Source organism: Pterocles gutturalis, unplaced genomic scaffold (genome assembly GCF_000699245.1).
Source record: "Pterocles gutturalis isolate BGI_N339 unplaced genomic scaffold, ASM69924v1 scaffold33302, whole genome shotgun sequence".
Taxonomy (NCBI): Eukaryota; Metazoa; Chordata; class Aves; order Pterocliformes; family Pteroclidae; genus Pterocles; species Pterocles gutturalis.
In genome coordinates this window covers 1-55,870 of record NW_010108947.1, presented here as the reverse complement: position 1 = coordinate 55,870, position 55,870 = coordinate 1, and the positions used below count along the sequence as shown (strand labels likewise).

The 55,870-nt window shown below is 41.1% G+C and overlaps 1 protein-coding gene across 1 annotated transcript; it reads right to left on the bottom strand.

Annotated features, from left to right (window-relative positions):
• Nucleotides 1–17,574: 17,574 nt before the first annotated feature.
• Nucleotides 17,575–46,748, bottom strand: DSP (desmoplakin). The gene is made up of 23 exons (XM_010072813.1): nucleotides 46,653–46,748; nucleotides 44,819–44,967; nucleotides 44,296–44,470; nucleotides 41,495–41,623; nucleotides 40,172–40,222; nucleotides 39,144–39,305; nucleotides 38,395–38,499; nucleotides 37,086–37,181; nucleotides 36,717–36,842; nucleotides 35,703–35,855; nucleotides 33,997–34,151; nucleotides 33,479–33,605; nucleotides 32,738–32,942; nucleotides 32,006–32,223; nucleotides 30,355–30,521; nucleotides 29,922–30,060; nucleotides 28,920–29,113; nucleotides 27,899–28,061; nucleotides 27,209–27,292; nucleotides 26,191–26,298; nucleotides 25,464–25,562; nucleotides 22,374–24,665; nucleotides 17,575–20,829 (listed from the first exon to the last, which is right to left on the bottom strand). Exons 1-23 carry the CDS (start codon nucleotides 46,677–46,679, stop codon nucleotides 17,635–17,637), a joined length of 8,319 nt encoding a protein of 2,772 aa, XP_010071115.1. The 5' UTR covers nucleotides 46,680–46,748; the 3' UTR covers nucleotides 17,575–17,634.
• Between the last annotated feature and the right edge of the window lie 9,122 nt (nucleotides 46,749–55,870).

Sequence of the window (55,870 nt, the reverse complement as noted above, 5' to 3'; positions counted from 1 at the left end):
AAGAGGAGAGGTTGAGCCAGTGAGGTGAAAGGGGCAGCTGGAGTGAAAGAAAGAGGCAGAGTCAGGACTTCTTTTAGGAGAAAACAAGAGAGTCTGAGAAACAACATATACTAAGAGGTGATGTGTGTTACGGAAAACCTTTTGTATGTATTTGTCCATATACATATAAATACACATTGCAAACATTAATATTTGGAAATATTGCAAAATAAAACAGAAAATGAAATAAAATATTTCATATTTTAAATAAGGCCAGATTTAAATTACTCTAGGAATGCTAAATGTCCTTTACTTGTCATTTCAGCACTTCAGTGGGATACAGGCAATATTCCTTTGATATGGGGTTTTTTACATTTCCTTCTTATAGAAAAGAATAATGAAAAATACAAAAATCATACATACTAGTTGAATACCAGATCATGCTGAGGTGAGGAGTGGGTGAAAAGACAAGAACCGAGCAGAGAAGGCAAGCAAGTCAGACATGTTTGTGTTTTGGAAGCAGGTATTTGTCACCATTTTAAGAATTGCCATAAGCATGGCTGGAGCATAAAGACCAGCATGCAATGGTTGCCAGACATTTGCTGATGGAAAACTGCCTTGAAAAACCATTTCACCAAGGAAGGGGCAGTCAAAGAAGACAGAAAATATACATGGAGATGCAGCTACAAAGGGCAAGTGTTAAAAGAATACTTCCTATATGTGGAATTACAGATACATGTCTGGCCGGTGTCTTTACAGGCCAGTAATTGGGAAATAAAGTCTGACTCAAGTACAAAGGTACTCTCTTTTCTCTTTTTAACATTTTTTACTAATTATAAGCCTGTTTATATCTCAGCCTCTGAATATTATTCTCAAAATTAAATCTGGAAGACAGTGTGGCTTTCAGAATAATTTGTCCTGGTGACAGAATCTTACAAAAAAAGATTTCCTGAATTCTACTTTAGGCTATATAATTTTGGGCTGATCTTGCATTCTTATGGACATCTATTTACATATCATACGGTAAATTGGTCCTGCTTCTCTATTTATTAAGCTAATGGTTGTGGCATTTTTGGAACTTCATTACAGTAAATTAGACACTTAATGTGACTGAAAAGGACAAAAGTATGGTGTATTTTGCATGTGAAGAGGTGAACAAATGTGTTTGTTCTTCTAACTTCAGGCTTGAAAAAGAAAAATGGAGAGAAGAAAAGATGCAAATACACTCATCCTACTGTCCTGTAATCACTTTTAATTAAAGGTGGACTTGCCTGCATAGTCACCTATGAGGGACAGGCTCTTGTTCTTCCACTCCAGAGGAAGCTAAATACAGTCATAAGTCTTGGCTTTCTAGACACTCTGGCAATGGTATAAACAACGTATAGAATAGCTGCTGGACTGCCAGCATGTGAGCAGTCTCACCAAGGTTTGCACCTGGGAACATTCAGGCCATTTTTTGATCAATCCAGCTGAAGCTACTGGGACTATTCAAGAACTGGTATTACTGGAAGCCATGGATCTGGCTCCCTCCCTTTCACAGAAGGGCAGGTGGAAACATTCGTATCCTTTCCAATATCACCTGAACACATCAGTGCCACAGCGTTGCTCTGAGACTGCAAATGGGCACTGGTGTGACCCATGAAACAAAACTGCTCCATCAAAGTGGTGTCTCCTCTAAGAAGTGATTCCAGTACCTCTATCTCAGCTTTTTGATTCTCTGTTAATTCTTCACTCTCTGGGCAAGTAAGAAACTAAAATTTAATTCAGCCACACTTTCCACCAGAGCCACTGCCCTGGACCCCTTCTGCTCACCTGAGATCAGCTCCTTTAACTTTCTTTTCGGCAGTTCCCACATTAATGCAAAGTGCCGAGTTAAACAATCTAATTTGAATAACCTTCACCCAAACATCCCATTTAAAATTAAATGGAAATTAAATGGAAATATTTTCATCTCCCAAGGGAGAATACTCAGACAGATTGATAATCTGCAAGGCAAAGCTGTACCTTAAAAGTTATTGCGGTGTGACATGCACATCTGAGACACACTGCAGACTACTATGCTCTGCTAACTTGGGTGGCCTACTTGGCTAAGCAGTTGCTCCTCATGTATTACAAAAGCATATATATATCTATATGTACATATATCTTTATATATAATATACATACACATTTATGTATGTCTTATGCCATATATTACAATGAAAAAATAAAACATCTTACTTTTATCAATCTTAATAAGAGATTGTACAAATCAAGTAACTTCTACAAAGAGCTGTAAACTTGGCTTTTGGGACTTTTAGCCTAAAAGAGTAACATATTACAAGATAGCTACAGGGTCATTTTTGGCCTGAAACAAAAACTGTGAGACAGAAAGTTGCTGCCTAAAATTATAGCAAAACCCCTGTCTTTCTGACACATCAAGGTAATGGGAAGATTGAGTAAATTGCTGCCATTTCAGAATTTTAAGCCACTGTGACTGAAATAATTTGTTACGGTAAGTTTTGTTCCACTTTCAAATTATTATACTTCTGCTCCAGAAATCTGTACTGTCAGGTCCACTTATTTTCAGATAGCATTCCAAGTTTGTTTGTTGTTGGGTGTATTTTGTGTTTTTTCTTTTTAAAGTTCTGATATCTCACTCTTCTATAGCTGAAACTAACAGAGCTGCTTTGCTTTTTATCTGTAAGAACACCTCCTGTCTTGCAGGTGGCTTTTCATCCCAACTTTTTAAATAACAAATCTCTTTTCCTTTCTTTTGAATAAATCTCTTTCAAGTAGGCTTTAAATTATTATTATTTCTTGTCTACTTCAGTCATTGATCTGTTGGAACTGTTCAATGTAGGCAATGGGTTTGGAGTCTACACTGTTACAGGATCACAGAGTGACCTGACAGCATATTAGCTTGGGCCAAGAGTGCAAATCAGAAGAAAAATCGGGTACACAAAGGGACATTGGTAAACAGTTGGGTTTTACACAGACATTATACAAGTCCTTCCTCCTACTATTGCTTTTGTCAGCAGCATAACTGACTGCCAAACTATCTACTAAAAGCAACACACCATATACTGATTTTCAGGAGATACGGATATCTCCACTGGGTTTAGTAGAACCTGCAAGTCCAGCTGCATCGGATTCAGCTTTAAAATATATGATGATAAGAGAACTATAATATTCTATTATACTAATTTGTCTGGGTATTTCTCCTTCTTCAAGAATATTACAATACCTTTAAAGTTTGGTACATTTATCCCCCTTCTACCAACAACCATGATTCCCCATGCCAGGTATCATTAATGGAAAAAAAAAATCTATTTCAAGGGGGCTTCATGTTGTTTCAGTGACAACAAAGAATAAATACTTCTGTAGTTGTCCTGTGCTTTGTTTCTAGATTTGTTCTTCCTGAGGAATACTCCATTGTCTCCACCTTTCAGAATGAGAGAGGACACTTCTAAGGTGACATGGGACCTCTGGCAGGTAAAGGACAGAGACAGGGCTGACCAGTTCAGGCTACATCTCCACGGGGAGAGCAAGGCAATTAGTATCTATGATGCACCGCAGAGAAGGAGTGCAAATGGAGATGGGCCTCTGGCAAGGTGGGCCCAGGACAGTGTTACTCCTGGGTGATGATGAGGCTTTTATTGTGTATGTAGAGCTCCACTTGACCTCAGCTGCCAAGAGTTACCCTATGCACAGCTTTGGTTGTGTATTGTAATAGCAGGAATTTATTACTTCATTGATGTTTACCTTTGGGATTAGTGTCTGCTAGAAGCAGATCTGCAGTTAGCAGTCTGAATTTAGGGTCTGGAGACAGCATTTGTTTTATTTCAGGTGCAAAGGATGTGCTCCACAGTAAGTAGAAGTGACTGGCTCAAAATTCTTCAACTCCTGTTTAACAAAAGAGACGGATGAGTGTGCTCTGCCCTTTGCTTTGGTTCCTCCAAAATACAGAAGTCTCTGTCCCACAGCCAAACTAACCTTGGAGACTCAAAACAGCAGTCATGGCATTTGCCTTCCCTCTGTGGCTCTGACTTGCTACAGAAAGCCATCACTGGAACAATGCAGGGCCATCCAGCCTGGGGAAAATAACACAAGACTTCACAGACAAAAAAAAAAAACCCCAAACACCACCACGAACAAAAAACCCCCCTAGAAACTCACTCCCAGCTGAGATCACTCCAGAGCTTAATGCACGCCAAACTAAATGCACAAGGTATTTCCTTGAGGTTTAATATTTCCACAATTAGTTCCTCAGATACAAGCACCACAGCACCTCCATCCCATGCAGACAAATCCACAAACCTACCAAGCTCCTTCTCCTGCAAACTGTGAATTAATTTTTACTCCCAGTCCTATATTTGGGAAATGCTCATATACACTAGTGTAGGTGTCTACATGGATAAGCAGACAGACTGGAGCTAGATTGCAACTGTCCAGGAATTTCAAAACATGTCTTAATGTAGACTTATCCACAGGATGATGGGCAGCAGTTTGAATTTCATGTAGATCATAACGTGTCAGCAGAGGAAACCTGCTGTGAAGTTCCTGGGTTGGTGAGCTGATTGACTGCAAATAACACATCCTTGTGGTTTTTTTTCCCTGAGATTTTAATTACATTAATTTGCCTAGTTTTCACTGTTGTTCTGCCCTTCACCTCTTCTCTTCCTTACAGGAAGACGAGCAGGTGAGTTTCTTACTTTATGGATGTGTAAATATGGAAATTAGACATAGATATTTTCTCCTGAGTGGAACACACAGGGAAAATGTATGTCAAGTACTGTTTAAATTTGCCAAGCTTAGCCTAGCTATGCTCTATTAGTTTGCTTTTCTTGTTGCATGTTTCTTCCCTTCCCCACAAGGGTGCTAGTTTGGGATACGTGGAAACTCCAGCAGATTGCAGGAGTGTTTTTAGAGAGCCAGCCCATGCTGGAGACATTTACCGATTAAAGCAGAGCAAGCCTCTAACAGCACATGAAGCATCAGGGGGTTGCAAGAATGTATTACTCATTTGCTTAAAAGATTACGTTTGTTTGAAAACATTAAAGGACTAAGGTGAAAAACTGGTCCCACTACAATCAGTAGTCAGTTCCCTGTTCCTTTTGTAGAGCCAGAACTTCATCCTAGATCTCCAGCAGGCAAAGCCTCTCTCCTCATAGCTGCAAATCAAAGTACTTCTAATTCCCCTTAATTTACCTAAGATTACAAACAGGTGTGGTTACTCTGGTTGAGACCTGTATTTGAATCTGAGTGTAAATTTCAGCTCTAGAGCCACTGCAAATTAAAGTTTTGGAGAAGAGAGGGTTTTCCTAGTCTCTGAATATTTTCCTTTCTTGACTCTTTACAGGCACGTTGGCTTTTACCAATGGCAATGCACACCATTCATTATGAAGGATTCATAAATATCAAAGGCAGTAAAATATTAGTAACCTGCAGCCTATTCACACAACACCCTTAAATACTTCTGGCCTGAAGACTCAACCCCACTCTCCTGTCTGCGATGTATGCTGCATTATCATGATGCAGTGATCCATCAGAAGCGCTGATGTACAGTATCCCAATCCATTACCGATTTATATTCTTTGTCCTTGGTATGATTCTGTAACCATTCCTTCACATGGGACTCATGCAGCATAGCCTGAAGGACATTAGGTCCAAGGGAAGTCAGTAGAAGTGAAGACTGATCAAATGTTCTCACAATTGTGTCTTGCCTCCAAAAATTTTTTCATGCTCTTCATCCAAGGGATGAAAATGAAGGACCTCTAGATATTTTTTTTAGCAGCTCACATTATGAGGAAAGGCTGAGAGATCTGTGACTGTTTGGCCCAGAGAAGAGAAGGTTCAGGAGAATCTCACCAATTTTTACACATATTTGAAGAAGGGGACAGGCTCTTTTCAGTGATGCCCAGAGACAGGACCGGAGGCAATGGCACAACCGCAAACACAGGAGGTTCCCTCTAAACATCAGGAAATCTTTCTTACTGTAAGGGTGACTGAGAACTGGTACAGGTTGCCCAGAGAGGTGGTGGAGTCTCCATCCTAGTGATACTCAAAACGCCATCCAGACATGGTTCTGGGCTACTGCCTCTACGTGGCCCTGCTTGAGCAAGTGGGTTGGACCAGATGACCTCCAGAGGTCCCTTCTAACCTCAGCCATTCTGTGATTCTGCGACTGTAGGGAGGACAACCATGTAGTCACACCTAGGAATAGCAAATAATACTTATCTGCCAGATGCTTAGAAATGAAATAATATTTTTAATGCTCTAACTTTATTTCCAGTATAAAAGGCTGTATCTTGCATTTGAACTGCAGCTAACAAAAAGTGATAGGGTCTGTTAATAATATGAAATGTATGAAATGCCAAGAATTGCTATAAGAAAACACAAATTACAAGCCAGTGATTGCAGTATGATCTACATTTGTGCCACCGCTGTCCACTTCTCCACCACACACCCCCATAAGTTACTCTAACACCTTCATTGGTTTTTATCTGGACAGCTTTTCATCCAAAATTCCTTCTGTGTTTAGGCAGGAAATGCTTTATCAGATTATAATCCTTATCTTCTGGCTGCTAGCACTAAAAAGGAAAGTCTGGTAGCTTGGCTGAGCATCAAAACCACCCATAACTAACCCATCAGGTATGACTCTTGCACAGTCTTGCAATGAAACATTACAGGATCGTTATGGTTTCAGATAGATGCTTTCTTTTCCTATTTATTTCCCTTTCTGTAGTCGACCAGCGGAGTTCTCTGTAGTCGGCGCAAGGTGGCCTTAGCAGTCAGCGCACAAAGTTCTTGGACACCACCCAGAAGAGCCAATTATGACGAAAGTGAAAGCCCTTTATTGTGTGCTGTGCACATGTTTTTATACAGAGCTCTTTCAGATTTGGCCACTACTGTTTTGATACAATAATTTTAAATTCTTAACAACAAAATCACTATTGGCTACTTTCAATCCTGGGAACATAACCTTCAAAGCTATGTCAACACAACCTCTAAAATAACTTAGTTGTGCTAATTAATTTCTCTCAGTTTCTCCTTATCTTTCTCACGTCCTGTATAATTGGATGCCTCTGCACATCTGGTTGCTTTTCTTCTTTCCCAGGATCCTTTATCAACCTTATAATTACGAAGCCTAAAGTTAGTATCATAGCTAAAATTCAACTTCAGTGCATGAAGTGCCCCTACACCTCTCCAATACCTGCTTTTAGACTAGCCTAATACATGCATATACATAGAATCATACGGTATATGGTACATATGAGATATTGGAGAGCATATCAACATGGGCACCAAGTGTCACATCACTACCTTTTACAGAAGCACTTCCAGCCTTTCTCCATTTTTCAGGACTACTCATGGTACCAGGATGTCAGCCTGAAAATTGTTTCATCTTATCCATGATGTCCCTGCTCCAGAGTTACCAATTAGTACTTGGTGGTAGTTAATTAGTTAATAGCTTGACTCGGATCCAGTAGGCTCTGAAATATCCTCTGGCTACTCAGAAACTATGGTAAATGACCAAAAACCTTAAACAACACATGTAATTACAATCCATGTAGTTTCAAAATCTATACCAGTTGCTGTATTCTTTTGTTCCCTTCATTAAATATTATCTTTTTTTGTTATCAGATGCCAGGTACCAGGGATTAGGCGAATCGGTTAGCAGGACTTCAATAGCTTTGGGTTTGTGTGGTTCCAAAAAGAGAGACATTTTACCACACAGTCCATGGCTTTGAAACTTCTTACTTGTATAAAAATCACATTAATAACTGTTGGGTTTTCTGAAGAAAAAGGTAACATTGGGTCTCAAGGTGGGGAAGCCAATATTTTACACTGCCTCATATCTCACACTTAATACTAAGATTCACTTATTTAATTAGTATGTAACCATACCACCCTTCCTTTACCTGTCTTGTTCATTTGCATATTCCTGTCCTATATTTAGATTGGGGTACTTCCCAGTCCAAGACTATCTTTTATTAGTTGTTTTGACGAAGCCAAGCAGTGGAGGGCTCTGGTAGTTCATTGACCTTTTCCAAAGTTAGTTTTGATGAATTCGTACTTAGTAAGGAATAACATCTAACTGTGTGTATTCTGATGCTGAGAAATGATGAAACAATTGACTGAATGTGTCTATTTTTAACTGTCTCCATCACAGAAAGATCCTAGCTTGCCAGGTCCACAGGGTATATCTAAACCAAAAGAAGACAGGATACACAGCTACACAACTAATACCTTGCATTTTTACATCGTTTGCTGGAAGCAGCTAGGTAAGAATTATTGCAATCGTACCACTCATTCAAAACCCAAAAGTAATAGCTATTTTTTGCATTTCAGGATGGTATAGGACTAAGGAAGATGGTTGCTCATGTACTAGGGACAGGGTATGAAATATCAGCCTAATTATAATCTGCCTTTATGAGATCTGATGTGTTCATAACAAAGAGGTAAAAAAGGAGAGTATTCTCAATAGTAATATTTCACTGCAAGTAGACATTTAATCATTATACCTTTTGGCAAAGTTATCCTTAAAATACATTTCAGTTCAAACATCATTGTGTCTTCTCTATACAAATACCATATTCTCCATGTTTACCATGTTTAAGTGCACTGAGACACATCACTGCTCATGAAGTAGCTAAAACAGCCACTGGGGTCCACCACAGCTCCTAGATATTCTCTTTAGGTGTGGCTTAACAGTCAGCAGAAGTCAACACTAAATCCACACCATTCCTGAGCAGATATACTTTTTCTATGCTTTCTTCTCTCTCTTTCTTTTTTTTTTTTTTTTTTTTTCTTCAATGCACTGGTTTCCAGCTGCATCTGGTCTCTGTTCAGGCTGTATAAGAAAAGTCAGCAAAAGCAGAATGAATGCAGGATTACCCTTTCAATCACAGCCCACACATAGAACAGCATAGTTTGCATGTGAAACTACACCCTCAGATAATCTCAGGGAGAATGCAGAATAAATTGTCTGAAAACCATCACTTTGCTCAGACACACCAAGTGCCTGAGAGCACTGGCTAAAGCTAGAAGCTTTGGCCTGGGTTTACAGTAAGACCTTCACAAGAAATTTTATTAGATGTAAACAGACTAAAATAATAAAACATTGGTTTGGGTTTGTATTTTGGACTAGAGTCCTGAAAGAACACTGAGAAAACAACAATATCCAAGAATTGATGGACCCAAGGTAAGTGGCTGATGGCATCACTGCAGAATCAGCCTACCAAAGCCAGCTAGCTGAAAGAATAAGACTACCAAGAGCTGTCTAAGGTTGCTATTTCTGCACAAGCTACCTAAGAAGGGCACAAAGAACTTGGGCAATCTCACTTCATCAGCCAAAGGACAGGATTCACATACACAGCTACCCGGTAGACAGACACACTGTAGCCTTGAGGAGACTTTATTCATGACTGTAAAAATTGAGGAAATTATTACTATACAGGGTGATTAGTCCTGACTGTGGCCTTTGCAAAACAACCACTCTGAGATTCAAGACTGATAAAAGCTTATCAAAGGTGATTTTCTGATCCTTTTTATTTAAAGGATCACAATCTTTTTGATGTCGTAAACTGCATACCACACAATGTTTCAGGCAACTCAATTACAGCACCATTCCTTTAATTTTCCTTTACCTAAGGTTATACAAGAGGTATGGCAGAGACTGGGGAAGGCAAGCATATGATATCAAACAAGGTCTATTTTGAGTTTGGTCCTATGTCATTGATATCAATGGTGCCAGAAATTTTTGTAAAAGCAAATGTAACATTTTAAAAGTGATTTTTAATAAACCATAATGAAAACATTTTACTCTGCTTTTTTTTCCTTTTTGGAAATTTCCAGCATCCTTGCTGTGAAACAGCACCTTATTCTTACTCCTGGAAGGACTTCACTGCAATACTTTGGCTTCACTGCATAATATTGTGCAGAAAATGCCATCTCCCCAGTTTGCTGAAAGGCTAACAGGATTTTCTCTTGGGTGTGAGCTAAAGAACAGAAAGGAACAAACTGTTCCATATGATGTTCAGTTGGCCTAAAAATCAAAGTTATTCTCTTGTGCCTGAAGATGGCTAACTAAAGGCATGTAAGTGGAACATGATATATTAATTTCTAGCTTTGAAGCAGTTCCTCTCCTCTGTTGGAAATAATTGTCTGGTGGTATCAAAGCAGGTTATCAGAGAGCATTAAATTCACTTAGGTATACAAACAAAACCAAAGAGATCCTCCATAACACTGAGGAATACTGAGCAGAATGGTGAGCTTTATTTGGAGTGCTTTGGTATTTGCAGGGTAATGAAGGGTATGTGGGATCTCAGAAGTAGATGGCAGTCCAGGATGGCATGCAAGTTAGGGTTCACTTCAAAATGCTAAAGCAGACAGTTTTCAGGCACAAAGAGAATGCCCCAATAAAGATTTCCTTGTTTCCTCAGAGTCCCTTGGGGATCACAGAGCTAGGGAGGCAAGACAGGATCCTTAGGACCAAAAGACAATACAGTGTGGCTAGCGCATGAAAGCAGGTTTAGCACTCACAGTGATTGGGATACAGAACAAAAAGAAACAAAATGATAGCAGAAAGTTCCAGGGCTTTACTTTCCAACAGAACAGGACTGACTTTACAGGTAAAAGCCTTGCCAAAATCTAAGAGTGGCTAAGGAACTCCAGATGATTCCTACAGCCTAGTTCTTATTATGATTAAACCAAGAGGATTGCCACATAATCCAATAATATCCTTGGCTGTTGCTGCTGCCTTCTAAGCTTCTCCTTTCCTGATAAGCAGGGTTGCTGTAAAACTGAGCTAGAAAGAGAGAGTTTATAATTCATCCAGAACTAAAACTTAAATAAAAGAATTTCCATAAGCCATGATGAGTCCAGCTTAATAACTCTCTTAAGATTCCTCTTAACTACGTAGTGAGCCTGGATCAAAGCCTGTTACCATTAACTGCCCTTTTCCAGAAGCGAATGATCCCAGATGTTTTTAACTGCCTTGGCAGGAGCTAAAGTGAACAAGGTCAAGGATGCAGAAAGACAAGGCCAGGCTGGATGAGACTTTGAGCAACCTGGTCTAGTGGGAGGTGTCCCTGCCCATGGCAGTGGGGCGGAACTAGGTGATCTTTAAGGTCCCTTCCAACCCAAACCATTCTACGATGCTACGAAGACCAGGCTTCATTGTGCTACATAGCACAGTCCACTTCTTCATTGGCAGAGCCTGGGTACCAGTTTTAGGACCCGGTGTGGTACAAATACATATGTGGCAGCAAGTGCCTGTCCATGTGCTGATGTGCTGGCACAATGGGAAGCAGCTTTTTTTTTTTTTTTTTTTTTTTTAAACTGCTTCAAGTGCCATTTCCAGGCTGCTGCAAAGCCTGAGCATGAAAGACAGCAGTCTGGAGGGAAGCTGGTAGATGGCAGAAGGATGCCATGGTGCTAAGGTCTAACTGCACCATCTCAGACAAACACAAAACTACTATCTTCTTGTGAATGATGTGGATATCTGGGGTGCAGCTGGGATTAAGGGAAGCATCACCTCCCTGCTACAAGCGGAGTCCTACTGACCCCTGGGGCAGATGTGCAAAGGCACTACACAGCAGCATCTCAACAGGGTGTGATGAGAAATAGTCACCTGAAGATGCTTTCCAGGATGCCAGCAGGAGGCGAAAGCTTTGTGTGAGCTGTTTTTGTTTCCAGGAGAAAAAAAAAAAAAATTTAAAAGCCTTCTTGAATATTTCTGGAGACCTGCTTACCAAAACTTTGGGAGACTTCAAGACCCAAGTCTGAATTTGACTTAACAATACAGATATTTCAAATATTGAAATTGGAGAACTGTAAAGCAGGCCAGTCTGTAAAAGAGAAAATATGTCCGAAAATGACCTCTATAAGAAAGACAAGACAAATCTTCCATGGGAAAAATAAAACTTACAAACCTCTCACTAAGTACATGTAAAAATAAACTAAGCAAGGTAACGTATTATTAATGTTAAGTAAAATCAAGGAGATGTGTATCAGCCTCTGTGCACACTAGTAGAGAAGTCTAGATACAGCCCGTCATTTTATATCCTCTAGAACAAGTCTCAGTCCTGATTAATTTGGGAGTCTGACATACAACCAGGTTAGCACAGTCTAACAAGTCTTCTGAGCCACACTGAAGTCATACGCAAATACTTTCAGAGCACAGTAAAGGCAAAATAATTCAATTAATTTACCAGTCATGAAAGAGGGATTATCTTAAGTTACTTTCCTTATTTGTGGAAGACAAGGAACACACATAACCCCTGTTCTTCAGCACCATAGACATACAGTAACTTGTTAACACACTAAACTTGCTGCCTCTGAGCTGACCTGGTTTTAACTTGATTTTTTATTTCTCTTGTGCTGACTGAGGCTTTGAAAGCACAGCAATGCTTCCCACAGCCTCTTCTGCCACTGTTACAGAGCAAAAAAGAAAGAGAGGTCAAAGTCAGAGTAATTGGATTTATGAAAACCAAGACCACCATTTATGACCACCAAGAGTGTGGTCAAAGCTTGGACAGCCAAATGCAAAGCTGGTATCCTATACACGCCTGCTAGTGCCTGTCCCCCTACCAAAGGGACACTAACTAGTTTTCAAGGCTTCCCAGGATGGCAGAGAAACATGGAAAAGAGGTAAGAGTTGTGTCAGCATAAGGCATCATAGACCAAAACACAGTCCTGGCTCCCATGAGAACTCAGGCACAGGAACCAGAGCTCATCCCAGAACAGCAATGGTCTGTGCTGACTCCCCACAAAAGTATCATGGCCTATTACAACGTAACATCATAAGTACTCCCACTTCCACCTCATACCCAGCAGGTAAGCACCCAGTGTACTCTTGTGGAACTGGATGTTGGATGTGACTGGAGCTCACAGGTAAGAGAGCCAGCAGTAAGAGGAAGTGGCAACCACAAGAGAAGAGTTTGCACTCTGTCTTCAAACACCCCTTGCCAGGAGATTGCAATGGGTATAGCATTTTCCTTATCAAATTTGGAAGATCTAATAGCAACCTGAAAGACATAGAGGCTCTAAAGTTCCCAGGCTATGGAAAAGTGCATTCCTCCTCCCTCCCCTCTAATTACTTGCCAGGAAACCAAACACCACCAGATCAATAACAACTATTTTGAAACTTGCACTAAATGCCATGAACTGTTTTACAAATGAAAAAAAAAGGCGAGAGAGGTTTAAAGATTTTCCTGATATTTCCTAAATGCAAATGTTTATCGCAACATTTTAAAACTGAACTAATTTAGTCGTAAAGTATTAAAAACAAAGCCACACGAAAATGAAATAGTGGATTATGTTTTTAATCTCCTTAGCTCAGCCAAGAAACTAAGCACTATCCCAGTTCTATCCTCAGTTGCTCTTAAAAAACTTTCCAGCACTTTGTTCTTATTTTGGTTTTTTCCTCCTATGAAAACAAATCCAGGGAAAACCTGGTCTGCCTGAACTTCATGGTGAGCCTGGCCCCAGAGGGCCTACAGGATTTCCTGGGGCAAAGGGAACAGCTGGGGAAGCAGGTAGGAACCCAAAAGCCCCTGGGGTCAGCTCACAAAGCAGAGTTGCACAGCGGCCAGATGTGCTTCTCCTCTTGTTTTGTGTCATACAGGAGACAAAGGCTGTAAAGGGTAAAAGGGCAATTTGTGCAGAGGTCTCCCTGGCTTAGATGGATGCTAAGGTCTCAGAGATAATGTACGTGTTGAATGACAGCCACCTCTTATTGAATAGTTTTATCCTCTGTTTACCATTGAGTCAGCCATTAAACACAATGTCATAGGAGTGGGAATTTTTTTTATACAGTAAAGTGCCTATTTGTAATCAGATAACAGTACTCAGCAGCAGCAGTTGGAATCACAGCACTCATTTGACCTGTGCAAGAAACTGAATTTGTCCAACAGTTGCCACTGTGTAGGCAGATAACGGGATGTGTCCCTAGGGCCTTGGGGAGAGAAATGACATGAGCACATCTGTTGGCATGTTGAAGGAAAGGGGGGAAGAGCTCCTTTGTCTCCTAGCAGCCTTTTGAGCACCAGGTAGCTCAGCTACCCTCATTTAAGTATCTGTCATATGCTGAATAACCAATAAATATCCCCCAGCCTATTTGCATGAGGAGGGTACAGCACACGCTGGAGAATTTAAGAGAAGGCTGTCCCTCCCCATTTGCTTCTGAATTCCATTGACCTCCTAATCCTCAGCATTCGCTTGTATTACTCATTTGTCCCTGAAGCACATGCTGGACTCAGACCCTCCTCAAATTTTACACTAGTACATTTTCACCACTTCTCATGGAGTGACTCCTGGTCAAAGCAGCTTGAGCAGATGACTTTGTAGTGTGATATTTTTCCTTATAGAGACTCATTTTCCCTTTTTTTCAGGGTCCCCTGGCTATCCAGTGGCTTCCTAAGATAGGCAGCCAGGCAAAACACATACCCCTGGACACAGTGGCCACCTTGGGCATCCAGCACTGCCTGGTTCACCAGGTGCACCTGGACTGGTGTAAAGGATTGCATTACATACGTCCCCAACCTGCCAACAGAACAGGAACCTACAGAGGGATCAGCTACTTGAACATCTGATGTATTGACAGGTGGATGTTCAAATCTCTTAATGGAGCCTACCACTGGATTAATGCTACCATAAAATATTTTCCTGATAAACTACTAAAGCTGAAACTGGCTCTGAGAGATAATGAAAGGAGCCCCAAATATTGCTTTTTCTTTATTATAGGATGCAAGTATATATGTACTATCTGTGCATTTGATGTAACTGGGGGGACAAAAAAACAAAGTTAACCTCAAATCACTGGTGCATAATCACGCAAACACAGATCAGAAAAAAGCAGAGAGCCTACACACAGCCTGCCTTGAGGGGCCCAGGAATTGGTCTCACATCGTTTGGGCATGTAAAAAGATATTTTCAAGTACAGTATTATTCTGAGAGTGTTACACATGACCAGTAAATTCTGCTAATCTCAGAATAGCCTAGGTTCACAGAAACTTCAAAGTAAGAGACTGTTCTAGATTTATATTATAAAAGTGTATAGAAATTGGAACAAATCCTAAAAAACAAACAAAAAAAAAAACCCAACCAAAACCCACCCTCTGTGTAAATATTTATAATTCAATAATAATTCAATTTTACACTGTCACATAGTTGCTATTCTGTAAATCTCCCCACCTAAGGCTAGATTATTACTTAACCATAGCATGCGCGCATTTCCAAACAGCGCAGGACTGACAAAACTCAGAGCTCTGCTCTGTTGTGCAAACCATATGGTGCCTTACATCTTTTGGGACCTAAGCAACAGTCATTTCCCAGCCTCAAGCCAAAGGACAGCATATTCACAAGATCAAGACCATTAACTTACTCAATAAAACTCTCAGAAATAAATTCCAAGCCTGTTCAAAGCAAAGCCCAATTCTCTCCGGAGCTGACCCTGCTAGTGACTGAACCCTCCCCAGCCACAGCGGCCGAGTCAGCGCACTGGGCACCCATTTGCCATTGAACAGGGTGAGCGTCACCTACCCCAAGGTGCAGGAAGGAAGCACAAGACAGCAGATTCAGAGAATTGACTGCGAACTACAAGGCTGCTGGTGGGTACACCCAGCCCAGCACTCCTGCACAGGGAGGTGCTCCCATCCACAGGCTGGACCAACAAGTTTATTCTGGCTTTTCAACACTAAGGAATTACTGTCTCAGCAGCACAGATCACCCAAAGTTTCCAGTCCTTTTTCTGAAACATAGAGTTCATTTCACCTTTGGAGAAGAGCTACAGAGGCTACAAATACCCTGCCCCAAATCCACACCAGCAGTCCCACTCCTATGCCCCCACCACCTCACACTACAACCCACAGCCTGCCTACTCTTCAAACCCCCAGCACAGCTCTGCTATCTCAGAAATGCCAAGCATTGCCATAAACCCACTTTCCTCGGCTCCACAACACCCTGCCCTTCTGTAGCAACTGATAAAATTCATAGACTGGTGGAGTTCCTACATGGCACCTGGTTAAAAGCAGGTTTGTGCTTCAGGCAACACCTTCAACTACTTACAGGAAGAATTTATTCCAGCTACTGGCAACTTATACTAATAGTTGTCACTAAAGGTCTGTGCTAGCAGTGGTCTAAAACCATACTAAATTCTTGTAAGTGATCACCCTGCTACCCTGATCATAGTGCTTACCCAGAGGTATCTGCAGTGTGCAGCAAATGGGAGAGAAGAGGACCATGTCAATGTATACAAATGATTTTCTGCTTTGGGTAAGGAACATTCACGGCAGCTGAAGTGGCTTCAAACCACTTCTGTGTCTTGAATCCTGTGGTCACCTAGTCCTGCTCTGGTTTCTCATCTCAGGAGCTTTCTCAGCTCAGCTAGAACAATTCAGCAGGCTGCCAACAGCCTCTACAGAACTGACAACAGCAAGGCATCATGCAAAAACTCCTGATATTTTCTTAACCTAGGTTCCAGGAGCCAGGAGAAGAAGTGGAAGGATACTCCAGGAGGTGATTGCTCAGGTTTTGAGGATCATCCTGTGCCCCCATACTGGTCAGCTAAGCCCCATTGCTATATCTTTGTTCTGCCCATTGCCCAAAGTTATACTGATGTGTAAGGGAGAATCTGACTCAGTCCCTTGTAGCTGCAGAGACAATGGGCTGGATCAGAAGCAGAAGAAATATGCTTCTGGACATTATCAAGTCTATAACCAACTGTGGAAACAGGCTTTCTGCTTTTAGGGGCATAGCTTCCATTATTGGCACTATCTTCATTTTCTGCCTAAAAATGCAGAATCAGAAGTCCACATTCATAAAAATGATGGATCATCACAATGAAAACTAATGTGCCTGTATGTCTTTTTTATGACAAAGCTAGTATTTGCTACTTTTTAAAAAGGTTCTTGCTCTAATCTGTACCTCCAAGAATGTCCATAGTTAAATTTAATAAGCATACAAGAAATACTTTAAAACTTCAAAAGTTTATTGCCCAGAATAGCTCACATGGTGCAGTTAGATTTTTTTTTTTTCGTTACATGGAAATCAAGCAAAACAGTAGAAAATATATATGGGTAACAGTAAAACAAAAGCCCAGACTAATAATAGCCCTTTATATCCACCAAGTTATACATAAGAAAATGGCTAGCCAAACATAGAGGAGCAGAGCATCTGGAAGAAAGAGCTTTTCATGTTTATAGTATAGATTCTAAACCAATATTAAAGGCATTTTCTGTCCATATTGTTAATATTTTTTTCTTCATAATAGCAAACTGAGAAAGGTCTATGTGGGAAAAAATTAACTACTGCTAGACTTTCAAACCTCAGTTATCAGCTTATGGGTTGACAGTTGCAGATAACAAGAGAAGGCACATGACAGTATTTAAAATATACAGAGACCAATTAGAATCCAAACACTAAAAGGAAATGGAAACCAAACTCAAAATTCACAAGTAGGACTTTCTGCATTCCCTAGTCAATAATCCATAAATTTGCATTCAAGCATTTTACAGCTTTTTCAGAAGAGAAGCTGAACACACCCAGAAAAGACCTACAGGTCTTGCTTTGGTTTACTTTGTTGGGGGTGTTGTTGCAGGTTTTTTTAGGAAAGGGGATACAGAATAATCTAAACAATATTAAAATGCAGACACATTCCCTCACTTGTTATTAGCGCCCAATAGACCCACTGCTGAAGGTTGAGTATGAGTAAGAATATGAAGAGCTTGCTGATGCATCAAAACTTCCCCTCCTAGACCCACTGCGTGAGCCTGAACGCGAGCCAGAGCGAGAGCCAGAGCGAGAGCCAGGTGCTGAGGAGACATTGTAGGGACTGGATATGCCTTTAGATGAAACAGACGCTGCTTCCAAGAGTTTAAGCCCAGTAATGTCCTCCACCATTGACCGATTCATTGCGTCTTTGTAGGATATTTTCAGTTTGGTCTTGGGGCAGGTCAGAATTTTGGGATAGCTGTTTGTGTCTTGCAACTTCTGGGCAGCACGACCATCAATCAATCCATTCCTAATGGCTTCTTCAGTACTTATTCTTCCACGCACTTCCGGGTCCACGAGACCTCCAGTGAGGTACTGGAATTCAAGGAACCGCTGCCCAGCCTCATAAGGCAACCATTTTTCCTTCACTGCTTCAGCTGCTGACATCCTCTTGCGTCCACCCTTTATGCCTTCGAACCCTATGAAGGCCTTCTGGGCTGGTTTGAGACGTGTGGCCATATCCTGATCAATTATGCCTTGACTGGCAGCTTCCTGAAGTGAAAGCCTCTGCCCTGTGGTAGGGCATATGATACCTCCTGTGCAGGCCTGGGCTTCAAGTAACCGTTGCCCCGTGATGCTATCCACAATGCCCCGCTGTATAGCTTCTGAAATGGATATTTTCTCCAAGTTTTCTGTGTCAAATATGGCTGCAATAGGACTGCACTCTTCTGGGGTCTCCGAGAAAGAACCGCTCCTGATCAGTGAAGAAGAACTCCTGACACTCAGCACTGTGGGAGACCGAGTCACCGACTCATGCCGAAACACTTCATCAGTGCCATTACGGCAGGAAATCATGTCTGCAAACTGCGTCAGGCTTAAACTGCCAGAACGGTACTGGTCAAAAAACTTCCTCTCAACCAGACCTTTATCGATAGCGTCTTGGATGTCATACTGGCTCCCTGTTTTTCTGTCAACAAGGACCACTCTACTGCTACCATCTGATCCTGTAATAGTTATTTCTTCCCACTCACACTCCTGTTCAGCTAGTTCTGTATAGGTGTCATAATCTATGAGGCCTTTGCTGTACGCCTCCTGCACGGACATCTCCCGGTTTGTTTCTGGATCTACGATGACAACCCGGCGCTTCCTAAGGGTGTTCTTCTGTGAGGTGTGCACCACCTTCTTCTTCTCTCTCAGGGGTAGAAGGCAGAGCCCTGTTGCTTCATCCTTTATGCATCTTTCTTTCAGCTGCAGATAGGTCAAGTTCTCCTCTGTGTTGGGATCAAAGAACCCTTTGGTGTCATCACTTGGATCACTAAGGATCTGGTTGAGCTCTTCATTGAAGTAGCCACGCTTGTAGGCTGTCTCTACTGGCAAGCGGTAGCTCTCCTTGGGGTCAATGATTCCTCCGGTAGCAATCTGGGCCTCCAGCAAACGAATGCCATGACCTCTCTCTATGAGCTCTTTGTTCATTGCTTGAAACAGAGAAATGATGTTTCCAGTTTCTGGGTCTTTGTACCCAGTGACAGCTCTTTCAGCAGAGAGAAGTTTCTCTTTAAATTCAATTCCAACAAGGCCTCTTTTGTAAGCTTCCTCAACAGGCAGCCTCACGTTGCTGACAGGATCCACTATGAACCCTGTGGCTGCCTGGGCTTCGAGGAGTTCAAGGGCTGTCCCCGGTCTAACCAAACCTATTTTCATAGCCTGGTAAATGCCAAGTTTCTCTTTAGTAGCCTCATTGTAGATACCTGCAATACAGCTAGAGCCCTGAAGGAAATCAATAATTCTCTCACTCACTTCTTCCACTGTAATTGCACCTCTTTCCAAGTCATTTCTTGTTGATTCCTTAATAATTCCAGCCTCGAGCAGTGCATCTGCTGAGACAGGCTGCCTGATCCCTTGGAATGACATACTCCTCTTCTGCACTGGGAGGAGGAGCAGACCAGTGTGTGGTTCAATCCTACATTTCTCCTTCAGCTGCATGTAAGTGACTGCCTTTTTGGTGGTGGGATCAATGAAGTTCTTTGTAGCGCCTTGGCAGTTGTTTAGGATCCTGTACAGGTCTTTGTCAATCAACCCACGAGATAAAGCTATATCTTTGGGTAGGAAAACACTATTGACAGGATCAACAATCCCTCCTGCAGCCAGCTGGGCTTCAAGCAGACGAATCCCGGTTTCTCTGTCAACCAAGTTTTTCTTGATGGCTTCAGATACTGGCACGGTTTTGCCTGAGAATGGATCTTTAAAGCCCGTGATAGCCTTTTCTGCTGTATAGATTTGTTCTCTGTCATCAAAGTCAATCAGATCTCTGGCGATCGCACTGTCCACAGTTAACAGCTCATTTCGGTGTGGGTCTATCACGCCTCCTGTTGCTGCCTGGGCTTCTAAGAGTAGGACGGCATTTTCTGCTGTAAGCAGCTGATTCCGTTTGGCCTCAACAAAAGAATATTTCTGTCTGGGTGAGAGAGACACCGCTGCAATAGCACCTGCCCCTTTGAGGTAGGGTTCAATGTCAGCCGCAACTTCTTCCACTGACCTCTGCCCCTTCAGCAGTTTATCCAGTGTGAGTTTGTCTATCAGTTGACACTCATACAGCTGCATTGCTGTAATCTTCTTCCGCAGCCCACTGAAGAGCAACTTAGAGGCATCAATACAAAAGTCGTCTTCAGTCTGCGTAGATCTGTGGGATCCATATGGGCGTTGCTTGAGTTTCTCAATCTCTCTTTGCAGCCTGAGACGCTCGGACTCCAACTCTGACTGGTTTTTGACAGCAGTCTCTTCCAGTTTGCACCGGTATCTCTCCTCAATTCGTTTTATCTCCATCTGCAGCCTTTCAATCTCACTCCTCAGACTGTTCTTCTCCCTCTCGCTCTTCTCTCTCTCACACTGGATCTTCCTTATGGATTCCTCTGTTCGGGAGTGTTGGCTCTTCCACTGATTGAGGTCATTGAGGATTTGTTGCTTCTCACTTTCCAGGCGTTGCTTCACACGAGACTCTGATTCCAGGGAAACTTTCAAACGGTTCAGCTCCTCTTCTAATCTCTGCAGCCTGGCTTTGTCTTGCTCCAAAGCACTAATTTTTATCAACAAGGTTTCTCTTTCTTGCATAATGTGACTATACTGATTTTTGGATTCTTGAATCCTATTGGATGCCTACAATTTTAAAGAAGAAACAAATCAAGAGAGGATGGTTAGAGTTTATGCTGGTTAGAGTTATGCTCTCCACTTACAATGTCCTTTAGCCCGCCATCTAACCTCCAGCAAGCTGCCACTAGAAAACATTCCAGTCACAGCAATGCCTTACCCAAGACCATGGTTACACGTAAACCAGTGAAGGTACATTGTCTCTTCACTGCCAGTGTCTCTAATAGAGACAGAGGCTCCATTCTGTTACCCATAGCCTTGATTTTATTTATTTAGCTCTTTATAACTTTTTAATACTTCTCACACTACACCTACACCTACACAGAGTATTCCAGACTCATGAAGAGTCTGATGCTCAGCAGATGTACCCTGGCACAGTCCTACTAATCTGGGCAAATTTGTATCAGCTAAGGACTTGTTATACATTGGTAAAAAGGAAACAGGACTCAATTTCCACTTTCCTATTAGTTTTACATGTTACTCCAAACAATTTTGTATGTATTGTTTTACATTTTAATTCACTTAGTGTCTTCATATATGTATGAAACACATACACAAACACCTACAAGAATGAACACTTGTATGCATTCCGTATTAAATGGAATACAAGCATATATTTGTAACACATGCATATATATAAGTACAAATGTCAGAGAACCCTAAATGTTAGTATTTGTTAAAAATCTGTATTAAGATTTTTAAAATAAAGGAAAGAAAAACTGAATAAAGAATAGCTGTGAATGGGAATGAGAAAAGAAATATGAAGGGCAAGTATAGGAAAAAGCAAGAAACACTTTCACAAGTCCTCACTTGTATATATTTAAACAGTATCTTTTTGGACAAGAAACCAGGCAGAAGAATGAAATACAAAAATAAAATGTTTTCTTTAACTTGTTTATGATATCATCTCAAGTTTAAAAAATAAGGGCCAATAGTAAAATTTGCAAATGCTCTTAGTGGCTTAGGAACATAAATCCCCAAGACAGTCAATGAAATGTAGGCTTTGAGTACCTTAGGTACAGTTGACAACATCATCTTTAATCATCACTTGCAGTCAACACCTTACCCAGGTAAGCGGCACTTTGACACCTTGTTGGTTCTGGGGTTTTTAGCAGGTTTAGTTTGTGGTAGCACTCAGGTCAGCCTCAAAGGACTGCTTTAACCCATCCTGGCTGAAACAGCCTGGGGAAGCACACAGCCAGCAGGGTACAGCTAAAGCACAGTGGTACTCCACGTACTCTCATCTTCCCCTAGGATTGTTCAGTGGAGAATGGCACAGACCCAGGGTTTCTCCTGGGGCAATGCTCAGCTAGATGGTAAGACAGTTTATGGCTCACTAGTACAGCTCCCAGGGAATAGAGAGGCTAAGAAAGTGGCCAAATACTGTCATTTTTGTTTAAAAATGAACAAGGGGAAGGACCATAAAGGGGATATTAGTCACAAGTACAGTGAACTTAAACAGCAAAGCATGAATTAAGTTGATCCAAATGGACACTGCAACAAATTATATATTTGAGAGACAGTAAAGCTTGGATCAAAATATGTGTGAATACCTCTAGAGCTTGCTTTTGGAATTTTTCAATTTCCTGTCTCAATTTTTCCCTTTCTTTCTGTAAATCATTAATCAAGCCCTGAAGTTCCAGGGTTTGCTTGCTGCTCATCTGAAGCTGATTCTTTAGTTCAGCAATGGCAGTATTTTTGTCATCAACTTCACTTCTGACCATTCTGAGGTCATCGCACTCCAATCTAGCATTTCGCAGCTCTTCCTCCAGTAACAAGTGTTCCTTGGTGAGGTTCTCGGTGAGAGACTGAAGCCTTTCAATTTCTATTTTGCACTCATTCAAGTTTTTGCTTTTTTCTTCAGAGCTTTTCTGTAAATGCTCGTATCGTAGGTGAGCCTGTTTTAATTGCTCCTGCTCTTGGACCAACTGACGGCGTAAAGTCTCAATATCAGACGTGTATTTTCTTATCTCCTCCATGTATCTCTGCTTCTCTCTCACATGACCGTCTAGTATTTCTCTTTGGTGTCTAAGGTCATCCTCACTCCTCTTCTTTACAATAGACACCTCTTCTATCTGCTGTGTGAGATTAGTTATTTTAACCGATTGGTCTCTGAGAGATCTCCTCATGCCTTCTGTTTCTTCCTCCAGTTTCTTCCTTCTGGATGTCTCCTCCATTAAATTTTTATTCTGCCTGCAAAGTTCCTCCTCCAGCTTATGTTTCTGGATCTGCAAGTCTTTCACAGTGCTCTGGAACTTTGCACTTTCTTGATCCCTGCCTTTTTTCTCTTGTGAAACTCTTTCATAGTCAATTTTCAGTCTGGCCAGTTCCTGCTCTTGGATCCTCAGCTTGTTAATTGTCTCAGTAGCACTCGTGTTTGCTTTCTGCAGGTCAAACTGGACTCTCTTTAACTGACTGTTCTCATCCTCTAGTTCTTTCCTCTGACTTGTTTCTACATCCAACAACTTTCTCAGCCTTTCAATCTCTTTGTTTCTTTCCTTAATGGTCTTAGAAGCATCATCAAGCGACTGTTTGTACCGCATGCTTTCATCAGAGTGCCTCTGAATAACTTGTTTTAGCTCAATCTCCAGCTGCTGTTTCTTCTGAGAAAGCTCTGAGCCAGCTGCCTTCTGCTGCTGAGCATTCTCTTCTACTTTCCGTAGATTATCTGTTGTCTGACTTATTGTATTTTTCAGTCTCCTAATTTCCTCACACAAATTCCTATTTTCTCTCATAGCATTATCAAGCTGTGTTCTATAATTATTTGTGTCCTCTTCCTTTTGCAAGGTGACCTGGTGAATTGTGGTCTTTGTGATATTAATCTCAGTTTCATATTTGTTCTTTAAACTAATAATTTCCTCATCATAACTGTTCCTTACCTTAGCCAATTCATTTTCAAGTTCCCATCGGCTTTTAGCCTCTTCCTGAAGCTGAACCTTTAGCCTCTCCAGCTCCTTAGTTTTATCCTGAATAGTTGAAGCAGCTTCCTCAAGAGCCTGCTTGTATCTTGAGTTGTCTTCGCCACGAAGCTGAATGATCTGTTTCAGCTCCAGCTCTAACTGATGCTTTTGCTGCGACACCTCAGAACTGCAAGCCTTGTGCTGAAGAGCATCTTCTTCTGCCCTTCTCCGTTGATCTGTTGTTTGCAGAATGGCATCGTTCAGCCTCACAATCTCATCCTTAAGGTCTCTGTTTTCTCTTGTCAGTCGGTCAACCTGGGCTCTGAGGCCTTTTGCATCATCATCTTTCTGTGCAGCTATCTGCTGGATTGTGGTCTTCTTAATATTAATTTCTGTTTCGTACTTGTTCTTTAAATTACTCATCTCCTCGCTAAACTGGTTTCTTACCTTAGCCAGCTCATTTTCATACTCCCTCTTCCGTGTGCCTTCATCCTGAAGAAGAACCCTTAATCTTTCTATCTCGTACTCCTTCTCCTTGATGACCTTCTCAGACTCTAACTTTTGCCAACCAAGGCTGTCTTTCTCGTTTTGTCTTGTTTTCTGCAGCTGGTCATAGTCATTCTTCTGCTGCTCATATCTGTCCTCCAGCAACTTCCTTTTTCTTTTCTCATCTTCAATTTCATAAGTCAGCCTGGTTATTCTGTCATTTAAATCTTTTATTTGGGCATAGCATTTGTCCAGGTTTTGCTTAGCAGAATTTCCATCCATTTCAGCTTGTCTTTTCATCTCCTCCAAACTCATCAGCTTTGCCTTGAGCTGAGAAACGTCCATCTGGTACTTCTGCAGATTTTGCTCCAGGAATTTATGTTTGTTGCTTGTCTCTGAATTTGAATCCCTGGCAAGCCTGAGTTCTTCTTCCAGGAGTTCAATTTTGGTGTTTTTCATCTGCAAAATGATAGCAGAAAAAAAAAAAAAAAAATCAACACTTGTGACAACTGTTTCAAAATCATCACACACAATATACATTTGTAACACTGACCACTCAAAGCATTTTTTTCTCTGCTTCAATGAGAGCTCAAAATTCTTATTTATTTAATGTCATCAAGACAAATTGTGGAAGCCTTTTTTATTCAGAGTCAAACCTTATAGGGGAAATGGTACTTCATGGGGTAAGGGAGATGCAATACAGATAGTAAAATCTGTTATACCAAGAGCTCACCAGTGAAGTATTAAATAGCCTTCTTTAGAACCTCCACAATTTTCACACAGGTGATTCACATTCCATATATGTGACCTCTTAAACAGGCCTCTGTTTCCACTGAGCTATATCAAATCAGGAGTTACTGCATTTGGAACACTTTAGATATTGCCTGAAATGAGGTGTGGCCCTTTAACCATGAGGAGCAAGTTTTCAGCACTGAGATAACTGTACTCTCACTGAGGTCACGGCTATGATGTGCAGAGAAGGACCTCTTGCATGCTTTGATGAGCACCTCCTATTTACCATGGCTAGTGTTCTCCATCTCACACATGATCTTGGAGGTAACTTTGCAAGATACGGTCCTCTTTGACAAAAGATGCATGAAACTGCTTATATGCTTCCTTCATGGGACACCACTGAGCTCAGGATTTAGTTTTGTGGACTGTTTTGCACTGCACTTAAGCCGAAAGTCTTTGATCAGTGATAGCTTGCTAACCTGTGATAAAAATAGAAGGTAAAGAAAAATAATAGTGTCAGATTACCTTCAAGTCCTCCATGCTCTTTAACATTTCACTCAAGAATCTGTAATAATCTCCTGATCTGGTAAGAAGCTCTATGTAGCGAGACTGAGCCTCATTAGCCTTGAAGAGAAAGAGAATTGTTAGCAGCTTGTACTACAGAGTTAGATATGAACATACCTATACCTCAGATCATTTAAAGGATTCCAATCCACTTGAAAAAACGTATCACTTGACAAAGTAAAAAGCAAATTCTCCTCTTCACAAATTCACACAACTTTCTGGGGACCACAAATGTATGAATTCTCCCTTCTGATAAACTCACACCTTCTTTTTCAAGATTATTTTCCCCCACAGCTGATATGATATTAAATCCAAGACTTCATTCCCCTGGTTCATCATGCTCTTCCTGTCTGACAGTCACAAGTAACCCAAGTTAAACTTTTAATAGTGGTTAATTCCCAGGTGACTAAAGCACTTGGGGCACGAATCTTACTTTCTCACAATATGTATGCAATGGACATTGAATAGGAACAAGGTAAATTCCTAAGGGTTAATCTACTGTCTAAATGAGCCCAAGTATGATTTTACAGCACAGTGACTATTATGCATCAATTCCTTGTGCTTACGTGCTTAGTGCACATTACCAGTGACAGTGCCAATTATTAGAATACAGCTGCATATGAGTCACAATGGCTCACACGGACAAACAAATGTATTCAAAAGATTGATGGGGAGGAAAGAAAGATACCTCTTGCAGAATCAGCACTGCAGGAGACTGAACCACACTCTTCTTGATGGGTATGTTGAGCAACGTTTCTAAACCAGAACTGTAGGAAGCAACCTGTAGTTCATAATCCTGTAAACAACAGGGAAATGTAAGACCCATTTAGCAATGGCCAAGGAACTCTCTGGGAATCTGGATTTCCCAACATGCAAATAAAGTTTTGGATCTGTTCTGTGGTTTTTTGGGTTTTTTTAATAAAAAGCTACATTTTCCCCTTGTTTATGTCTCTGGCCATGTACAGATGATCCTCTATCATAAACAGAAGCTCATCAGTTCAAGAACCACTGTGGAGACTCATGGAGGAGAATGACAACGGGAAAAAGAGAAAAAACATTTTTACAAAAAAGTGAAGATACGTGTTTCCATCAGTTGAGGGCTACCCAGAAGTGAAAAAGATTCATGGGAGCAACTGGTCTAGGTACAGTTATAAACCAAAACTCCATCAGAAATAACTGTCTCTGCATGTCTTTCATTATCACATATGCCATGTCATGTATACAGCAAGATGTTTGTCACAGAAATATTGAACTGCAGAAGGCACAGATATAAAGGTGACAAAAATGCAAAGACCACAAAACCATTCCCTGTCTTCTTGGTTTTCATGGCTATTGCACACCATTCCTCCTGCTAATCTGCATTTGTTTTGCCTTCTAGATCAGATCCTAATCAGACCTAAGCTACCAAACTGTTCTCTACTCCCTTATTTTGTTAACATGTGAACTGGAAAGTTTGGTCTGGCTAAAAGGAGACTTTGATTCTCCTGAAGAAAAGCTTGGTATCTTCTGCATCATCCTGTGGTCTTCAGGTGGCAAGTACGCAAATTGCTTTCATTATGTTTTGTACACAAAAGTGCTTCACCCCAGCAATTTCTGCGCACACACACATCAGGGAGCTGACATTTCACCTGCCAGCAGAGCAGAGACAATGGGATGCGCCTGACTATGAAAAACCACACCCCATAAAAATGCTGAAATCCAAATACCTTAATTGAGGCTGAGCACTGATCTGCATGCTTGAGAAGCTCCTCAACTTTGTCCCGCTTCCCACAGATTTCACTGTGTAAGTTCTGCCAAGGAAAAAAAAAGTGAGCTATGAAGCACTCCCTCAAGATTTACCAGTATTTCCTCCTGTACACGCTGCCTCCATCAGAAGGCACCTGCATTATGAGACCACTGCAACCCCAGAGACTGAGACCTGAAATGACTGTGCAGTTTTTGCAACAGCAAGCTCTCTTTGCATGAGAAGGTTTTTCTCAGAAAGAACACCTAGCAACTGAACAACCCCCAGACCTGGGGAGGGAGAGTTCCTTGACTTCAGCTTAGATGTATTTCCTTGCTATTTATTTTTGTGCTATAATTTGTTCCATAAGTTGCACCATCATACATTCCCTTGAATTAATTCAAAGCTGATGTGTAAAAGTGTCAGTGATTATGTAGGAGCCAAAAATGGTCTTGTTCATAATCTGCAGCAGTGTTGACAGAAAGTAATGAGGATAATAACAATATTTCCTCTCTCCTGCCTTCTACGCATGTGGTGGGTTTTGGTGGCTTACGCACTTTACAATTCAAAACAGGCCACTGTATTGCAGACTGCACTGATACTGGTATTTTCTGAATAGCAAAACAATTTAAAATCCAGATAACTGGAGACAACTCATTCAGGTGCTGCATACCTTCTGATCATGTAGATGTCTCATGATAGCATTGCAATCACACAGCTTCATGGACTCAATAGCATCCTGCCTTCGCTTAGCATCACAGATCCATTTGCACAGAGCCTGGTAGAGATCTCGGTAAGTTTTCAGCTGTTTGATCTGCCTTTCTAAGTCCCATGATCTAGAAAAAAAACAGGGAAAACTGTCAAAATGGGAAGTGCATTCTCTTTCTGTCTCTCTTTAAAGATTTTTCAGAAATAAGACACAGTAATAAACTAGGTCAAACTCTGGGAAGCTCTAAAAGGAGATTCTGAACAAAAACTTCAAATAAATAAGAATTGTATTGGTTATTAGTGACCCAATGTGGGTTTTCAGTGTCTCACTTTTGAGTAACTCTCCAATATACACAGGCTGGCATTTCCTGTCAGCTAAGTGAGGGATGGATAAAACCTTGAGATAAGAATCAAATTCACTGACTTCAGTACTTTTGTTCTCAATTTTCACCAAAGCAGCCAGCAACTGGTCAATTTTTCTTAATAGGATTAGATTCTGGCCTGAAGTAAAAAAAAAAAAATTAAAAAAAAAAAAACACAACTCCAAAAAACCAACAATCAGAATATGCCTTCAGTTCAATAAAGCATTAGAAAAATTGCTGGGATTTTTTTACTTAATTCTTAGTGTTAATTTTTTTAACCCTTAGGTATAGGGCATTCAGGAATAAGCAAGGTTGCTTTGAGAGGGAAATTGTTAACTGGAAGTACTTAATCCAAGAACATTAGCAAGTATAAAAAAATGATTAGAACAACTCCTTAGCATATAGGTTACACATTTACATGACCAACTACATCTTCCTGCTTGGTCTTATGCAATCCCTTCTAAAGTACGTTCAACCTGTTCATGGTTGCTCTAGTTGCCCTGAAGTCATCATTTGTCCTCTGGAAATGAAGATTAGTGCATATCAGTTCTTTTAGACTCAATGTTAAAATGATCCTAGTAGCAACAGCAATAAGGAAGAAGCTATTAGGAAATACAAGCAAACCTGTTATCTATCTGCTTATCTACTCTCTGCCAGCGGTCTATTAGCTGGGTAACTTTGTCACAGAACTTTCCAATGTCCATGTCATACAGGGTGTATGACTGGCAAGACTGTGAGTGAATCTGAAGTGTTTTCTGCAGCTCGTTTTCCAGGGCATTCAGTAGCGACTTCTTCATGTTTAGGTCTGCTTTCATTTTCTGGAGAAAAAAACAAATTATGTCATATGTTTTATTCTTGAGAGGATACTCAAATTTAAACATCAACAGCATGCACCATGTGTTGGAATATAAATATTTTGTTTCTAAATCAGTAGGTCCATACAACTCTCAGCAACTGAACTGCAGCTCTCATTTAACATGATTAAAAGGTAACCTGGTTGTGTTCCATTTGTGCTACCACTTTTTCCCTACTACACCTGAGAGCAGGAAAGAATTAAAGATTCTCTGCTCTCTCAAAGGCATTCAGTGCACGAAGGGACCAGCTCAGTGCCAGATAAAGACTGGTTCTGCAGGACAACTCTGTGCTCAGCAAAGCAGTTATTCTGTGCCTTTTCCCCTTGTACAGGGTGGATAGTTCTCACTGGAAGATTTGAAATAGACTTGATAGCAAACCTGGGTCATGCAATAATACTCAAATTTACTTGTTACAACTAGATAACAACAAGGGCAATTAACAAGCCTTTTTTGCAAGCAAGTGGTATTGCCTTCAAATCTAGCTTCACAAGTGATACAAATAAACACAGATAATTTTGTACAGAATGGATTACAGAGACCTTCAATGCTATCAGCTTTGCTGTGGGAGCAGCAACAACCAGGGGATGGAAGAAGTAGTCACCATACATTCCTTCCCATAATTTGCAAAAGCATTGTATGTTTACATCATAAAGTACAACAGAATCATCATTTCCATCTCCTGTGGTTTCAGAAGAGTTTCACGAAGCTCAATAAACCAGTCCTGGCAGCTACAAATTTTGCCTTGCTAGGTCCTTGAGTCTTGGCCTCTCACCTTCAGACAAGCCCGATAAGCCTCCACTTTATCAAGATCCAAAGGAACAGTCTCCTCTTCAGACAGTCTGACTTCAAAAACTCTGATCACATCTTCTGTTTGTAGAATAACCTGAAGCAGACACCTCAGGGCATTCAAGCTAAAATAAATAATACAAGACAGATATTTCTAATTAATTGCAGATCATTAGTTAAAGAGAATAGACAATACAGAAGAAATTTACAAAGACACTTCAGTGACACAAAGATTCCTTTTTTTTTGAAGTCTTCTAGAAAAGAGAAGAAATTCACATAAGTGTCTATTTCTACCCACATGTACAGCATTTGTAGGAAGAAGGTGTAATTTTACACTACTGGTAACGAAAGGCAGGTTTCTGGACTAAGAATTATGGAAGAAAGTGAATGATTTATTGCTATAACCTCAATTTTCTTACCTGTCTAAGTAGCCAGCAGAAACACCATTAATATTTTCCAGTTTTTGAAACAGGGCATTTATCTCTGACTGCAAGTACACATATTTTTCAGAGCCTCTGAAGTTCGGCAGCAAGTCCTTATGCTTATTGAGGGTTTCAGCCATTATTTGAGAGTCATTCTGCACACCCTAAGGAAAGAGAATGCCTGATTTACACATTTTTGATGGCTGAATTACCATTCTACAGCACATATGCAATTGATCTCTTTATCCAAATAGTCTGCTGTTATCTAACCAGCGTGACTGAGGACTGAAGCAATGCCTGAGCTTGCTTTCCTCAAGGTAAGTAACATTGGGCGGTTTCTTTTTTGCACAGTCCATAACAGGTAATACCTCTTTTTGAGCACAATGTCTACTCTGAAACTGAGCTCTGTTGAAAGCAGAGTGCTTTAATGCCAGCTGCCTGCTGCACTCAGTAGACGTGCGAAGGTCCTTCTGCTCTTAAGACCTTTGCAACCTCATTGCCTCAGAGGAATTTCTCATATCTAGAATCATGGAGTGGTTAGGGTTGGAAGGGACCTTCCATGGGCAGGGACACCTTCCACTAAATCGGGTTGCTCAAAGCCTCATCCAGCCTGGCCTTGAACACCTCCAGGGATGGGGCATCCACAAATTCTCTGGGGAACCTGTTCCAGTGTCTCACCACCCTCACAGGAAAAAATTTCTTCTTAATATCTAACCTACATCTACCCTCTTTCAACTTAAGACAGTTACTCCTCATCCTATCACTACCTTCCCTGATAACGAGTCCCTCCCCATCTCTCCTGTAGCCCCCTTTAAGTACTGGTAGGCTGCTATTAGGTCTCCCCGGAGCCTTCTCTTCTCCAGGCTGAACAACCCCAACTCTCTCGGTCTGTCCTCATAGGGGAGGTGCTCCAGCCCTCTGACCATCCTCATAGTTCTCCTCTGAACTCACTCCAACAGGTCCATGTCTTTCCTGTGCTGAGGACTCCAGAGCTGGACACAGTACTCCAGGTGGAGCCTCACGAAAGCAGAGTAGAGGGGGAGAATCACCTCCCTCAACCTGCTGGTCACAATGCTGGTCACAATTCTTTTGATGCAGCCCATGGTTGGCCTTCTGGGCTGCAAGCGCACACTGCCAAGTTATGTTCAGCTTCTCATCAACCAGCACCCCCAAGTCCTTCTCTTCAGGGCTGCTCTCAATATGCTGAACCTGTTCTCTTTCCTTACTAATCTTCACTCTCCAGTCTCCTTCAAATCTTAAGAACTGGGGGAGAGAGTCTGTAAGCTTCATGTATCCACTCTGTACCCTACAGACAGCACTTCAGAGGTAGGTGGTAAAGTAGGGTCTGTGCAAAAGGATTTTAATATTGTTTTAACCTGGATGAAGCTTAACATGAGTTCATGTCAACTTGACATCAGGCTTACTGTGTTCTTTGCCTGACAGAATTTGACTTCTGAATTCCAAGAGTCAACTTTTTCTACTCAGGAGCTAACCTCCAAACCAAATCATTATGGTTAGCTTCCAACTGAGAATCTTCTGCACAGGATGTGCATCTTTCCCAGCTGATCAGAAATAAAACTGCAGCACGCTCTCCAGCACAAGAGTCATACTGAGCTTGAGATGCTCGAAGAAAAACATCCACAGTTACCTCTAAATCCTTTATTCTGACTGAAAAGTCATGCACAGCCCCTTGATCCACTCCAAGAGGAGCTCTTTGAACCATCCGAATCTCAGAGGCTTCAATATGACGCCGAAGTTTCTGAAGCTCCATTAGCAGCCAGGCCTCCTGCTTCTCATGTTCTCGGTTTCTCTCATTAACAATAATGGTGTTTGAGGAACTCACAGGACAGCTCTCAGTTGGGACCACTGTAAAATCAATTGCGTAAATGTCAACTGCCAGAGAACTGAACACCTGCATATAGAAAGCCAATGTAGTGCCTAGGTGACCTAAGCACTGAGTTGATCTGTTGAGCTGAGAACAGGTAGAAGATCTGGGCCTTTATGCAGTTGTTTCAAGGAATGAAGTCTCTCCTTCACAAAAAGACAAACTTTCTTCCTAAACTCTCCAGTAAGATTTTGCTTCCTAATAACTGAAAACATATCAGATGGACTAAATTGCTCTCATTTTCCCAGCAAGTTCCATGAACTTCAGAGGACTATTCCCAGACTCACACTAAAGGAAGGAAGAACAAAACATACTCTTCCCTGTGCACAGGCAGTTTTGTTATGTTGGGAGACAGCAGTACAATTCTTGTACATGTTTTCATTCATAAGTTTATGAGAACATTTTCACATAAAAAGAATGTACCACCACCCCCCACCCCCCAAAAAAAGAAACCCAAGCAGTCCAATCTTTACAAAAAACAGGAGGGAGACAAACCTGTTTGTGGCTGCCGTGGTTGGTTGGGCAATTGTATAATCAAGGTTTGGTAGTGCTTCTGAGCATCAGTGAACTGAGTCTGGATCTTTCGTTTGTCTTCATCACCAAACATCTCTGATCCTTGGCTGTTCCTGAGGAATTCTTGATAATGGATCTCCAGGTCAGTTATTATTTTTTGGTAATCTTCTTTACGCATTGTTTTCAGCTGAAATGAGGAACAAGATAATTTTGGAAAAAAAAATAAAAAGCAGTTGGGGAAGGTTTATGACTAGTTAAACATTAAGGAACAAATTAATACACCTATATTAAAAAAACCAAAGGAATCACATTTTAGAATAAAACCTATCTGGGCTGCCTCTAAAAGTATGGTGTTAAAAGGGACCTTTGAGCTGATCTATTCTTCTTATAATCATTTCATAACTTAAGAATAGTTTGAAATTCTACCTCTTACTTCGTCTATCCATGCCCTTGCATAGTGGGAACAAGTTCAGCAATTGTGTAACAAATCCCCTTGGTTAATATTCCCATTTCTCCGTATCATGTTTGAATGCAAAACTATTTTGCTTCTCCTTTAATAAAATTACAGCTTCTATATACAACTGTTTGTGCAACCCAGCAAAAGGAAGGCCGATGGTTTTGCAGAACACACATCTGCACTGGACACAGCAAGCACTGTTTTGGACAGTAGAGGTCAGGTCATGGATGTCCCTGGTCTACAGGCAAGGCTAGCTGGAGTCTTACCTTGGCAATAGTCATCGCTCTGATTTTCTCAATGTCAATCATGCAATAATGCCAAGATACCAGGCTCTTCATGTTGATATACAGCTGGTTCCACAAAGCTAAAATAGCTTCATAGTACTGCTCAATTCTGAGATGAAAAAAAAATTCCACAGTCAAAACGTGTCTGTCCCTGTGGAATAGCTACAAAATACCCCAAGAAACATCCACCAGACATGGAGTGTATTAAGGCTTGTTCTGCACTTGAAAAAATCTTGTAAATTAATTTATCCATGACTGTCATTGTTAGATAGAAGAAAAACCTTGTAAAACTTAAGTTTTAAGTATTTTTAGATCCCAACCTAAATCCCAGCAAGATTCACTGGTGAATTTCCTTAAGTCAAGGGTCTAGTCCTTAATCCCCAACCCTCGGGGGGCACTCCAGTCAAGGGACAGACCAGATTTAGTGATTGGTTGCTATCTTGTATGAACTCTTCTATCTACTCCCAGTGGTAGGTGTCCAAACCCAGGCAGCAACTCACTTGGTAGCAAGATCCACTGCTAACGGATTGGGGGGTGGGATGATAAGACTAACAGATGGCACCAGCATATCCACTCCTCCAGGTCCAGTCACCAGCCACTTGCTGCGCTCGTTATTGTCTTTCAGGATACATTCATCTCCTTTGCGCACTGTTTTCTGTAAGGAACACAGAACAACATTTTTTTCTTTAGTTAAGATGTAGTTTCTAGGAGAGACAGACAAGGAAAATGCATCTATGTCATGGACGTGGGAGTGCTTCCCAGCTGCCAGGTCTGGGTGTGCACCTTGGCTTCATACTGGGCCAGGAGATCAGTTCAGATCAACCCCATTTCCCTGAATCTGGTATGTGAAAAAAAAAAAACCAAAACTAAAAAACAAAAGAAAACCGAGTGGGAGCCACAGAACACTCTCTGCAATTGCCAGTCCAGTTGATGATCAGACTTGGGGCTTGCCATGACAAACGTCAAAGACTGAATATGGACACACAGTCACATTAAGCTACGCAACCATGTACGACTGTAAGCCAGTGAGCTGGAGGCAGAAGGATGCTTAGTGCTGCATCCATCTTTCCGAAGGGACTGGGAGCGAGTGCAGCAGAGCTACATCCACCAGCCCCAACTGTCAGAAATCCAGACACCCTGTGGCCATGGGTGTGGCCATGGTGCAAGTTACAACCCACTCACGGGGGCAGGCTCCTCCTGTCATTTATCCTGATGGGACTGTCTGCATCACACCGCTACAGCCAGCAAACACAAGCTTTGACATAACCAATAAAAGGCCACAGGTTTGTATTGATCTGAGCATGCAGGGGCTCCAGACTTGTTTGGGCCTACCTTCATCTGAGCAGAATTTAGCTTGCTTAAAGTAAGAGCAATTGCCAAGCAGTCAGGTAGCCATTGCCTAAATTTTTTAGTTTTCCTTACAGTAACAAGAAGCAGTCACTCTGTGTGGGCTGAACTTCTGTGACTCTGGAATAAAATGTGGCATGGAAGAGCACAGACATAGAGTGGATAGCAGAAGCCTCAGATCGTAAACACAAATCACAGTGGTCAATTACTGGTCGCTACAGGAGTGCAACTTAGTGAATCAGGTAAAGCAAGTTTTACAGATAATAGAAAAATTTGGTAATTGGGAACCAACGAAGAGAAAGAGCACGTAAGCAGTAAAAGCATATCTAAGCCTAGTGTTAAGAAAAAAAAGTAGAAATAAACCCAAGCAGCCCCAGTACTGAGAAGGAAGAAAAACCACCACCATCAGTTTCATATTCCATCCAGCAAAAGAATGGGGATACCAATGACTCATTGTACATTCCCCCCCCTTTGTTAGATTAAGTGTTAACCTAAGGACCCAGAGGAACACTGGAAAGGTGAGCAATCACCAAAAAAAAAAGGCATAGATGCTGGGAAGCATCTGTATAACAATTTTAACCCTATTATCAATGGGAATTTTCTGTGCTAATTTGAACTATGAGTATTATTGTTACTTAATGGACTAATAGTAATTTTTATTAGACTTATTAACCAACCACAATCTACCTTGTTTAATCATAATTGCAAGAAAGTCAGAGCTTTTTTGTCAAAGAAATTTAAATGCTGACCAAAAGAGACAAGGGGATTACACCTATCAGCTCAACAGTTTATTTACTAAATCATTTGCCATGTTCTAGTTTACATGATGTTTATTCTCAGCCAAAAAGGGATACAATACCAGATCCTGTTTGTAGTCACAAAGAGCCTTGAGGATAATGGGCTTGTTACTCCGGTAGTCTGGGTTACGTGGCTTCAGCTGCACAATCTTCTTGGATTTATTCACTAAACTCTGCACCTGCCTCTTGTATTCAAGAATTCTCTCTCGTTCATTCTGCAAAGATTAATTGTATGTTAAAAGTTCATTCTAAAAAGAAACCACATCTACTTCACACTGTTTTATTAAGAGAGTGATACATGTGGAGCTCACAGTAGGCAAAACTTCCTTTATCTCCAGTGGGACGAGTCTTTGGTCTATAATGTAAAAATGCAGCTTTAAAAAAAGAGAGGAGAAACATCCAACTAAATTTCTTTGCAGCTCTGGCAAGCTGTAAAGTTTGCAAAACTTGCAAAGCAGGTTTTTCATACAGATCTGCAGTGTGGTTAAAGTGATGTGTAAGAAATAGGAACAAATTGAAAGAATCTATCATAAAATGAATGCTAACTAAATAAAAGTAATAACTACACTCTCAAACCTAACTTTATCAACTACCCTTTTAAATCACTGACCATTTTTAGTCCCGTATATTCAATCTGGAATTGTAGTACCTAATTCATGATGAGCAAATAGCTAAAAATCCCTGCATTAAGTCCTTTTAAAGAGACTACACTGATATGGCGACACAATGAATTATTTATTAAATGCACTTATCCTTTGAGGCTAAATCTATTCTACCACCTATGAATAAAAGTCTTCCCTTTTTTTACTTTGTTAGCATGTCAGAAACTCGGGCATTTGTTGGGCTCATTCCAGATTTAAAAATAAATCAGAGTTCCCAACCAGCATTACACAACTTAAAATAACACTGATGCATTTGTAGGCTTTCCTAAGAAATGGTCAGGAATATACTGTTACTGTTTGTACAGTACTGTATCTACACATTGCAGTACACCTGGGTTTACATTTGGTATCTGAAGAAAGCAACCTATTTCCAAGGAAAGCAGAACATAACCTGTCAGCTGGTTTTGACAGTACCTCCAGCTCTTTGATCTGCTCCAGCAAAGACTGCAGTGACATGCTCTTATCGCAGATGAACTTCTTTCTGATGGAGTCTTGTAAGTTTTTCAGGTAGCTCTCTGTGGATTGGGCCTCTTCAAAGAACTACAGGAGAAAAGTTGTTATTTCAGCTGAATGCAGCTCTTAAAAATGTCTGCTAAAAATCAATTGATTCCTTTCATGAGAAATCCCAGTTCATATCTGGCAGAATGGTAGCATTTACAATATGGTAATGCTTGTATGCATAATTGTGCACAGATTCAGAAAGATTGTTACAGAAAAAAACTATCTGTGATAGGATTCACATTTTTAACAAAAGTAGCACGAATTCTCCACATCAATACTCACCTGAAAGTAAGCTGCATTCTCTTTCAGATGAACATCAATGCATTTGGTGATCTGAAGAATCCAGCTCCACTGAGTCTGTAATGTATCCATGTAGGCCTAACAAAAACAGTAATATATGGAACTCAAAACCACCACACTGCTCTCCGTCCCACCCCTAGACTGAAGCAAAACTATTTATGCTCCACATAAATGCAAATGAAAAGTCTGCCGAAAACAAATCTATGCACACCAGGATAATGTAACTCATGCAAATATTTCCCCAACTTCTAAGCATCTACCTAACTGAGTTAAATACCTGCTTGTGGGATGCAGAGAGAAATTTGTTCATGACTTGAATTTTGTTTGATCAGCATAAAGCCTGAAGTGCATGAACAAAAAGGGGTGAAATGCATAAACAGTAGCGCAAATAATATATTTCAATCGCAAATTTTCATGTTCTCCTTCCAAGGAACATTGTCAAACATGTTTTTTCATGATGGCTATTTTCAAAATCAAACTTCGAGTAGTATATTCTGTAGAAAATTACACACAACTTTTACTTCACTGCTGGAGCTTACAAGAATCTTTCCTTTAAGACAGAAACTGACCACAGAAGAAATAGGAATGGTGATTTTACACAACATGATAACAGTTAAAGTAAATACCCTGAAAAGCAGAAAGGACTCTTTTTTCCTATTGGCATCTTTCAGCTTCAGGATTCTTATGCACTATTAAAACTACAACTATGACAGCATTTCCTCATAAAATTAGATTTTCCAAATTGTTGCAGCCTTTGTAATTGAGAGGTAAATATACACCAAGCTGTGAAAGCAAAAATGTCTTGGCCATGCTGTAGAAATGCACTATGAATTCCACCTGCAGAAAGTATTTGCACCCGGATTAAATATAAACCCTCAAAGGGTGTGGCTCTCTTCAAAACATGCCTACTAAGATAGCAGAACGACATGCCTTTCTACCATAAATTCCACTGCACTGCAGTCAACTCAAATGAGATACAGCAATTTCACTACACTCAGCCAACTCCCGAAGTCTTGTATTAATTTTTACATGCATTTATCATCAAATCTGATAGCAATGAGAGCTCTCCCCACACCTCTTTAAGAAGCCTGCAGTAGTTGTGGCCAGGTTCATAGAAGAAGGTAGTAACATTTACCAGAACAGCTCATACAACTGGATAAAAACAGACATGCCTTTTATCAGGCAGATGCTTCTCAGGTCCAAATGCAGCATTTCATTTGTGGACTTTCACTGAGTACTTTCCCATGTAGAAACTGAACGAGCCAGTGAAATCACACAAAGTATAACTCACCTCAATTTTGTCTGAAGCAGGGTGCTGGTTGAGCACCAGCTGGTCACTTTCTTGCTTTAGTTTGTTGAGTTCTTTTTCTTTAAGTTCCAGTTCACTCATGCGTTTCTAAACAAGCAAAACACAGCATTGAACAAGCCCCCAAACATATGCTGCATAGGATGATTTACTTGGAAATTTTCCAGATAATTGTGATAATGTAAAATTATCCCAGCTAACACTACATAGTAATTACAGAAGACAAGGAGCAGTGCAAACCACCTCTGACAGTGCATTCAATGTGCTGCTGCAAAACTGTCAAGAGAGAGCAGTTCCCTCTGGCATAGCTCTATTTCCTGGTAACAGACAGCAGGGCCAAATACAGGGACCCCCTAATCCTTACATAGTCCTAACAGGGAGAATTAAATTGCTTGATTCAAGTCCCTTAGTTTAGCATGCCAACATAATGACTGCATGCGAGCTAGATGTGATTACTAGTCCACACCAGACTCTACTGATAAGGCCAGCTTCGAAGGTCAAAAGAAACCATGACAACTGGTTGAATGGGAGCACAGTCTTCCAACAGATGTCCAATCTTGACTCAAAAGGTTATCACACAGTACTTAATCCAAAAGTGTTGATAAAAATCCCCAGAACTTTGAAAGAGGGAAGAAATGCCCATCTTGTAATCAGTCCCCCTGAGCCAGGCTGTTCCTCCCCCACTATCCCAAAAGAGGGGCCATGGAAAGCAGGGGGAGGTTAAGCTGTCTTACAGAGAAGGCCTCCTGCTTCCTGGCAATGTCAGTGTTCCTGTCACTCCAGTCATAAAGAAGCTCCTCTTCCTCACAGTCATTGATCCACATGATCTCTCTGCTAGTGGCTTGGATGAGGTTCTGGAACTGACGGAGCTGATCCATTCTCTCAAAGGAGTATTTCTGCAAGGAATTCCAGTAATAAGAAGCCATAAACACAGCAATGCCTGTGCTGGGTGGAGAAGGCGAAGCCAAGAGCACAGCATGTCCTTTTTTTTAAACTAAAATAATAGTAAAAAACACACATCTACAATGCAAACTTGAAGTCAGTAGCTTCCTAAAGTCATTTCCAACACAAGTGTAACAGCCATAGACAGGCAAGCAAAAAGGCATAGGGGAAAACACAAGAAATGCTTGAACACTTAAAATCACTTTTACTTCCATTTACTGCTCACAGTACATCCTTGATGTTGTAGCAGCACCTTTTGCACAGATGACACTTCATGAAAAGATTCCTTCTCTGTCCTCACATCATAATACACATCATGTTGCTTGAAATGCATACAGGAATCAGCTTCCAATCCCAAGGGTTAAATCTACCATTTGCAAACAATTCTCACTGTATTTTACATTGAAACCAAAAGCGGAGAAGATGCACAGGCCTATACAGAATTTGGTTCTAATTCCACCTTTAAGCAACTTTATAAGCTTCACATACAGACTAACTCATCACTACCTTTAGTCCTATTAAGGAGGTAGAGTTCTACTCTTCACCTGCTTAGTGACCGACTCCCTTCACCAGGGGCAAACGAGAAAATTCCTTGTGAGGGAGTAATTTAGATAAGGAATTAATCTCAAGTTAATGACTCAAACTGAACCCTAAAGAAGCTACAAAGCACTTTCAGTTTACTGCTGAATAAAGTTATTTAAATATGCATCCATCACTCTGTTGAAACCTGAAGTGTCCCTTGACTATCTCATCAGTGTTAATAAAGCACAAAGACCATTCATCATAGAGCTTTTCCGACTTGAACACATCTCATGCTCACCAGCAGTCCTTCATATTCTTCCTCCAGCTGATGAACCGCAGCTTTCTCCCGCTGAAATAGAGACAGCAAATATTTAGTGAGCCTTTTACAAGTTGCCTATTTGCTGATATTTCCTTTACAATGTTAGTATCATAATGTTGTAACTACAGGTGATAACCTGAAAACACCTGCAAGAGACATAGGTGAGCAGGAGATCTGCACCACTGGAGGATCACAAGTATAAAACCAAGGCTTGGACAAACTTTCTTCCCTCAGTTCTGTAACAAACTCCTAGACAGCTGTGAGGAACCAGGTAGTTTTAGAGATAGCTTTGGAGATTACAAAGTAGTAGAGCAGGAGGCTCGATTTTTTACTCCCATTTCTATGCCTAGGAACCTGCACAGCCTTGGAACTGGTATTCCAGAGAGCCAGACCATTACCCTTCCTGTTTCAAGCAGAAGAGAAAAGGGAGTAACACCCCTTCCACTCTTCAGCTTGGCTGAGAGATCAGAGCTCCAGAATAGAGCACCTTTTCTTTAGATCCAACTCTCTGCTCCTGTCCATGTAAACAATCAACAGAAAATATGCCTAGGAACCTGCACAGCCTTGGAACTGGTATTCCAGAGAGCCAGACCATTACCCTTCCTGTTTCAAGCAGAAGAGAAAAGGGAGTAACACCCCTTCCACTCTTCAGCTTGGCTGAGAGATCAGAGCTCCAGAATAGAGCACCTTTTCCTTAGATCCAACTCTCTCTGCTCCTGTCCATGTAAACAATTAACAGAAAAGCAGAATGGGAATGAAGTAAGCCTCCTCTCTCCCACACCTAGTTGCTGTGCACATAGGAGAGGAAGTTAACCGCTGTGTTTTCAGTGACTTCTTTACCCCAGTCACAAAATCCAGAGAAGAATAAAAGCCTCAGAGGGCCAAAAAAAGAAAATAAAAAATAATCCACACCTAAGAAAAGCTGTAAGCTTAGCCCAGAATTTGGGCATTTTTCACAGAAATCCCCTCATTACTCAAGGCTAAGCATCCACCTTATCCTTTCACTTACTTGTTTTAACATACTTAGAAAGTGAGAATGATCATTCTTAGCCATTCTTCTCACAAAAAAAAAAAATTGCAATATTTATTTGCCAGTCTTGGTATACAACAACTAAATTTTAAATAGCTACTAGATTTTCATTTTAAAATTCTGCAGAAAGAAGTGGAACACAGAACAATCATGAAGTAATAAATATTAGGGTTGAAAGTGGTTGCTATCATGACACCAGTGGTTCCTGAAGAGAAGCTGAGCCAACAATATAAATCTAGATTAAGCAACGTGTAAGGAAGAACAGTTATTACCAGATCTGTTTTGACTTTATCCAGGTGCCAGCGATAGTCTCCAATGGCATTGTGAGTTCTCCTGTGGTCACTAATTTGTTGCTCAATGGATGCTGCATCAAACCCCCATTTCACCAGCTCCATTTCAGTCTAGGAGAAAGATACAGTATTTGTACTTTCATTTCCAATACTATTATCTAAATCGGAGCAAAGAAATCGAGCTGAAGGAAACATGACTATGCAATGGAGAGTAAAACTGAACAAAGAGAACTTCAGAAAAAGGGGTTACAATTTCCTAAAATCGCCATCACTTTAAACTGTGTGACAGGCTCCCAAAGTAGAAGAAACAAAGTAAGGAAAATATGTAAGTTGCTTAAAATTAGACTAAATGAAACATACTTGTCAGTGTATCTTCATCTGCGTTCTTTGGACCAAACTGTTCTTTTATATTCTACAATATAGTTATATTCTTATCACTCTGAAAATAAATTATGACTTTATCAAAAAATGCTATTCATGCAATGCATGTGAAAATACCCAGAGTCAAGTTCACTACATTTCCATTTTAATTACACTCATGTAAACTCCCAATATCTTCAGATAAATGCAGCCAAACTAAAGGAAAAAACAGAAGATAAACTGAAGTTACTATAGAACATGTTGTTTCTCTTGCATTTTGACAACATTTATTGTAGGATGCCAAGTAAAAATCTCTAGGAACAGCCTTTGAAAAACAGTAACACACCTGGATAATTACTAACTCAAAAACTATCTGACTGCAGTTCTTTGTTTCATTATTTTCAAATATTAAAAACCACTGAATTCACAATTCGGGTCCTCAAACTCCACATCACCTTTTATGCTGTAAAGACACACTCTGTCTCTGTCTGAATGCCTGTCTGTGCACCCTCACAGTAAAGAACCAGGTATCTTAATCCTGGGTTGGGATCGAATTTGGTAATTACCAGCCTGGGGGCAAATCTCTCTGAGTCAACAGATTACAATAAAGCCCGAACCACACTGAAGCATAGGGGTTCAAAGGCAGTGCTGAAAATGATCCAAGAAACAAAACCATTTAGAATTCAGCCATCTGAAAGCTACATGACTTTGACCCTTCCCATTGTATTTAAACAGTCTAAAGAGTCTGTAGCAACAGCAGCAGTCCTGGCTGGCTGGCTGCCAGTACGTGAACAAAGGCTGTCTGGATTTCACTGCACTTTCCCTAATTCTGCCCTGGAAATTTGACTGACCTCCTACCACCTGATTCTCCTGTCAGCAAACCATCCCGGCAGAAAACAGAAAAACACCATCAGAAAACCACAGCTGCTCAGATGTTTTTCCCACATCTCACTATCTTACTAGAGGAAACATTATCCCAGTCCCAGTGTAAGCAGGTAATGGGACACAGCAAGGCAGGATGGAAAGAAGAGGCAAGGTGGAAAGTTCAAAATAAATTTTCCCTAAAAACACCCTCAAAAGCCCAACAGGGAGCTAAGGGCTTACTAGACACACCTCAGCTTTGCCTTGGGGTCTGAAGAAGGGAGAGAGAGAGCGCCTTTTACTTTCACAGGAGGTTTTTGTGAGAATACAGGTATCAAGCACTTGCTTACGTTCCCTGTGCTTAGTGACGGGTGTCTGATCAGCGTGTCATGTGGTGTCTTTGGGAGATGCCACATGTTCACAGCCTTTCATCACTGGAAGTGTGCCCAGAGTCTGTCCAACATCATTCCTCAAACCATGGCAGGTCTGATGATTACCCTACTCTCCCACAGTGTGTGTAGAGCAATCATATCTGCTGTTGCTGTCTGGGCAACAATGCTCATACACGTTACCACTCAAGGAGTGCATCTCCACTTCCCCTTCTTCCTCTAAAACATGCCACGCTAGGGGAGGGCACTGAAAGACTAGACTATGACTAGCACTCACATAAAAGTATGGGAACTGTACAGAGCTCTCCCCTCCTCATCTGGTTTGCATAGCAGCCACCTGGCAAACACCATATGCAGATAACAATGACAGGATCACTAAGCAACAACCTAATAAAGAGAGATAAAAATAATGCAATTTCAATTTACAAGGAGTCTGCAAAGTATAACTTCAGCCACCTTGTTCCATCTTCCCTACCTGTCTCTCAGAAAGGGCTGTCCAAACCACAAACACACAACTTTCAATTCAGCAGCAGAAAAACAGACTATGGGCTGTCAATGTGTGTTTTCTACTCCAGCTTATACCATCAACAGGTGTTCACAGGCAAATCTATTCTGGAATGCAACAGATCTCAACTTCAGCATTTTTGTGTGTATTTCAGCAGTGACTTCTGAAAGCCCAGTCCTGTGGAAATCAGCTCTACCTTCTGGCTACCACTGTGATAAGGATAGATTAGAGGGGAAGAACAACTGTAAAATACTGGAAAATGGTTAAATCTGTGAAGCTAGTCCTATCTGTATAAAGAGTTAAAACAAATATGACTCATAAAGGAAATCTGTGGAAGGAAGGAAGGAAGGAAATATTGAGCATAATAATCTCTAAAGCAAACACACCAATGCTCTGTGTTAAAAGCTGTGTCTCATTTAGTTTCCAAATCTAACTTACACACTTTTTCCTCTGTAAAAGAAGATCCCAAATCGATGTTCATATTTCAGTGGAAACTCACTATATGTACAATACTGGGAAAATAAAAAAAGAGGAACTTGGAATAATATACCGGCATTTATGTACACTTTTAATTTTCTACTGGCACCCAAAAAATTACTACATGTGAGGTCACATTCATAAACACCACCAGGTCTTAAGCTTTGTCTATGGATTTTGCACAGATTTACCTTCTGCTGCCTCATCCAGCTTAAACATTCACTTGTGACACGTTTCGTGTACTCATCCCAGCCTGAGCCACTCTGAGAGGAGTAGCAACCACCACCTTTGGAGCTGGCCCTCCTGGCGCGGGGAACACTGATGGCTTTGTACAGGGCACGCATTTGCTCTTGAAGTTGAAGCAGCCTGAAAGGGAAGTAACCACTTAGCATCAATGAGAAAAACACCCAGAAAACGTAGACATAACGCAATTCATCTCTCCTACTGGACCACCAAGTATTCAAAACCAACTGCTGAAAGCACTAGGCTGCGGAAAAAACATACTGACTAAAATTTCATTGGGACAACCAAGGTGTGAAATTCTGTAAGAAATATATCACTGTGAGGCCCTCCTCCACATTAGCATGCCCCAAACAGATTTAGTTTCACCTTATCAACTTCTGTCACATCCTGGAACACCAGGGCAAGTGAGCACTTGAAACAACACAAACTTTATCAGCCACGTTCCCTCCCCAAACCCTTCCCTAGCAATACCTTTTCTGATACATGTCACAGGGCTGGCCCATCTGCCTCATCTCTCTGATCAGCCCATCCAGGATATCCATTTGGTCATTTGCCTGTGCAAAACACTCTTCCAGATCTCTGTTCCCTCTAATCTGGACACCATCTCCATATTTCAATTCCTAAAACAAACAAAAATAACACACAGAAAAAAGAGAGAAATGGGAGATTAAATTAAATATTCATCACCTAGGCTTCAGCTTGGTTGGTTTAAAAGAGATATTATGAGGACTGATAGGTTTCTACAGCTAGGTCTCGGATTGCTGGTTTTAACTGGCAGAAGGCCAGTTAACAGAAGATGCACGGTCATTGGAAAGTCCTTATTACAAATAAAATATGAAAGAAAATTACTAAAACATAATACCAACCAAACCTTTCCATAAAGAACAGCACATCCTGACTGATGGTTATTTCAGCGGAGCCAAGGCTTCACACAGTGTGCTAAGTTTTTAAAACCTTATGCTTTTGGGTTTAGAGGATGAGAAGCAAACACTGTCCTAGTGGGAGTTGGTGGATATTGTTCCTGATTTTTCAGAAGTTTACCTGAGGTTCAAAGACTCGCCTCACCTGCAAAAATGCAGGTTGCACCCTGTCTGCCTGGGACCAGCTCCATGTCCCATCACATTTGCATCCCACCTTATCACCCAAAGTCTAGGCAAATTCTCCATGCACCCTCTCAGTGCAGTAGACCAGCATAATCATGGTGCTTCCAGCAGGAAGACACGGTTTTGATCTCATCCCACACTGACACAGCCATGCTGAAGAAAACATAACCCAGCTGTGATTTGATTTTGCAAATAAAATGTTGATGGACCTCATTACTTTGTCCCTCAGGAAGAAAAGGAAAAAAAAAAACAAAGTAAGCAATGTATGTTGTGGCACCAAGCTAGAACTAAACATAATTTTCTTTTAAATTCACTAGAATAATATTAATCCTTAACAAGAGGCAATATTTACTCTGGCATAGATGTTTTTATAAACACACTCACACGTGCTGTATCTCTGAAAAGGACATGAACTGCTAACCAGAGAGTTCATTCCTGAAAGAATCTCCTGGACACACAGGGTCCAAACGCGTGCATTAAATCACATCTACTGCCAGAACTTTGAATGGGTTTTGGATCTCAGTGGCCTCAACAGCAGGATGCACTCACTACCCTGCACTTCCTCTGACTTCAGCAGGGACAGAGGACATCCAACGTTCACCAGGACTGAATCTAGCATCAGGGCGTAACCGGCCGCAAGGCACTACGGGTTTATATCAGTGTAGCACACAGCAAAGATCATCTGTATGCATTTGGGAATAAACAGTCAAGAATATTTTAACCCAGTTTTGTGTACTTCTTTAGGAATCATCTGAAAAAATAAATTAAAGGTAATGAAAGTTTTCCTGCAGTGGTTCAGGTACCTTTTGGCCCAGAAAATGATGATGATATTCTACAAGACACACTAAGAGAATTAGGTGGTCGTAACATTATGACAGCTGTTTATACCGACAGTTGTCTTGATCTAAAACTGAAAAATAAGATGCAGTAGAACCTGTTTGAAGGGGGGGGGAAGGTTTAAATCAAGAAGTCCCCCTTTTCTTAATTGGATGCATTCCAATCAGTTTTACTGAACACTGAGCGCAGACAGAAGAGGGAGACCTAGGAAGCAGGTATGCTATTCCACTCCCAGTTGCCTCACACAAATAGCTGAAAGGGAAGACAGGAGATGAAGAGGTGGGGCCTGTGAGTCCAGATAATAATGCAACATTCATTCCCTGTAATATTCGTAATCACTTTTGATAAGAACAAGAAGCACTCACGGGTTGTACTATGAGCTCAGCTCGCATCAGGCAATCCGAACAGTTTTGCAAAAGCTCCTGGATGGTGTTCTGGCGTCTGGACACTGTACAGGTCCCATTTTGACTGTTGTGGGGGAAAAGAAGATGATGAAGTAACTACAGAGTAATCACACACTTTGAAGAGACATGAGAAACACAAATTCCCAACAGCTAAGGGAAGTTACATGAAATAATCCATCTCAGCCTCACAGAGACAAACACGCTTTATCTGGCCCTCCTGCATAATTGCACTGTGAAGTTTTAATGCTGATTCCATGAAGGCAGAGCCACTTTATAATTCTGTAACAGCAGGCGTGGACTGATTTCACCACAGGATCAAGCAGAAGGTAGAAACCGGCATGCCATAAAGGAGAAAGGTCTTCTTCCAGTACAGGTATTTGCAGCTTTGACAGACAAAACATTGTCAGGATTACAGTGAGAAGAAATTATTCACGACCTTTGTTAAAATCAATACACTAGAACATAGCCTTTGCATGATGTTATCATACATGTTATCACACCAGCCATCGAATGTCAAAGCATAAAAGGAAAGCAGGATCCTCTGCTATGCAAGCACATGAGCACACAAGTCCAGACAAGCATACACGGGGTCCTTTTATCAGTGGAAATAAATGAAACTAGTAGCGTAGGGTCCTAAAAAGGCATTGCAAGCTGTACACGCTACTACAAAAACAGCTGTAGGGGCTGGAGTTAGAGGACATGGTTTCTTACAAATAAAGCGAGAGTTTGGGGGTTCTCCAGAACTGAAAGCACTAATGGGGGAAAAAGCCAAGACAGATATTGAGGTCATTATTGTTGTCTTGCACATAATCTACTGCACCCCTACCTCCAGAAGGTTGCTTATCCAGCATTTGGGATTCAGCCACCAAAGCGAGCCACTGCTAGTTGAACGTGGGTGAGGTGTTTCGGGTGAGGAACCATTCCTTCCTGATGGAATCAGAGCTCCCAAGCAAGCCCAGGCAGCTCCCAGACCAAAGCACTTGACAGTGAAGTTAAAAGAAACCACTACTAAGAGACAGACTAAGAAACTAAGATGCTTCCAAACACTTGCCTAGTTTTCTAACTCCTGTGCTCACAGTAGGTAACTTTTTCCATTACAAATCACTGAAAGCTCAGATCTTCCATACAACGCTAACATCAAAAAGCCTATCGGTGCAAACCTATCCAGCTCAGAGCCAGCAAGTCATCTGGATTCGATGGGAATCTTTCCACGGACTTCAACAGACTCTGACCACCCTTTGCAAAAGGAATTGTGACAACATAAACTCGACAGAGCTGTCCTTGAGATAATCACCGCAGTGGTGAGAAATGTTCAACAGTGTATTTTTAAGAGGTCTTCTGCAGTGTGTGCAGTTGGTGCTTCAGCAGCCTGCCATTCTCCTATTAGTTCTTCTCAAACAAGTGGAAAAAGTTTGAGCAACTTTCCACCAGCTTCCCTCAGTACCAGGGAGTAGACCTTCAGAGACAGAGAGTCAAGACTGGAGAATCACTGGGTGACCTACAACAAGCCGTACACATGCAACTCCTGGCTCGTACTGTAATCCTTTGGCTGCACAAATTCTGCGCCCTACTGTGCTACGCACCACTGTGTATCTTGGAAACAGCTTAAAGAAAACTATTGTGAAAAATAACATATGGGTCTGATTTTGTGCCAGGCTTCCCGTCAGCTGCCTTTTCTAAATCATTCCTCCTCCTTAGGCATCACTGTTGTGTTTGGATCTAAAAGTATTTGACTGCCTCTAAAATTTACATTAATTATACCCACAATTATTCTAATGAATGAAACATAATAAAGAAGAGAAAGGAACCTTCCAAGTAATTTTCTCTTTTTAGAACGTCAGAAGAGTATTTATTCTTCAATTGCTTTTTCAATCACCTCCTGACAGCTATAAATGACAGATATCCATTAAAGCCAAAAGAACTATAGATGGGCACCAGAATTCTACTGTAATAAATCAGCTTATCTCCACTGGCTTGAGAGTAACTCCACTGACCTCAAATGGCTTACTTCACTTTATGCTAAGAGGAGGTCTCAACAACGGCTGTCATAGTTAACATGCTAAGAATTTGTGAAAAAAACTACTTTCAAATAAATCAAACTACTAAAACAATTTACAAGACAGAAAAAGTAGAATCACAAGTATTTTGTGTACATCCCAGTGATGTTAGAATACCACACCCAGCATTATTGTCCAAACAACTGAGTTGGAAAACTGAAGACGGTTTAATATAGATGAACAAAATTGTTTCAAACACAGAAGCAGATGCCTTGAAGTAGGAGACTTAAGCATACCCTGATTATATCTTCAAACAAAGATCTACCAGTTACTTGTTTACAGTTCACCAGGGCCTTCACAAAAAGAAAGCAGCAAATGTTTAAGGCTCCCCAAATCTAGTGGGTAAACACATAACCAAAATAACAGAAGAAACTGTAGCAATAAAAACTGAAACCGTAAAAGAGCAAAATATTTCATAAATGCTCCTTTCAACACCTTGGACATCAGTTTTATTGTTAAGCAACTAACTGTTTTGCTAGTCAAAACGCTGGGATCAATACAGGGATAACAGGTGAAAAGTCAGCAGCCTGATAACACTGGGCAAGCTAATGGCTTTCAAATGCATCAGCCAACCAAACGGAGCTACGCTGGGTTATGGGGCATACCCAGAGACAGCAGATGCCAGCACAGGAGCTGATGTTTGATGGCATAGCTCCACCAAGTCAACAGGACTCAAGGACTTTCACATCTGAAGAGGATTTGGCTGTACAAATACACTCAAGGGCATAAACCAATCTCTGAATTTAGAAAATAAAAATACTTAGCAAGACAATACCTCAGCATATACTGGTTGACACTAGCACAATCTCACATGGATACATCTTCAATACTTTTCACCCATGTGACAGGAGAGTATTTTATAAGCAAATTCAAAGGCCTTCAGTGTAATACTCCTCTTACTGAAGCCAACAGGCCTTCAATGGGAATGAGTAGATCAAAGCAGAAACCCCAATGCAGGGAAATCAGACATCCAATCTTGAGGCAGAAGGAAACAGCCAGCCAGCCAAAGCAAAATCAGATCTAACACAATGGCGTAAGAAGACAAAAAAAAAAAAAAAAAAAAAAAAAAAAAGAGCAAAGAAACTGAGGCAAATGCTAACCCCTGCAAATGCTACATACCATCATAATGTGGAGTCAGGAACGAAGCTGGATTTTCCAAGTACAACCATGTAGCCTAGGGGCTACATAAAAAATGTATTTTCATCCCTCAGAAAGATGTAGGACCACAACAATCCTCACAGGACACAGATTAAGCTGATTACTATAAATGGTATTTTGTCAATGTCTCTCTTGCTTCACCTGATTTTGTTTACATGAAACAGAATGAGTTTGGTCATTGTAACAACTACTGCTGCTATTATGACAATTTGCTTTGATTTTAACTCTGGCAGTGTCTAAAGCTCAAACCCATGAATAGGATCCTGCTGCACCAAACACTAGGCACATCACACAGTGGAAATATGGAGAGGTTTTTCACTTGTTTTACTGCACCCCTGTAAATACAGCATATATTTTCAACCAGTCCAGCATACGGGAAAGAACTGGAGCTTGGCCTCTGAGCAGGATTTGTAACACAAGAGTGCAGGGACTGCTCCTAACACATGCATTTGCAAGAATCTATTTGCTGTACTGCTTTGGTTTTGTAAACCCTGTAGAACAGCACAAGTGAAACAGCCTGGACTGCTTCGGACCTTAACTACCTATTCATCCTCACAACCCAAAATCTTAAACTGCGACACTTATTTTGAAGGCAACTCATGAATTTCAAAACTATACTAATAAACTGAGTTCTTTATTAAAATGTCTTAGTTTTCATAGTCATTAACTATTAAAAGAACAAATGAAAACAAAGGAGGGTAGTGTCTTTGTTTTAAAATTATGAGAATACTTCAAAACACAGAAGAATCACTTTTATTTGGGATATTAAAACACAGCCCTGTATCTCTCTACTGCCAGAAGAGCCCTAGGAAAGGCACAGCGTTTTCACATTGTCATCATTCTGTACAGGAGCCACCCTGCTTGCTCCATGGCAAGGCAGCATACACTGCTCCCTTGCTACACTCATGTTCTTTCAGAGAAATGAGACAACAGCCCAACCCCTGCTGCCACCAGGCTGTAGGCAGGGTGGTGGCTCAGACAACATCTCCTTGCTGCAATACACCCCAAGCTCAGGTTACCTTACTGGTGAAGCCTCAATTTCTGAACCAGGATTGCACTTAACTGTTAAGGGTTACCAGTGATCCTCAGGACACCCCCAGCTCTACAGAAACAAGAAATAACTGTTCCTGCTTTTTGGGAACAGGGCTGAGAAACAGTCTCAAGGCCATGCAATGAGTTACAAGAGCTGAGACAAGACACAGCAAACCCAGCTGTACCCACGTCCCTGGAACACAGCAGGGCTGACTACTGCTGCCAATGACTTATGCAAACCGATGAAAGATTTCCTAAGTAATACATTTTGAATAAATGATCTATCCTCTGTAAATACTCAGGTTGCACCCTTACAGGTCCAACCGAGTCGTCGTTACTGCAGAACCGGAGGGATGAGGAAGAAAGCCAGCTACCTTCTGCTTTCTTGTTTGCTTTCTGCTGCTTAAGACCTACACATCCCCAGCATAACTGTGGAGGCTGCTCTGGTTTCTGCCTTTGTTAGTACACATCAAGAGGCTGCTGTGTCATCTGGGAGGCGATTAGCTTCAAGAGAAGCAGGGCAAAGGAGACACACAGAAGCACATCCAGCAGCAATGTGGAGAGTTCCAGCGGCTTCACAGCTCCTTAAAGCTTTGGAAGCACAAAGGGAACACTCTTGGCCCAAATAGACAATTTAAACCAAATCAGAATAATCCTTGCTAAATTTTCCGATTCCTCCACAAAACGTTTAGCCTTTTAAAAACCCAAAGCAATTTTTTTTTCATTCAAAAAGTAAAGGAAGCTTTAAAAAAGGTCTTTTTGCAGGTCCAAAGTATTGAGTGACTCCCATAACTCAACAATGAGAGCAAAACAATGGCAATTCTTCTTTTTCTCCCCCCCCCCCCCCAACTTGTTTGAACAAGCACTAGATTCATCAAGGGATTACCTGGTACGCCCAGGGTAGGCAAGCTAAAAGAAAAACCTGACCTGGAATCTGCATTCCCAGAACACAGCCTGCACACACCGTGGGACTAAACTACCACCGATCCCGCCACCGCCTGCCAGTTGGCTGTGGGCACCCCTGAAAATGCACAGGCATATGCTGGCAAAACGCAGCAACTCACAATATCCATAAGAATATAACCAGAAATTAAAATACTATAACACAGCTTTTCCTCCCCCTCTCTCAAAGAAGGTGAATGCAAGTCAGAAATTATCCAGAGTTTCTTAACTGGGTTCTCCTTATACATCTCTGCTCTTACTGTATCAGTTTTGGCACACCGTGGCCTGAAGAAAACAGTCCCGTCTGCTGAATGTGCACGTAGACTAAGGCACGATGACAGTAAACCTCAAAAGACATCTTGCACAATCTGGCTCTAAATACCATTAGAACATACGAAAATTAAAGAGTCACTGGTGAAATCTTAAGACCTCTGAGGTGAAGTGCCTTCAGAGCAGAGAGGGTCTCACAAAGGATCCTGCCACACCTATTTGCAGAAAATCTCTGTACCTCTTCCCACCAGTATTAATCATCAGGAGCAACAGCACCATTTCAAAAAGCTGTACGTGCCCGGTACAGCAGGCTGCAGACACGCTGCCTCTCCTACCTCTGGATCCAGGAGAGGGAGGTGCCAAATGCAGGGTCCAGCCTGGACCATGGAAACACACCTCCACCAAAGAGTAGCCACTCAGAACGCAGCAAAACCCCTTCACCTGACAGAGGCTTCAAAGCCTACCTGCAAACGTACTGAGCTTGAAATCTTGCACACATACCTACAAAACAGTGAGTTGGGAAAGGTACAACCTGGCTTTCTTCTCATGGCATGGCAGCATCGCCAGCTGTTGCTGAAACCCATTTCTTGGTCAGCTCGAGCACAGCGCAGGACTCTGCCAGCGTGGCAGGTATTCAGCAGCAATTCAGACACATTCCTCCCTCTCTGTCTGCCCATGTTTGTGTTTGTCACCAAGGCAGTTTTTCTTCCCATGCAATGCTGTGGCAGAGGAACTCACATGGACATTACCACACCAGCCCTACCACCACTCAGCTTAGCCAGGACCCTGCAGATCCCTGTGAGACTGACGGGAAGGACAAAAATGCGGCTCTGAATCTGCTTTCTCCAACTTTACTTTATCTGTCAGTACCTGAAAGTATTGTCAGGGCACAGGATGTGAATTTCTAACTCTTTTTCTAACTACGAGCACAAAAGTTACATTAACTCTTAAGAAGAATTGTGTAAATTCATTTATGTGTATATCACATGATGACCATGAATCCTAGGCCATTTTTTTCCCCTAATCTCAGCAATGACAAATAAAACTGCACAACTCGGCACTTTTTTTTTCTTCTCTCACAGTGTATCAGATTTTATCTCTCCATAGCAAAGACATTGACAAATATTTGACTGATGAATTGGCAGTTTAGGAGCTTGTGACTCATCATCAAGCTGAGTATCTGTACTCAGGGCCAAGCTCATGCTGGGTTCCCAAGCCAGAAGAAACCGGGAATGTTGTAAAAGCACCTTGCTGAGCCCTAAGGGTAGGGAGCGTCTTATATTGCTCTGTGAGTAATGTAATACTCAGTACAGACTTGTTTGGCAGAATACGCCCCAAAACTTACAAGACTAGACCCTAAGTTGAATCCTACTGCATTTAAAATTAAGGTACAGTAATCTTCTCCACTGGAAAAAGAAACCTCAGTTTTCTAAGTTCCATAACTGACACTAAACGTCGTCACGGAAGATATCAAACTGAATGCAATTATTAAAACCAATTCCATAGGTGATAGCCCTGATCCTGCAAAACACAACATGCGCAGTATTTAGTGGATTTTCTGTGCACAGCGCATGTGCAAAATCAGGCACAACTGCTTTTTTCATTAACTGGCAACAAAACCCTGATTTTGTATTTTAGGACACATTTTAACTCATATCAGCACTGATGAAAAATAACTCTATGCAACTCAGTAAGGTGCAAACACACACACTGCTTTGCAAAAAATAATATTTAAAGTATTTTGTATGGTCAGATCTTTTCACATAGAAAAAATTATATGTAAATACATACATGCATCTGTATGTATGTATTTTGATTTCATTAACAGGGGTCTTTAGTTCCATGCAGAAGCCTCACAATAAATCAAACAGGAACTTTCATTATAACCTCCTTACCGGATATGCCTTCCCAAAAAGGATATATGAATATTATGCTATAAATAGTAAGTGAAAGATGTTGATATAAGGTTGTTAACCTCTTGATCAGGTCTGTCCTTTTCACTCTTGCTATTCCACCATTGAATACAAGGAAAAAGAGAGCCAGCTATGGACTGGTTTAAGAGATGTAACAAAAGCCAAAGAACGCTAATTTAAAATTTTTTAAAATTTAAAATTAATTTAAAGGAAGGTATTTCTCCTTCAGTGAAAGCCGGGAGTAATACGGAAATCACTCTAGTGAATCCAATATAGCTGAACCACAGTAAAGTCTAGAAAAGGAGAAAAGCTATGAAGCAGCATGTTCTGTCATTAATTTTTCATGTCCATCTCTTGTAAACAGTAAAGATCTTCACAGTGGAGCACCACTAGCAAAACAGATCCTCACAAATGTAAGACAAAGACGGCATTTTGGAGTCCTAGTATGTGCACTCTCCTATGGTGAAGTACTGAATTGTTCTAATTATATAGCAATAAATAGGTATTGTCATACTACTATAAGTAGACATGTTATAGCTGCAATTCATCATAACTAACTTACCTGTGCACACACCAAACTGAAAGTCAAATGAGGAACTAAAACTAAGAACTGGACAAAGTAATAAAAAATAGATAGAATGCAAGCTTTGTCTTTCATTCAGTGGTCCTCTAGCAACAGGTCTGATGTAACTAAACAGAGGGTAATCCTAATTCTCTGCAGCCATTTACAGATCTGCTTGACATAATAAAGCTTGCCTATTCTCATCTGCTATTTATTTACTATATATCTTTAATTCTCACCCTTCTGCAATCTAATCATGATGTACTGTCTGTAAAAATTCTAATACAAATTACATGACAGCACTTGCGAATCAATTCCTAAATCAGTGGCATCAATAATTAGACCAATAGGTTTAATAGTCATTCCATGTGTAAAAAAAGGGTAATCAGCAGCAGCATTTTGTGCATGTGCCTTATCATACACCAGTGCTGTTTCCTTCAGTGACTGTAGCTGCTGCCTGCTTTTCAGTCCCGTGAACTCCCAGCCAAGGGAATTAATGGTCTTTATGACCACCACACATATTTTTCACACATTCAGAGCACCACTTTGCTCCAAGAAGTCCTTGCCGGAATTGATCTGCACAGATTTGCCAGTACAGCTGCATCCATGAAAGCAGGTGTCCTCCAAATCAGGATTCATGGCTGGACCCCTGCCTACAAGATCCTGACTGTGCTTGCAGGAACATGGCAAGTATAAAGTTAAAAAAGTAGAGGGGAAGAAAGCAGACTGATGTTGCTTGTCACACATCTTTGCTCCCCAGACACGAAATATCAGGGATCGCTGCATAAAAGATCACAGCCTTAAACTCCTGGGCCTTGCACAAGCTAGGAACAAACTCAAAAATGAATAAGGGAACGATTCGAACTAGTTAAAATTGGTTTATAGCCCTAGTTGTGCAACTGCTGGTGAGGACAGTGAGAGCCGAGCCTGGGCGTATGAGGTATAAAACAATTTACCTCAGCACAGCTTGTTTCGAGTCACCGAGCAGAGTGGGAGTTTATCAGCAGAGACCTGTTGGCTCAGCACAGCCACCACAGACCCATTCACAGCCCACAGCGCACAGAGGGGACCCCGAGGTTACCGTTCTGCTTTTTAGCCCGTTAATCTCCTCACGGAGAAGAATCCATGGAGAGTCCCTACCAAAAGGGGATTTTTTGGAAAAAAAGAAAAGTTCTTTGCTTGCGTTCAAAAGCCTTTTACCAGTTAGTCTCCTCAGAGAGGGAAAAAAAATACTTTCCAGCTTGC

What these genes read in the sequence shown, in the direction of transcription:
- DSP (XM_010072813.1), bottom strand. Translation starts at nt 46,679, where the DNA reads ATGCGAGCTGAGCTCATAGTACAACCC. An exon ending in CTGCTTCAGACAAAATTGAG is followed by an intron (nt 37,182 to 38,394) that starts GTGAGTTATACT and finishes TGTTTTTGTTAG; the next exon opens with GCCTACATGGATACATTACA. An exon ending in TCCAAAAGCAAGCTCTAGAG is followed by an intron (nt 20,830 to 22,373) that starts GTATTCACACAT and finishes TTAAAATTGTAG; the next exon opens with GCATCCAATAGGATTCAAGA.